General features: G+C 44.6%; 3 protein-coding genes across 4 annotated transcripts in view; 1 reads left to right on the forward strand and 2 right to left on the reverse strand.

Annotated features, from left to right (window-relative positions):
• The first annotated feature begins 591 nt into the window (after positions 1–591).
• Positions 592–11,663, forward strand: ASPRV1 (aspartic peptidase retroviral like 1). Its single transcript, XM_040458311.1, has 3 exons — positions 592–711; positions 5,336–5,522; positions 9,794–11,663. Exons 1-3 carry the CDS (start codon positions 592–594, stop codon positions 11,065–11,067), a joined length of 1,581 nt encoding a protein of 526 aa, XP_040314245.1. The 3' UTR covers positions 11,068–11,663.
• Positions 11,664–26,155: 14,492 nt separating this feature from the next.
• Positions 26,156–54,301, reverse strand: MXD1 (MAX dimerization protein 1). Of its 2 annotated transcripts, none has more exons than XM_040458636.1 (6): positions 54,002–54,301; positions 53,158–53,257; positions 48,287–48,316; positions 32,803–32,917; positions 31,038–31,197; positions 26,156–30,801 (listed from the first exon to the last, which is right to left on the reverse strand). In XM_040458636.1, the coding sequence occupies exons 1-6, from the start codon at positions 54,072–54,074 to the stop codon at positions 30,617–30,619; spliced, it is 663 nt and encodes a 220-aa protein (XP_040314570.1). In that variant the 5' UTR covers positions 54,075–54,301; the 3' UTR covers positions 26,156–30,616. The 2 variants fall into 2 exon arrangements, with proteins under 2 accessions (XP_040314570.1, XP_040314569.1); XM_040458635.1 differs by having other exon boundaries at positions 27,400–30,804; positions 54,002–54,293.
• A 10,475-nt stretch (positions 54,302–64,776) lies between these two features.
• SNRNP27 (small nuclear ribonucleoprotein U4/U6.U5 subunit 27) overlaps positions 64,777–70,866 on the reverse strand; it is a 7,258-nt gene continuing 1,168 nt past the window's right edge. The window contains exons 2-3 of the mRNA XM_040458637.1: positions 67,000–67,064; positions 64,777–65,747 (exon numbers count right to left, since the gene is read on the reverse strand). Of these exons, the coding sequence (XP_040314571.1) occupies positions 65,693–65,747; positions 67,000–67,064 (120 nt within the window). The 3' untranslated portion in view covers positions 64,777–65,692. The remainder of the gene's footprint in view (positions 65,748–66,999; positions 67,065–70,866) is intronic.

The following is a 70,866-nucleotide window of genomic DNA, read 5'->3' on the forward strand; positions in this document are numbered from 1 at the left end:
GATCGGCAGGGTAGGTGTGGCCAGCCACTTGGCAAGGGTTTCAGGGCATCAAAAGTACTGGCAAAGCCTCCTCAGCCTGTGGCCCGTCTGGTGTTCGCCAGCCAGCACATTCTTGCCACCACTCCACAGTGTCTACTGAAAGCTAATGATAATGAATTGGCTTGCATTTTGTAAGTTTCTTCGTTACTTTGTTTTCTAATAACTCATTCTTATTGTACTTTTAAAACATAAAGTACATGCAGACTGGGAACTTAGAAAATCAGTCCTTCCCCTTAGAACACTTGAGAAGCACTGTTCTAACCCATCCTTCTAATCACATTGCTCCTCTGCTAGAAACCCTGAGTGATCCCTGCTGGCTGTAGCAGAGGTTTCAGATGGTAGGTGGGGACTGGTTTGTGGAACTTAATTACATGTGTCATTACCAGCATTAAAAAAAAAGAAAAAGAAGTCAAGTGAAATAAAAGATATCAGATTATATTACATGTAGTAAATACATTTTTGTTTCATTTAGTTGTATATTTCATATATTATAATGCATGTTTGTACTAGCGTATGATGGAAAATGTCTTTCTATGATCACGGTAAATAAAAATGTTTGAGTGCCACTGGTCTGCAGATAAAGATGACATTGCCAGGCCTGGTGTTCCAAGTGTAACGGGGAGAGTGATTGCTGAGGAAGAGCAGGTAGTGCTTCCTGGGAAACGAGCAAAGGTGAGCTGGGTTTGGAGGACGTCCAGGTTATGGATGAGCAGAGGGAACAATATTAGCAAAGTGAGAAAGACCATGACTTTCATGCCTAGATTGTGTGTCCAACTCCAAGAGGGCCTGGGTCATGCCACTGGGGACTTGCAGATAGCATAAGAGTTGTAGTACCTGTGATAGGAGCTTAGGGGACAGAGCCCATAAGTCTGCCAGGGAAATCAGGGAGACTTCCCAGAGGTGGCAGTGCCTTAGATGAGGAGAGTTGGGGTTTGCCAGAACAACAGGCATGTGGAAAAAGCCTGGTCAAGTGAGGATCTTATAAAGAGGCACAAGAAAGCCCATCATGTTTGGGGAACCATGAGCCACTTGGTATAGGTGGAGCATGAATTAGGGAGGAGGACTTCATGTGCTGTGTTGTAAGTTGAGATTTTATTTTGGGATGAGGAGCCATGGGGGAATTTTGAGCAGAAGGATGACATGAGTGTTCCTACATCTCAGGACTCTGGCAGCCTGAGGAGAGTAGATTAATGGAGAGGAGACCTGTAGGACCATTACTGCAATAGTTGGCCCTGAAGGAAGGCAGTGGGGGTGCAGGGGGGAGACTCAGGAGGAGCCAGCAGAACTTGGCCACCCGTCCATGATTGGATTGGGCACTGAGAGAAGGGAGCAGGCAAGGGTGACCCCCACTGTGGCTGACTCAGGAAACTTGCTGGGTGATGGTACCTTTTGCCCAGAAAAAGAACACGGGGGGCCGAGAGGGTCCGAGGGACAAGATAACATGTTCACTGTTGAAAGGGGCACCTGACTGGCTCAGTCAGTAGAGTGTGCGACTCTTGATCTCAGGGTCATGAGTTCAAGCCCCATGTTGGGTGTAGAGATTACTAAAAAAAAAGAAAAGAAAAGAAAAGAAAATGGCACCTATAGGTGGGCATGACAATGGACAGCTGGAATAGAGCAGAGAGATTAGGCCAGGGATACAGCCTGGGGAGAGTGCAGAGTGAGGAGAAAGCACTATCAAGGGGGCCTCAGGGAGAAAGGAGCTCATGAGAGACTGGGGGAGTGGTCTTTGAGGCACAAGATCCAGAAATTTGGGTCCCAGGAGCCAATGGGGCAGAAAAGACTTAGGGGGAAAACCAGTCATGCAAATGCTTCAGAAAACCAAATTCCCTGAAGGAGCCATGGGATGTGGCCATTTGGGAGGCCAGTGATGCACCATCAAGGGTGCAGAGGTGGGTGGTGGGGCAGGAGCCAGAGGCTTTGGGAGAGAGTGGGGTAACACAGTGAGGCAGGGAGGAAGCAGGGCTGCACCTTTGTGCAAATCAGAAAGGGGTCCCCTGCCTCCAGGCAGATTAACCCCCTCATCCCAGCATGCAGGCCTGGCCAGAGGATGCGGGCTGGGCTTCAGCCCTGTGTGCCCCACCATCAACATGCCAATGCCCTGAGTGTAGGCCAGCCTTTCCAGAAATAGGAAAGAAGGAAAGAAGGAGTCATTGACCAAGGAGAGTGCTTGGTCATAGACCAAGACCACGTGAGGGGTTTATTTTTTTAGGATGTGAGACACGGGTGCACGTTGACTTGGATGAGAGAGGGGAACCCATGACAAGACAGAGAGACCTGCAATAGGCTGGGTGGGCAGGTGGGCAGACAGGCAGGAAGGGGCATGCCTCTGGTGTGCTAGGGGCAAGGCTGGTGTTGTTGCCATGGGGAAAGGGAAGGGACTGAGGAGGAGCAGGGCTGTGTGCTGAGCCCACAGCCTGGGGCCCAGTGTGCAGGCCACTCCTGCTGGCAAGAGTCAGCTGAGAATCTCTGCAGCTGAGCAGGGATCCTGAGACACTCACAGCTGAGACTGCCAGTCCCGGGGGACCAGTGGTTCCGGTGCCCTGGACCGGTGACATCTAGAATGCAGGCTCTGGGCCGAGAACTGGGCAGACCAGGCTGGAGAGGGTCTTAGCACAGAGCTTTAGTTTACTTAATTTACCTTTTACTGTGGAAAATTTCCAAACACGCCCAAAAGTTGTGGGAAACTCAAACGAACCCTCTTATCATTAGACTTCAGTGTTATAATGGTTGTCAGTATTATTGTATGACCCCCCCCGTAAGTACTTTTTTAAAAACTTTAAAAAAATTGTTTAATAGATTTTTTAGAGAAGTTTTAGGTTCACAGCAAAATTGAGCAGAAGTTACAGAGAGATTTCCCATATATCCCTGGTTGAAAACTTTATTTGGAAATAATTTTAAGCTTACAGAAATTGCAAAGACAAGTTTCTTTATTTTTAAATAATGTTTTTCTTATTAGAGAATATATTCTCAGAATGTATATAGAGGAAAATTAAGATCATTCATGACCCTACCACCCCAAAGTAAGTACTATCACTCTTCTGGTGTATTTCCTTCTGGTCTTTTTTTTCTGTGATTTTATGTACATATATTTTTAAAAGATAACTGTTTTTTTTTTACACTTATTTATTTTTGAGAGAGAGAGTGTGTGTGAATTGGTGAGGGGCAGAGGGAGAGGGAGACACAGAATCTGAAACAGACTCCCTGCTCCGAGCTGTCAGCACAGAGCCCAATGTGGGGCTCGAACTCACAAGCCACGAAATCATGACCTCAGCTGAAGTCAGATGCCTAACTGACTGAGCCACCCAGGTGCCCCTTATGTACATATTTCTAATTGGACTTCTTTTACCCAGAAAATAACCCCATTCCTCAAAACCTTCCTGATTGGTGTGTCCATATGAACTGGCTCAGTCCCAGGACCCTCACCCCCGAAGCCCTCCACAGAGACTGCAGAGAGCAACAACTGATCCAAGTTTGTGGTTTGTGGGTGCCCTCATTCCTTGGTTTCAGTGCTAATTCAGGTTTCCTCTTAACATTCCTCTCATTTTTGTTTTTCTTGGGTAATATTGGTTGATTTCTGTGGGATGAGTTGTCCAGTGCTCCTTGAACCACCATCTTGCCTGCCTCCCACACTCATCTCTGGATTTGGGACATCTGTGTCTGAGCCTCTCTCCCCAACTCACTTGAGCACTCTCTGAGGGTAGGGCTCCGCTGATTCATCTCAACATAAGGCACGGCTGGCCTCAAGAAATATGTATGGAACTGAATCAGCCCATTTATTTGGCATTGCCCAGTCCCATCTATGCTGCAGACTCTTGCCTTTTATTAATTTACACCCACCAGCATGGTGTCTAGAATACAATAGGTGGCCAATAAATGTATGTTACTGCCGCTACCAATAACCTGGGGATTTCTATACATGTTAGGGCTCTGCCGTTTTTCCCTCCTTCCCTTTCCTGCCTCCCCCTACTTCTTCCAGATGGTGAAGAAAAGATACCATTTCAACATGCCAGAGGGAAGGTGCCCCCTGTTTGTCCCCCTGTCTTCTGTAAGTTGGGAGCAGATCTAAGTTGGCAGTGGACTCACAAGAAGCAGTTCCTTGCTCTGAGGCTTTGCATTGTTCACAATACCAATTATCATTAGCAGTAATTAAAACTATTTCAGGATCAGTTCAAAGCTGTCTTTGAGGTATTTTAAGTTGGACCAAAGTCCTCTATGTATCTAGCTCTAAACCAAGTTTCCTGGTGTCATTAGAAGCCCAATTGTATTTGGAGAATACCCAATCTGTATATTTTGATTGCCCGAACATTTCATAAATTTCAGGGGCGATTGTCACAAGTGGGCCAATGCCCCCAGAGCTGTTTAGACTGTCTTACAAGTCCTACTCTCTCGCTCAATTAAGTGAAGGGGACCATGGAGATGGGAGAAGAGGTAGGGGTCTGCAGAGGGTCTTTCCTTAGAGCCAGGCCCTCTGGCCAGGTGGAACGCCTAGGCCCAGAGTGAGGGTGGCAGAAATCAGAACAGGAAGAGATGAGGGCTTGGTTTAGGGTGGGGACATCAGGACTTGGGAAGAAGGTGGGAACCCAACTGGGAGGGCCAGGCTGTGAGGAGGGGAGCAGGGAGGCCTTGAGAACATCTTAAGTGATACTCATATTTGATTGAAAGATAAAAACAGGGAAAGAACCGCTTTTGGCACGTTGGACTTCTAGGGAGTTAGCCAGCAATTTGTTCTAACTCTTGGTTGGCCTGGCCCCAACCCTGGGCCTGGAGGACTGGCAGTAGCATTGGGGCCTGAGATGGCTGTTCCCTAAACACCTCCACAACTCTTCGGGACCCTCCACGATTGGCACCAGACATCTTGCTGCCTGTTGACAGAGTGGGTTCAACTGGTGGGCTAAGCTGGGTGACTTCCTCTTAGAGGGCTTCTGAACTGGATGGCAAAGGAGGGTGGAGGGCAATTCAGATCAATCTGGAACAGTGGAGAACTGGGGAAGGGGCCTACAGGCAGAAGTACCGTTTAGTCAGGGCAGTGGGACCAAGAAGGGGGACCAGTCAAGGAAAAACTATCTTTCCTAAGTACTTTTGGCCATGACTGGTGTGAGTGCTGGGTAGTTTCTGCTCCAAACAGTGGTGTTTGTAGTCTGAGGGTTTGTGGTTTGGAAATAGGAACCTGCTGGTGTCTTGGGTTTCCCCATATGCCCTGCTTTGGTCAGAGCCCACCAGACCCTCTTGGTCTCTGATCTGAATCCCTAATTAGATTTTTGTGCAGAATTCACATCTTTGCCCTTCTTTTCAGCTTGAAGACCTGTTGCCATGCCCCACTGAAGCAAAGTGCCAGCAGCAGCTGTGGCCCCTGCTCCTAGGAGCTGTGCCACCCACCCTACACATGCACACACCCACACCAACCCCAGGGCCCAGGCCTCAGCCTAGGCTGGGGGGGTTGTGCAGGAGTGGGGCAGGCAGTCGGGGCCCAGCTCATGGTGGTGAGTACCCAGCGAGAGGAAGAAGGGAGGACATCATGTCCTTGGCCTCACACAGTCAGGGGGAGGCAGAGGGCAGGATGACCCACTTTCAGAGTGGCATGGCTGTGACTGGGACTGCTTCACATGGTCAGTCTGCATATACATGTCAGTCTTAAACTCTTCAAAAGGGGCTGTTAAACATCTGTATCCTGTTTTCATTAGCTTGTAAGCCATGGTGATGGGGACCTGTCTAGTTCTCTGAGCTAACAAGTGTGCCCAGAGGCTAATAAACAGCAGATGCCTCTAATAAATATGATTTTAATACTCAGTGTAAATGTGTGTGCAAATACATCTGTGAAATGAAAGGTGGGAGCTGAATTCTATATGCAAGTTGCACAATTTCTTAGCTGTTTTGAAATAAGAACTGTAGTGTGACTGTGTATGGATGGTATAGGTTTTGGACTACAGAATGTGTGTACAGGGTGCAGGGAGTGTTTTTTTGTGGATAGCCTATATATGTGTGGTGTGAGGTAAGGGGTATGTGTGTGTATGTATATGTTTGTGTCGTGTGTGTGTGTGTGTGTGAGTGTGTGTGTATGTAAAAGAAGTCTCCGTCAGATCAGTTGGAGAAAAAACCAGCTACATAGTTTACAAGATCTGGTGCAGAATGAAAGCATAGGGCCCCTTGTTCAAAATTACTGGGAATTTCAAGACAGCTGCAGCAGCACGTCAAACCGAGCTTGGCCTTTCTGAGCGCGGAGCCCCATGTGACTTTGTAGGTTGAACACCCACGATCCTTGGCTAGAGAGTGTGCACCTCCTTTCTCCCCTCAGCCTTCCTTTACTACCTTGGTAAGCCCTTGAATCCCTTTGCTCTTTCCCCATCTAGTTCCTGGGGTGATTTGGGGAGTGTATGGTGCTAGCCAGAGGCAGCCCAGAGAGGAGCTATAGCAGGTGGCCTGCGCATCTCCTGATCCTCCTTACATTTCAGTCTGGACCTCATCACGGGTACCATCAGGTGTCTCTCTGCTTCTCGCTAAAAATAGTCTCCTGGGGATGTGCACGCCCCCTCCAAGACCCCCCACTGCCCACCAACGGCTTCAGTTCCTGGGAGCCCTGATGGGCCCTCTACTGATCTTGTGCCACATAGCACAACTACCTGTGGGGAAGAGATGGCAAAGGGGATCAGCTTCTGCTGGGGCAGCACTGGGGCAGCAGAGCTCACAGCCCCGAATTCTCAGTGAGGGGGTGTGGAGGGTGGGGACTCCTTAAGTCCTTCCTGTTTATTGCCCTGATTTACCTCCTCTCCAGTTAAGTATGGTGTGCCTGCTTCAGAGCACACTCAGGAGATGCTAATGGATAATAAAGAGGGTGTTCCCGCCCCAATACCTATACTTGTCAATAATTAGCGATGATTTCCTAGGTTCTGGGAGGAGGCAATGGCACCTGGCCTGCCCCAGCTGGTTTAACTCATCATTGTAGCATTAGTATAGCAATTCCAAGGTCCTTGAGTGGGGTATTCCACTCATACCTGGGGATATTCCAGGTATGGTTTCTCCCAAGGGTTAAGGGAATTTGAGAAGTTACTTCACCATGTTCCTGATCCTAGCCAGAGACCGGTCCCTAAACTCAAGCCCTTCCAGCTCCCCTAGTAACCATGAGACTCCTGTGGTCTTCTGTCCTGGGGATTCCAGATGGGACTGTGTGAACAGAATGCCTGGAGGGCCTCCCTGAGGAAGGCCAATGGCCTTAAGCCAAAGGACCCAGGAGTGTAAAGGTTGTTTGGGCAAGTGTACAGGGCAAGGTAGGCAAGAAAGGGGATTCCCGCCCAAGAGATTGAGCAGGAGTAGAGATTTCGATAAAGTTGTTAATCACTGGCCATGGGGTTTGACCTGCCCCAGAGAGAGGGAGTGACAAAGGCCCCCATGCAGGGGTGTGATGACCAGCTGGCTTTCCAGGAAAAAAAAAAAAAAAAAAAAAAGCCCTTGTTAAGAATCTTCCAATGTCTGTGGTGTAAATACTCCCACTAAGTCCAATTTCAAGCTGCCACTGGTTTAACAACTGACTTACAGAATTCTTGAATATTTAACAGCCAGCTCTCACTTCCCATTAGCTCACTGTCCCCACCAGAGGCCGTCAACAACACAAGCCCCCAGGACCCATCCGCATGCCTCTCTGAGCCCAGACTCCCACTTCCCTGGCTGTATTGCAAAATGTTATGCACGCACTGGACAGTGCATGAGCCCAGGCTTGAGACAGGCCATTTAGCCCTTCATGCTCCTTGTGCTTCAGTCCTGGGGGAAGGCTGGCTGGTCAGCCTTGCGGCTTACCATGATGCTGCTGAGGTGATGGATGTGAAATGACTTTGCCAAAGTGAACAGCAAACCTAGTCAAGTGAAGTGCCACAGCCCAAGGCCCAGGGACTACCTATTTCTAATCTGGAGCAGTGGGGAAGTCTGACTCCATGCCAACCACAATGGTTTGACAAGCCCTAGTTTGGGGCATCTAGCAGTTTGCCATCTGACAAGCCACCCTGCCTCTCCCCTCCCGCAGTCACATGCAGCTGCCTCACACACACTCCCACTTCCAGGAGACCAGGTGTGCAGGGTGATGAACACCAGGTAGCCAGGAAGCCACTAGGTCAGTTCCCTGAACCACAGAACAACACAACACCCATCCCAGGGGTTGGGAATCTATCCACAAAAGTCCACTTGTAGAAGGGGCTTCCTGGTATTGTGGCCAGGCCATTTCTCTGGGTGCAGGTTTTTCATTGTGCAATCTTCTCAGAGACCCACCTGTACTTGACTCCTTCCCAGTGACTCCATCTCTCCCTCCTCTGGGCTTCTGGAATGGTACAAGGGCCCCACCTTACTTAGCCAGGCAGCTGTGATGAGAGGTGTTGACCCAGCTGCCTCTCTGCTAGCTCACTGTGTCAGGTGGAAGGGGCTGAGAGAGCAGCAGGGCCATATCTTTCTGTATGGCCAGGGACCCTGGGACTGTCCAGAGGCAGGACTGGGGCCAGGGTCCTCTGGGAGTCAGCCAGACACTGGGTGATGAATGGTACAGGGAGCCGATGAGAAACAGGCTCTGGGCCAGGAAAAACAGCCCAGAGCTACAGGTGTTCTGCTTTTCCTGCTCCTTTCCTGTCTTAATCCCTCCTGTTTGGTGACAGCACTCAGCCAGGCCTGGAGACCAGCAGGGAACACCTGCTGACCTGAGAGTAAATTTCTATGGGGGATGGAGATGGTCATATGTGTCTGGTTTCTGTGAACGTCACACTCCACGTCATTGCAGGAGACAGAGTTACGAATGACCCAGCACACCGCACGGCAACACATGCTTGGCCGGGAGTGGGCACACATGTGAGAGGCAGAGTAGAAGACTCCATGGAGGGCTCATTTGACCCCTTGACCATTTGAATGGGGTCATGAAAGTGGGTCCTCCCCCCCACTTCCATAGCCCCAGTCTCTCTGCACAGACTGGCCCCAACCCTAGGACTCACAGATCTGCCTTCTGGGAATCCCTGGGGTGGCCCAAGGCAGCCTGCCCTCCTCAGCAAGAGATCACACAGCCAACTTCCTCCATCCAAAGCCTTCCAGAACCTCACCACTGGCTTTGCCAACATGGTGGACATTTCCCCTTCTCAGAACATAAGGGAGTGAGATTCTCTGGCTGCTCTTTCCATGAATGAGCAGGTGAGGGGGGAGAAGGAGGGCTGTAGCACTTGGGGAAGGGGCTCTCTTAGAAAGTTCCTGGAAGGTGAGAGGGAACAGGAGGGGAGGAGACAATACTAGTGGCATAGAGGATGGGGTCTGCCCAGAACTGGAGCCCATCTGGATCCCGGTGTACCCTCCCAGAAGTTCAGGGTTGGCACCAACCCACTTTAGGGCCTTAACAAGGTTGCTCTGGCTGAGGTCTGGTCCCCCACAAAGTGCTGACTCTGGATCGGATGTGATGAATGAGGGAAAATGACTGTAGCAGTTGAGTTCATGGCAAATGCTTGTGTGTGTGTCCCCTCATTTAAAAAACAATCTCTGTGCATTGTTGATTCTGGGACTGTCCTCTCTCTGCCTCTCTGGAGAATTTTATGGGATTCCAAGCTTGGTTTAGAATGTAGGAAAAACACCTACCCACCCCGTGCTGTGCACAAAGTAGGAGCCTAGTGAATGCATGTGCCTTTTCTTTAGCCATTCAAAGTGGTCACTTGGGGTTGAGGGAAAAGGGGCTTCCTCAGCCTAGAAGCTGATGGGCCTTTGGTCGCTGCCTCCCCTCCTTCTTCCCTCTCCAGCTGAGGACAGATACCTGGATGTCATAACATACTCCGTGTCCTCATCTGTATATTCTGGGACACAGGCTGGGGAGGGTACCTGAGTAGGTCCCCTCTGACTGAGGATGGACTTTCTTGCACCGTGGGCTGCCCTGTACCAGTCCCAGGATGGATGCAGAAGGGTGAGGCACTGATCCTGCTCGTTGGGCAGGATGCTGGCAGGAGGGCGGGGATGAGCAAGGGCGGGGCTTCCAGAACAAAGGAGAATGGGGAGCCCTGGGGGCCCAGGCTAGGCATCAAAAAGCCTCTGCAGAGTGAGCAGGCTATTGCAGCTGCCTGCCTCTGTGTCCAGCAGTCAGTCAGCCAGCTTGCGCCGGTCCCTTCTGCCTGCCCCAGACGGGCACCAAACAACACTCTGCTTAGAGAGGCCTTGTTCTCCAGCGTGATTGCGCCGACACTGCTCTGTGGTTTTCTCTACTTGGTGTGGGTTGCTGCTGCAGTTCCAGAGGAGGGCAGAGGGATGGCTGAGAGTGGAGCCAGGAGCCGGGAGGGCCGTCAGGAGCATGCCTTCATCCCGGAGCCCTTTGATGGAGCCAACGTAGCCCCACACCTCTGGCTGCACCGCTTCGAGGCCATCAATGACCTCAACCATTGGGACCATGTCACCAAACTAAGGTTCCTGAAAGAGTCCCTCAGGGGAGATGCCCTGGAGGTCTACAGTGGACTCAGCCCCAAGGACCAGGAAGACTATGGGGCTGTGAAAGAGACCCTCCTGAAGGCCTTCGGGGGGCCCGAGGCCACCCACAGCCACCTGCCTAAGGAGATCGTCTTTGCCAACAGCATGGGTAAGGGCTACTACCTCAAGGGGAAAATTGGCAAAGTGCCCGTGAGGTTCCTGGTGGACTCGGGGGCCCAGGTCTCTGTGGTCCACCCCAACTTGTGGGAGGAGGTCACAGATGGTGACTTGGACACTCTGCGGCCCTTTGAGAATGTGGTAAAAGTGGCCAATGGGGCTGAAATGAAGATCCTGGGCATTTGGGATACAGTGGTGTCCCTGGGCAAGCTGAAGCTGAAGGCAGAGTTCCTAGTGGCCAATGCAAGTGCCGAAGAAGCCATCATTGGTACCGATGTGCTCCAGGACCACAATGCCGTCCTGGACTTCGAGCATCGCACGTGCACCCTGAAGGGGAAGAAGTTCCGGCTCCTGCCTGTTGGAGGGTCCCTGGAAGATGAGTTCGACCTGGAGCTCATAGAGGAGGAGCCCTCCTCAGGGGAGGGGGGACAGCAGCTCTCCTACTGAGAAGCCCCCTTTTCTTTACCCCCCAAACATTGGTTGGAAGACCCACCACAATGGAGGGGAAGGGCAGATATCCTCACTGGGGTCACTGGGTTTTGCCAGCCCTCTGGGTTTTGCCTCCTCCTCTTTCTGCAGGGGCCTTAAACTGCCGCTGGTGGGGGAGGCTTCTATCTGAAAAGGCACAGGTGAGGGAGAACAGGCTGGCCATCTCAGTGGGAGGGAGAGTCCTCGTGGTGGTCAAGCGGTTATTGCTGCCAAAGATTTAAGGCTGGAAGAAGGTTCCAAGAAGGCTAGAAGTGATTGTCTTGGAGAGAGAACTGGGGCACCCCGTCAGATCGATCCCCTGAGTTATGGCTCAGTCATCTTGAGGTGCATGCAGTTTATTTCAGCTGGGCTGGGTCCTGGCTGCAAGATCCTCACAGGCAAGACCCAGCGCTTGCGGATGAGGGTCACAGCTACTCTGGGATTCTTTCCTGTTGGGTCTTCCCACCTACCTGTATGATGTAGTTTCCTTCTGTCATTGCTTTGAAACCCATCGAGCCTTATGCCAATAATTCATTACTTCAAAAACCAATAAAAATTGACTCATGGAAAAACCACATAATGTGTTGACTGGGGATGAATGGAATGGATGTGAGAGGCTGGGTACAACAGGGAGAAAATGTCAAAGAGAAGGAAGATCTAGTCAGTGAGTGACTAGCCTGGAGATGTAAGAGAATATATACACAGTGACTGTATATATGTTTTGGATTTTCTAAGATAGCCTCAGTTTCAAAAATTTTTACTTATTTCTTCCATAATTCCTCTAATTATTTCAAACTCCAATATGTTTGCATCCAAATTGCCTCTTATCCCCAAGAGTGACCCTAAAGTTATTTGTGAGGTGCTGATTGGAGATAGGAAGATTATGGTTATTGTAAACAAGTGGGCAAGTACCTGCCTGGCAAATAGTTCTTACAGCCACCGGGGAAACAGAGGCGGCCTTGGAGGCAGAAAGGTGAGGGGACAAGTGTTGACCTGCACGGGGCAGCCCAAGGGAGTCTGGAGGACAGAGAAGCAGGTAGCAGTGGGGGCTCTGGCATCAGGAGGACGGCTCCTTCCTGGAGGGACTTGGGGCCCGAAACGAGAGAGATGGGATGAAGTGGGGAGGACATTCCTAGATCTGGGAACGGGCTGTTCATCTCTTTTAGGGCTCTACCTCATATCTGCTCCCAGGTTTCTGCCTCTCTCTTTGGAACTCAGTAGGGTTGGAAATTTGGAAACACCCAGGCGAAAAGATCTGCAGGGAGACCAAGGGTGCAAAGCGTCAAGAGCTGTTGAAGATGAAGGCCATCTTCCCTTCATGAGGGTGGGATGAGCGTCTCCTGGAAGTTTCCACCCAGACATCCGTCCCCAGGGGAGAGACAAATAGCTAAGCAGGAGCCAGAGGCAGGGATGAGTCTTTTTTTCTCAGAAGCCCCTGGGGACTTGACCCTGGCCCTCCTGAAGCTGCTCTGAGCCAGGGGTGCTTGCTTCCTTCTCAGAGTCCAGCTGTGATTCTCCTGGAAACTGAGGCCCAGGTGCAGCCCTAATCCTCATGATTACTGCAGCCCATCCCTGCGCAGCCAAGCGTATTAAAAGGAATTGGCTCCAGGCTCAGGGCACGTGAGGCGGTGGGCGGTGCTGGATCAGAAGGAAGTCTTTTTCCGGTGAAGTGAGGCCTGGAGAGGGGGTGCCCTGTGAGAGGCCTGGCTGTGGAGGTGGGAGAACTCCAGAAGGAGGTAGGAGGACTGGGGAAGGGGATGGTCTCCTTGTGCCTCCCAGGTCCCTTTCTCAAGTTTGGTTTTCAGCTCCTAACAAATGTGGCTTCTCTCCTAGGCCAAGCCCTCCCCTCTAGGGGACAACCCAGGGGGCACCTCCCTGTGACCTATTTTCCTTCAGGTCCTTCAGATCCAAGGCACATGCGGGGCTGAAGGAGGGAGGGTGAGCCGTGGGAGGGTAGGGAGGTGGACAGGGGATGGGGAGTTGGGTGCCAGGTTGGAACTCCCGGCCAACACCCAGGTTGTCCCTGCTCTGCCCTTCCCCAGGTACAGCAGCTGCTGAGCCCCGTCCTATGTGAACAGGAACAGGGTCACCTGTATCTCAGCTGCAGAGATGCTTGCTCCCCTGTTCTGAGTGAGGGGAGCCGGTCTGAGCCACCAGCTCTCTCCCACGGAGAAAAATGAGCCCCAAGGTGGGTCCAGCCAGAGGGGAAATCGGTGACTTCTGAAGCACAGGCTCCCATGGAGGAAGGAACTAAGCGGTGGCTCTTAACCTGGGACGGGGATTGGGGGCCAGAGACCTGAGACAAATGCTGTGTGTGTGGTTACAAATGCAAATACGTGAAGGTGGAGCCTGAGCTGCAAGACGGTGACATGAGCCTCTGGGAGAAGAGCATCAAGGGGGGAGCCCTGGAGAGCAGCTAGGAAAAGTAGGTTGTGGGCACATCGCAGAGGGCTTTGTGCCTGTGAGGAGTTTGTGCGTAACCTGCACACAAACATTTAAACCGTGGAGGATCAGAAAGACCCTTCCAGCTTCTGAGTGTGTGATGGGAGTACAGCAGCAGCGGCGAGTGTAGCTCTGGAAGCTAGGGTACTATTCAGACTTAGGGTCTGAATTTGAGATGACGGGAAGGAGACAGGGAAGGTTGTAAAGGTTTAATACTGGCTGCACATTAGGATCACCTGGGAGGATCAATTAAAGCTGGTTCTTCAGGGTCCTACCGGGCAGCCAGGCTGCAGAATTTGTGGTCGACATCCCACCTGTCTATGCCCCCTTGTGACCCAAAGGGTGACACCCGGGCCAGCAGAAAAGCAGCATCAGTGGCCCCCGGACCATGTTAGAAATGCAGAATCTCTACCCATCCCCCCAGACCTGCACCTGAGCCTCCACTGAACAAGTTTGCCAGGTGATTCTCATGCACAGGAATGTTTGAAAAGCTCTGGCCAAGAACAATCTAGTTAAGGGGCAACTCATGGCTCCTGCAAGGTACCCACTTCTCAAATAATGACCACCACACCCTAAATGGCTACTAATTCCCCACACTATGCTACATAATTCCTCATGCCTTATCCAGCAAACATTTATTCTACTTTTAAACTTTGGTTTTGAAATAATTTCAGACTTTCAGAAAAGCTGCAAAAGCAGTACAAAAAATTTCCATCCATTTCACCTAGTTTCCCCAAATAGTAACATTTTACCAGTTAATCTTATCTTCTCATTCTCTCCTTGTCTGTATCGATGTGTATAAACTGTTTGAAGATTGCAAATATGATATGCATTTACTTCTAAAGATTTTAGTGTCTGTTTCCTAAAAAACCAGGGATTCTCTTACATAACCACAATACAGTGATCAAAATCAGGAAACTAACGTTGGTATACCACTGTTTTTACTTGATCTGCAGACCTTATTACATTTTTCCAATTATCCCAACAGTGACCTTTATAGCAAAAGAAGACCACTGTTTTCTGGTCCAGGACTCAGTCCAGCCACACACTGCATTTGTTGCCATGCCTCTTTGGCCTCCTTAACCTGAATGAATCCTCAGTCTGTCTTTCATGCCCTTAACATTTATGAAGAGGCCAGGTCAGTTATTTTGTAGAACATGAATCTACCTTTGGCGGACTGCTGCTTTCTTGGGCTTAGATTCGGGTCATGCATTTTTGGTGGGAATGCCCAGAAAAGTGATGATGTGTCCTTCCCAGTGCACATCGGGAGCCTCGAGGTGCCTGTTGGTTCGTTACTGGTGATGACTTAAATCCATTGGTCAAAGTGTCTGCCCAGGTTTATCCACTGTAGACTATTTTGTTGTGTATAATTAATGTTTTCTGGGTTGATCCTGTGAGACTATACAAATAGCTTGTTTCTTGTCTTGTCAGACTTAACCACTAGATCCATGGATGATCTTCATCTGCCGATGATGTTTCCAATTCTCCCTACATTTATATGCAGTCCTTCAACTCTGAGTTTTCCCTTACTGTCTATTATTCATGTCATCATAGACTCAGACTCTTATTTTATTCCATGAGTTATGGTTGGTTACTACCATTATTTTGGCACTCAAATTATTTTAGATTTGGCCTTGGGAACCTCTTCAAATTGGCTTCTGTCTTCTTGGGCCATATCCCCATCATAATCTGGGCCCTTACTTCTTTTCTGTAATGAGATATTCCAGATTCATCTTGTATCTTCGCTGTACCAGCCTTGGAATAGGCCATTTCTCCAAGGAGCCCTTGTTCCTTTTGGTGGAGTCTGATATTCAGAAACCAGGATCTGGGTGTTAGGTGTGTTCCTTGTTACTGGGATACCCTTCTATTACATTGCTACTGGGATGGTCAGATCTAAGGGGGAAAAAAAAACAAAAAACCAACAGTATATCTCTATGTGTTTCTATCTCTGTATTAAAAATGAGTTCATACTGATACCTCCAATTTCAACCTAGAACCATAGGGTTTATTCTAACCTTCTCCCTTTCCACATTTGGAACTTCTTTCTCCAATGAGAAATCTGACTCCAAGTGACCTACTTTCTTAGTGTTAGAATACCCAGAAAGTAGTTTCAGAATTGTGAAAAACAAACCTACATATGACTCTGAAAAACAAACCTATAAGCAACCACTTATTAATCACCTACTCAGGTGTGGGTGGTCCTTGGCAGCAAATAAGAAAAATAAATTATGAAATCAGACTGCAGTCATCTTAAGGAGACCTAAGGCTCCCAGGTGTGTGAGGCCCTATGTGTCAGCCTGAAGGTATTAGTTTGTCTTGAGGACACAAGGTGTTTGTTAGGGCAGCTGGAGTTAGAGACTGGAGGCCATACGTCTTGTGGCAGTGCTGAGGGAGTAGCTGGCCTCCATGCCCCAGAGGAGTCACCTGGCCTGCCCACCTGGTCCCCAGCCACTGAAGAGCTACTGAGGCAGCTGTCAGCTGATGCCACCACATGCTCTAGTTCCATCAGTCACTGTCCTATCCAGAGTCCACTGTTGCCAAGCAATCCAGGTAATGAATGTGGCTTCCCTGGCTGGGCTGTAAGGAGGGCAAACTCTGGTCAGGCCACGCTTACCACCTCTTCCAACTAGCTGCTGTGTTCTTCCATGTGAGTTCACACATTGGCTCTCAAGTTCTGCCTGCTCACATACTGTGGGCCAGCCTCCCCCAGCCTGGAGTGGGGCAGTTCTCCAAAGCACATGCCATCTGTGAGGCTTGTCCTCAGCCAGCCTTGCCTCCCCTCGCCCCGCTTCTCTGGGCTCCTATTAGAGCATCTTCCTACCCTAGGAGGTGTGCGAAGTGAGCCCTGAGCTCCGGGGATTTATAGTCTGAGGAAGGAGGCAGCTCTGTAAAGGAACCCCAGGCCTCAGAGTGGCTCCGTGCTGTGTCCCCTCCCCACTCCCATCTGTGCAGGGCTGGGAGCACAAGGTCACATGGTGGGGATCAGGAAGGGCTTCACAGAGGAGATCTATAAGCTGAAGACAAGTGGCTGTTCCCAAGAAGAAGTGGGGAGGAGGGTGAGGAAAGGGAGCAAGGATCAGTGGGGCTGGGCTGGCTAACCGAGTGATTGGGGATGGGGGGACAGAGAACCAGGCATGGAGGGTCTTGTATGACTTTTGAGGTGGCTCCAGAAGGCCAGGAATAATTGATGATGGATTCCTTCAGCTTTAAGATGCACTCAGTTAAGAAGTACATTATAAATATAATAATTATTTTTGGAAAAAAACATAAATGTGCCAATGGTATATCCCAATTCAAGAAGCAGTAAAGGGTGTGTGTGTGTGTGTGTGTGTGTGTGTGTGTGTGTGTGTGTGTGAGAGAGAGAGAGAGAGGGAGAGAGAGAGAGAGAGGTGGTGGTGGATGTAGGTCTAAAGTAGAGAAAATACTTGATTTCATCTCTAGTACCAACCAGATCCGTGCAGCTGTCTGGTGGGTGGTGCTGCAAAGCATCCTGGTCCTGCCTGTGTTCAGACACAGCCAGAAAGATGCTGTGATCGATTAGTGATGTCTGTTCTGGGACAGAACACGCTAGGAGCCAGCATGGAGAGTGAGCACCTGATTCCTCTACTGTGTGCAATCAGGGCGTTCATCCTTAGGTAGTGGGGAGCTGTGGAAGTGTTATAGGGAGGCAGTTAACATGACATCTCCATGAGTGATGCATCTGAGCCCCAATTCACAAACGCAGAGATGTGTGGGAAATGACAGTTTAAAATGTTTTTTCCAAAATTAAAGCTGACTACATCTAGACTATTGAGAAGTCTCAGTCATTTTGGGGGCCTTCTCAGAACCTTATGCAGCATTGAAGCCTTGTGGGGAGAGGGGAGGCTAGTCATGGACACCTGGTATGCTGTTATCATGGAGATGCCCATGTCCTGTTCACGTGATCCCTTTAGGCCACGTGGCTGTGCTGTTTTCTGTGCTAGGCTCAGGGGTACTAGCAGCCTGGGTCTCAGGTCTTGCATTCCTAGGGACACCAGGCAGCCCCTCCCTGTGATGTCCTGCCACTTCTTTAGGGTGAGGCCACTGAATGACATATGGGTGCCTGTTCACTCCAAGACTGACCACCATCCATCCCTTGTGGCACATCTGTCTTCCTCATCTCATATGCACCTGAGCCCATCCCACACCTCCCTGTCCAGGGAGCTCGGACAGATTCTCATCCATGGGTTTAGGCAGATACAAAAGTTGGGGAGGAAAAGTACCATATCTTACAGGTAACACTGGCTTTTAGCCCAGGAACATAAGCAAACCCTAAAAGGCCAGGCTACTTGCCTGAGATGGAAGAGTCAGGAGAAGAACCTGGAGCAAAAGCACACACTGTTGTTTTCATGTCCTGCTCTGATGTGCATTCCGGCATCCTGTGGAAGGGGCACAGGCATAAGACCGGATGGAAGGGGTTGTCTGTTGGGGAGACAGCAATGGCCCAGGTACAGGGTGAAGAGGCTAATAAGCAGGGTCAGTGGGGAAGGGGGACCAATTTCTGAGGTAATAGGGGTGGTTTTTCCCCTCAGGGAACATTTGACAATGTCTGAAGACCTCTTGGCTTGTCACAGACTTCAGAGAGGTGTGGGGGGCAGTGCCATTGGGCATCTTGTGGATAGAGGCCAGGGCTGCTGCTAAGCCTCCCACAATGCACAGAGTGGTCCCCCAATGTGGAATCCTCTAGGCCTGGATGTCAACAGCAGTGCCAAGGCTGAGAAACTGGCCTGAGGTAACTCACAGTTTGCTGATTTGGCAGTTTCTTTCTAAGTCTTACAACCCCCCCCCGGAATGTAGGTTTTATCTCCATTTGACAGATGGGAAAATTGACATTGGGGGAGGTTAGTTGGCTCAACATTGCTCAAATGGTAAATAGCTGAGCTGAGTTAGAGTTTAAGCCCCTCTTACTCCAGAATGTTCAATTCATTCTGCTGGGGCAGTCCACACAAAGACTTGGTAAAAACGAATTTGTTTTCATCTATTATAAATAGAGCAAGGAAAGACAAAGTGGGAGGAAATGAATGTGAAAAGCTGAAATGTTCAATAAATAGGTCTTGGTTAACTAAACAGTATGTAAGGTATTTGTGAAACTTCCGAACATGTTCACTGTGGTTGGAAAACTTTTTTTTTGTTGTTTTGCCAATTTGTAAAAATTTATAAAAATTACCAAACAAGTAGAAGAGACATCATTGGCTGAGAATAAACTGGGAGGAAGAACTCCCCTAAACGGCCCCCCCAAATTTCGGATTTTTTGGTTAATTTTTTTCATTGTTTAAATTCCTTTTAGTAATTTGCTTTTGGTGTTTTTACAAAAGGAGTGAGTGTTCATTATGGGAAAACCAGAAAATTAGGTCAATCCAGAAATCTACAAAGAAACTCCACTTGCCACCCCCCTCCCAAGGTCAGACATGACCTATTCTTCCAGACCTTTCTCTATTATGGACATTTACAGGGATGCGTTTTCCTTCATTCTTCTACTCTGTTATTTTTTCTTTCTTCCTTTTCAGCAAAAATAGGATGACACAGTATTTTCTCCATACTTTGTGTAACTAATCCCCTATCTTGGACATTCAGATTGTTTTCAACATTTTGCCATTACAAACCTCACAACACAGTGAGGAACTGGAATGTAAAGCAGCCACACAGAACACACAAACCTCACAGCCATAATGGTAAGTGGAAGAAGCCAGACACCAACATGTGCAGTGTGATTCCATTTAGATAATAATCCAAAACAAATAGGCCAAATGAAGCCACGGTGTGTAGAGATACACACTGAGGCAGACTTCTAAAGGCAAGAGAAAGTATATACTTTCAACAGAAGCAGGGTGGCTGTGATGATGTGTCGGGAAGGGCATCTGGGGACATCTGGAGGCCAGCAGTGTCTTGATTCTTGAGTGGATGGGGTTTATGTGGGCATTTACTTTACAATAATTCACTAATCAGAACATTTATGTTCTCTGCACCTTTATGTGCATGGCCTTTCACAATACATTTTAAAAAAATGTTTATTTATTTGAGAGAGAGTGGGGAGGGGCAGAGAGAGAGGAAGAGACAGAGAATCCCTAGCAGGCTCTGTGCTGTCAGCACAGAGCCCTATGTGGGGCTCGAACTCCCAAACCTTGAGAACATGACCTGAGCTGAAGTCACGAATCAATGCTTAGCTGACTGAGCCACCCAGGAGTGCCTCACAATACATTTTTAAAAATGAACAGTATTAAGACAGGCTGCTAGAATATTAACTAGAAATGGAAGGCAAAATACTTGAGATGGTACAAAATGATGCATGCCACCTCCATTCTACATCAAAATCCCATTTTAAAAAAGTTAATCTTAAGCTTTTTATTTAATTAATTAGTGTATTTATTTAGAGCAGGTGCAAGTGAGCAAGGGGCAGAGAGAGAGAGAGAGAGATAAGTGGGGCTCACCCAAAGTGGGGCTCATGGTCACCCAATGATGGGTTCGGACTCATGAACTGTGAGATCATGATCTGAACCAAGTCAGATGCTTAACTGACTGAGCCACCCAGGCACCCCCAAATCCCCATTTTTGAAAAATGATGTGGACTATCTTTTTCCACCGAATTGTCCTTTGGGCTGAATTGTTCCCCGCACTCCTACCAACTTGTTCTCAAACCAGATTGTTTTCTACCAAATTGCTTTTGTTTTTGACCAAGTCGTGTGGATTATTCTAAAGCACAGGTACTTTCCGTGGCACTCTGCCCTCCTTCATCCGACCCTGCCCGTGATAAAGTCCTTCATTTGTAGTGAACCCCTCACTCACCGTGTTTCACCATCTGCCCTCTGGGCCACATGGCCCCAGAGACTCTCATCCTGCCTCAGCTGTGAGCTTGAAGTCTGTCTCTTGCTCCTATTCACTTCCTTGTCCATCTGTGTGCAAATGTGGACAGCTGAACGTGCCGTGTGCCAGGCATGGGTGTAGGTACCGGGGCGCCACCGGTGTGGAGAGCTGTGTCTTTGCTCTTGTAGAATCCCATTTTAATATCAGACAGACAAAACAATGTCCTGTGGTACGAAAAGATGAGTCTGGATGACAGGGATAGTGGGTAGAAAGTGAGGAGGGGTGTGTAGTTTTATACAGAGGGGGTCAGGGGCCTCGTGGATACGGTGACCTCTGTGCAAAGACAGAAGTGAAGGAAGGAGAAAGCCACGGAGGTGTCAGGGGAAGGAATTCTGGGCAGAAGGAGTAGCAAGTGCAAAGGCCAGGGGTGTTTAGGGAATAGCCCATGGGGCAGGGCGGCAGGACCTGAGGTCAAGGAGGGTGGTCAAGGCCAGGTCAGGTGGGTACTTGCCACTGAGGAGGCTCTAGTGTTCCACTGAGAGAGTTCCACAGCTGCCTTTTGCACTGAGGAAGGCTGGGATCTGAGGTTTGTTTTAAAAGGATAATGGTGTTTGTTGGAGATCCTGGGGGCAGACAGGGGGAGACCAGCTTCCCAGTGACCTCCCCATGGCTTCACTCTGTGGTGGCCCCTTCACTTTTAGACACTGGCCACTGAGACCCCTTTCCTCTCTGACCTGCGGCAGTAGGTAGCACTCCCCTCTGGGACTGGCATGTCCACAGCCAAGGATGGGGTGGGGGACTGCACTTAATCTCTTCAAATGCACTTATCTGAGATGCCCCCTCACGCTAGTGCTCAAGAAGTTTTGGATCCTGCTTCTGTTAGGCAATCTGAGTGCCATCTTGCCACCTTGGGGTCATCCTCCGATGTGGAGAACGTGTCATCCATACCTGAGTCCAAATTATTGTGTTCATGTTGAATGGGACAGGGTTAGGGAACATGTTCCATTCATGCCACTAGATGCCTTCTTGTAGATAGACCTGCATCCACTAATTTAATCTCCGTGGGACCACAAGGAGTTTTTTAATACTGAAATTTACTGAATACTGATTTTCTCTTTGGAAATACACAACAGAGCAGATTCCAGGCTAGTGGGGTGAAAACAATTTTCTCATTTACTTGCAATTCAATGAACTTTCTTGAGTTGGGGAGGAAGGGTGGTGTTCCTTCTGCTTCTGACAGGTGACTCAGACCCAGGCCAACTCTGCCGCTGCCTCCAACCTCTGTGGAAACCCCCAGAGGAGCCCCAGTTCCTACAGACAAGTAAGGATTGCTTTCAGCCTTGATGCAGCTCCCTACTAGCCTTTGGCAAGTTTATTTCCATTGCTTAAAAAAAAGCAAAAACAAAAACCCATACTAACCTTCCCTCTCCGCACTCTGGACCCCAATAACCTTACCCTTTGCTTAGTCAACCTCCCTTCTCTCTGCTTGCTGAAGAGAGGAACAGAACATTTAAAAAAATTATGATCATACATAGGTAGCACTCTTACACAACTGTGTCTTCCCTATTCTCTGCAAAGGTGAACTTAAATGACTTCCAAAATTACATATATTAAAATAAAAGAAATTTTAAATAAAAATCAAGGTCAGGGAAAAGACTAGGGGGAATTTAGATATACAAATCTCAAGGTCTCACATAATTACTAAAGGCAAGGTGTGAATTTGGCTCTGAGCTTCCTGGCAGCCTAAGCAATAAGAGAAAGGTGATCCATTTAATGATTCACCTTTTCCCTGAGGAAACACACACCCATTCTTCAGGAAAAGCAATTAGATTCCTGCTCTGAGTTCTGAAAAGTGGTTTCACCCATCATTGAGGGATCTAAGTGTGGGAAAGAGAAAGCAGTGCCTCACCCAAGTCCTCTCTTGGCCATCTGTTTCCACTAATGCCTCTTCTAGGCTCCATGCTGTTCCGTGTCCTGTGCTGGTCTGTGCTTGCCCTGCAGCTGCTTTGACCAAAGCTTTTAATTGCCAAGTTGTGGAGAACTGTCACAGCCCTGGCAGTTGCAGAGTTCACAGTCGAAATGTGGAGTCTTTGTTGACTGGCTAGCACTCTAACTACTATTGTTCTAAATTTGCTTTTGGAAAGACACCTGCAGACCTAGTCTCTAAGGCGCCTCCCACTCTTCTGATTAGGTGCCTGCAAAATGTAGGCATTTTAGCAAGGGTGTCTCTGGTTTCACCAGTCCTATACTTCCTGGTCTCTCCTTGAGAGTCTCTGAGCCGCCTTGCAGAGCTAGAGGGGTTTTAGGATTTGTTTTGACTTTTTGAACAGCATCTAGGTGAGGTACAACCTGAAAAAAACGCCCCTTTCCCCACCTTTGGCCATATTCTATCCCTGAGTCACTCTCCTCTCTCTCCTGTCAGTTTAGCCACTTCCTGCCTGCTGTTTGTTGTCTAAATAGCACAGTCAGAACAACATATTTGAACACTTCCCTGCCATCTCATGTAATTTTCCCTTCCAGGCTGATTTCTTTTCTGAATGTTAGAATTTTGTCTTCTGAAAGCCTTAGTTATGTCTCTGACAGTGCGGGGTTTCTCTCCTTGCTGGTAAAATAATCCTGATTGCTCCCATGTGCTGAATGCTCCTGAAAGTCAGGCATGGGGCTAGGTTCTTTCCATACCCTGTCTCACATAATCCCCCCAACAGCCACAGGAAATAAATACTATTATTATCCTTACTTTACGGAACGGGAACATAGAGCCCAGGACAATTGCCCCAGGCATTGGCCCTTGGATCCATCTGACCGGAGTCCGTGTGCTTGACCCCCCATCCAGGGTATCTGAAGGACATTGTATTCCCCCAGACGATCTCTCATTCCACTGCTGATCAGAATTCACTCCAGTGCTCCATGATAACAGCATCCTATCCCTTCTGGGCGATGGGAATATCAGTAAGGCAAGGCAAGAATTTCTCAGACATTTTTAACTAAGCGACCTTTCCAGGAGATGGTTTGGGTCTCCCAGACCTTCTGGGGCAGGGCTGGGGACTGCTGCTGGGTGTCATCCAGCCTGGCCAGCAAGTTTGGTTGGGCTACTGTTTCTCCCTTTCCTCTGTCCTCTAGGCCCTCCCACGTGTCTTCTCTCCCAGGCCATTGGTTTCCTTAAAGGTAGACCTATTTCTGACACAGAGCTCCCTACCGTGATTGTCATCGCTCACCTCTGCCCCAGGTCAGGCCGAGAGCATCTGATAAAAGACTCCTCTCTCTTCCCTCAGCGCCTCAGTGAACCTCTCCAGCCCTTGAGTCCCCAGTCCACCAGCCCCGTCCTGGCCTTGGGGCTATACCCTTTGCTCTGTCCCGGCTCTTGCCCCAGTTGTCCCACTAAATCCTGAGCCTGTCTTCACCAGAGATGCTGCCTTTGTGCACATTGAGGGAGGGTCCCGGAAGCTGTGGCCTGGCACAGACTGCCCCCCTGTCTGCTGAAAGGGGGTCAGTGACTCTCCTCCAGCATGCAGCTTCCTGTTCCTCTGGGCGAGCGTTCACCCCTAGTCAGTGAGCAGCCCCATCTGCTTTGTGTGGTCCCCACAAGGACGTCCCCTGAATTCCACATGGGACAGTGTGGGCAGAGGGCCGACTTGCCACCTAGTCCGTGTCAAGCCCTGAACAGTGCTTTCCTACAGGGTTCCTGCCTCTGGAGCCCCCAGCCATGGGAAGCCCAATGCCCTTAATTAATGGGAAGGCCCAAGTGGGCGATGGGAACAAGAGGCTGCTACTCCAGAGTCTCTTTACAGAGAGGGTTGCCGTGTTCCTCCTCATCTAGGTCATAGTGACATCTAAGAGGTGGACCAAAGTGGCACTTGATTAAGGGGAACTCCAAGACCTACGTGGAAGTGTGTTAAGTAAATAACGTTGAATGAAGTGATGTCACAGGGTCTACAACCAAGAAGACTTGGTGTAGAAAGAATGTCTTCGAGTCCTATACAGAATGTCCTCCTCTAGGAGCATGCTGGGTTATTGTCACAAGACCCCCATGAGTTTCAAGGGTCAGGGGTTATTCCTCACAAGAGGCAGAGAGGGATGTTAAGATGGAGGTGAGGATGATGACTTAGCAGTGGCGATCCACACTTGCCCTGTGCGTTCCCAGTTTCTGCCTCATTAACTGGGGCCTAAGGCCCCTTCTCGGAAAACGGCCACATCCAAAGGCTTAAAAAAGAAAATGCGATGTATGGAAAACTGATTAGAGTTTGACACTGCTCTTGCAACAATTGAGGCAAAGGAAGGTGGGCTCTGGTGTTCGAGCCCCCCAGCTCTGTGGACTCGGGGCCAAATGCCTCCCCTCCCTCTGCCTGCATCCTCTTCTGAGAGACGGGGACAGTGGCCGCAGTCACCAGCAGAGCTGATGTCGGAGCTCCCCGAGGCACGGAGGCAGAGCTCTCAGGACCCGTGAGTTGACCATTTTGGTGATGTGGACCCATACGGCAGAAAGAAGGACACTTCACCAGGCCGCTGTGAGCGAGCAAAGTCAGGAAACCTTGGGAATAAGATTTGTCATCTTGTGGGGGCTGCTCTTTATGTGAGAGCTGCCTCCGTGATTATCTGCGGCCCAGAGCTTCCTCTCCCTCAGCCACAGTGAGCAGGGGCCTGGTGCTGTGGGCCAGCACAGCTTTTGTCCATTTGCTGACGGTTCACTGCCTGGTGGGTTCAGTTTGGAGTCCACAGAGGTGGATTCTAGAATCTCACATCCTAGACCGGCCCAGTGCTCGGCCCATGCTTTTTGGAGAAAGCGGAAGAGAAAGGCTACTTCTCCCAAGTAGAAACACCAGAAATATCCTTTTTTCATAAGCCCTGCAGAGTGTACACCATCATGGATAACTTCCAGGGCCCCACAGAAACCTTCTGGAATTTTTAGGTGGTTTGAAGAAGAGGAGGTCCCTAGTAAAGAAGGAGAAAGCCACCTTTTTCTTTCCACTCGACTCTGAACAAGTGCTTTCTTGAGGGAGCAAGAAGAATCAGGCTAGCTGGGCGGGACTTGAGGTCCAGAGCCAGTGACACTAGAAAGTGTTACCAGAGGTCAGGGTTTTGTGTTTTGTCCACAGATGTGTCCTCAGCTCTACGACAGAGCCCAGCTCAGAGAGGGTGCTCAACCCCTATATGTTGAATGAATGAATGAATGAATGAATGAATGTAAATTAATGCCCTAAAGCAGGTGCCTTCTCTCCTCTCAGTAAATCTCATGTGTCCTTCACAGTCTGTCCTCCCTGCACGTGTCCCATCGCTCGCCACGTGCTCTGGCCTCCAGGCCACACCCCAGCCCTGCGGGGCTGCCCCCTTTTCCTAACGCCTGCCTTTGCTCTAGGCTCCTGTCCTCGCTGACACCTACTTTCTCCAGGGCCCAACTTGAATGGCACCACCTCTGTGACTTCTCATGGCACTGTCCCTGCCCAACTTTATTCCACAACTATGTGGTATTAAATTGTGACTCCCATCTCCTTCTTTTCCAGCAGAGCGTGGGCTGGAGAGACCGGGTGCCATCTTGGTCGCCCACATCAGCAGAGGTGACTGCGTGGTAACCAGTGACCCAAGGGCGAGTGTGGAACAGGAAACAGGTAAGAGGGGCAGCTACACCAGCATCGGTTCCGATCAACACATGAGGTCAGCCCGAGCCACACAATCTGAAGTCTTCTCACAGAGCCTAAGTGCTCAAAACTTTTGGTCAGTGAATTTTCCATGAAATTAAAAAGTCTGATTAACACATTTCTGGAAGTAGAAAGAAACCCCAAAAGGGCACAAAATAACAGGAAGACCCAAATTTCTTTAATAATGAAATAATTTATTTGTGAACGGTGGAACGATACAGAAGTTTACATATACACAGCAAAGATTCTCTAAAACATGTAGTAGTTCTAAAAATGCATGTGCTAACTGTAGTAAAAAGCACCATTCTCTAGATCTTGACACAGGATTTACATTGGCGTCATATTTACATAAAGAAATAAACATCTGGAAACAGAATTCCATACTCTCTCATCTGCTGCTCCCCTCTGTAGGCTGTGTTTACCATTAGGAAGATGGCCCCCAACACTGATGGTTAACAGCAATATTCCCAGAGCACCAATTCTAGGGACGGGGGGTAAAGGCAAGTTTGGTTCTCAGGTAAAAGCTAAACTGAAGAATGCCCCATTAAGTCACCACCCCCCATAGAGTAAGAAATCAAACTTAAAAATGTGGATAAATCTTGGAATTGGGTGCCTTACTAATTCTCATTTTATGATTTTGAGAGAAGACCAAGATACTCAATTTCTTCAGCCATTTAATAGCTGACTCGGGCAGTGCCAGGCAGTGTCGTCTTCAGAAGAATGTAGTATAAGAAAATCATCCATGTAATAAATATTAATGAAGAAATCATGATAAGTCACATATAGTACACACACCCCTCCCCACCCCCAGATATCTTTGCAAACAAACTATCCCATAGTCACAGAGATCTGAATGAGAAAAGCCACCCCCCCTCTAAAAGGGTCTTTGGGTCATCTTCTCCCAGAAAGGATTTTAAAACTCAGTAGCCAGCTACCTAAGCATACTGCATCCAAGAGTTAGACATACACACACAAAAAACAGATTGACCTGCAGGAAATCACCTTGCAGCCATTGACTTCCTGGGGTTCAACACTCAGGGCAGGTAAAGGAGGAAGCTTGAGGAGCAAGTGGAGGAGGAAGAGAAGACAGATTCAGGAATATGTCATAAAGCATAATGAAAGTGGTATTCTTGCCAATATGGCATGGTATAAAAGCCTAAATAATGTGTATATGCTGTCTAAAAATAGTTTTTTTCTTTAAAGGATGGGGCAGAGGCAAGAAGAAAAAAAGCCCAGAATACCCATAGTGAGCCCCAAGACTCCACTTGACCATTACTTGAGCATCACCATCCTAGGTTGACAATTTTTCCCCCTGCACCCCAGCATTTGCTCTTGGCCACTTAAGGGACGGATCAGAGAGGCCCATAGGAAACCCAGGTAAGGACTCTATTTCTTTTGTTCTTTTTCCTTTTTTTCTTAGAGGCAAAAAGAAAATGCTTCCTTTAAAAACTAAAACCACTCAAGTGGCCAACTGCAGTGCTCAATTTTGAATCGTCCTGGGCATTATTGGAGTCTTGGGTTTATTGGGAGGAGAATTTAGGTCCTGCTCAAAAAAGTGATTCAGAGAGCATCACAAACTAACATTAGGTCTGTGACTACAGAAAGGAGTCAGCAGTCACTATCAGCACCTTGGAGAATTCAAGATCTTTGCTTAGCAGAAGAATCCCAAACAAAATACCCTGGGTGCTTCACCTGCCATTCTAAGCCAACAGGCGGGGAAAGCTGTGTTCTGGGATGTTAACAGCACGCACCGGTATTTTCTCACTGCATGAAATTGGACTACGTACTCTTACCTTCCCATCTGCATTGCGATGGTATCAGTAAGAGTATAGATTTCTTTTCAGTTTTTAAAAATCAATTTTACATAAAAATATGCATGTGCCTATATTTACACACATCTATATTTACGTACAATTGTCAAAGTTTTAAAGGCTGGGGTTTATATCTTTGCCCATTCCCCTCCCCCCAACAACCCTAATAGAAAGGTTTTTCATTTTGCTTAAAAAAACCAAAACAACCAAAAAGACTTTATAGCTCTTAACAGTCACGCTGGTGGATCAGTGAATGAGAGGGTAGGTTGGCAAATGAGGGCTGCCGATCACCCTCGTAGGGAAGAGGATTAGCTGCCTTGGGCTGAGTTTGCTGGTCCTGAATTTACAGTTTTGGTTAGAGGCCTATCTGGCACGCCGATTCGGTCTACCTCGAGCTTTGAAAAGTAATGTCTAACCCTGGTGTCAGTTTATCACAAGTGCATTAAAAATAGATCAAATTCCACATTTCTATATGCAATCAAATTGAAAAGGACCAGACAAACAGTGCAAAGGTCAAATAATTACTGTTTTATATTGGGACAGTACATTTCAACCAAAAGACAAAAATGCAGTTTAACTTAAACACAGAAAATAATGGCATCTCTCAGATGCCTTATTCTGAAATCAAACAAATACACAAATTCTGTTCCCCTCCCTCCCCCGATGCAAGCCCACAAGCTTTGCCCAAAGTCTTGAGTTTTCGATGCCTTAAGGCATCTGGCATCTTGGACTTGTGAGGCGCTTGAATGTAGCAATTAAAATGCTTGAGAGGTCTCGTGAATGGCATTCGAAAGGGACCTCAAAGTGCAGATACATCTTTTCAAACATGTTACAGGCTGAGCTGGCTCTTTCAACACTATCACTCTGCTTAAATTCAGGAAGCAGGCTTTAAAAATGCAAAAGGCATACAAGTTGTATTTCAGTGCAAATCTTCAGCTGGTCATTGGAAAAGATTCCAATTAAAAAAAAAATCCTTTGTGTCACCTGCCCCTCCCCCCACCCAAAGCTGAAATGAAGGAAAAAAAACAGAAAACAAAACCAGAAGAATGACAGATGAGTTTGGAAGCATTTAGGAATCGACTACTTCCGATTAAAATTTTTTTAATAATCATTAAAATGAAAAAACAAAAGTAATCTTTGTTTGGCCCGCTCTTCACGTGCAGAATGAGCTTCCTTGTGGAGCACGTTTGAACTCTGAGTTGTGTGGAAGGCGGAGGCGCTGGAGGCATGGTGAGGCTGGGAGGGGGCCAGAGACCGCAGGCGGCGGGGAGCGCTGGGCGGCTGCCCGCCCCCCCCCACCCCTCCGCCGGCTGGTGCAGCCTTGGAGCCCTTAGGTTGCAGTGCGTCTGTGGATTTTAGGAATGTTCTCGTCACTTTGTGACACACAATCTGTTTCAGCGTCACAGGGTTTACAAATGGTTCAAATTCAATGAAAAAGACTCGTCAGAGGTGGAAAACCTTGACGTCAAAAATATGAATGCAAAAATATTAAGGGGAACGAACCAATTTTGTAGATACCTACATACAAAGTTTCTAGAACATCTATAAAAGCACAAAGTCTTAAGAATTTGTTTTCCATTACATTAGTTTATATAAAATGAATAAATAGTATTTATAGATTTAATGTGTCTTATGTACATATACATGTGCTCTGTTTTAGCTTAAATAAAAATGCTACAAAGTGGGAGACCACTTAAGGGGGAAATCATAACCAAAAAGAAAGATCAGCCTTTTAAACTAGCAACCCAAAAGCCTCCATTAAGAAGATTCTGGGCGTATCCAAAAATAAGGAGAGGAATTCTAATAACACTGTACCCTCCCCTCCTGTTCACCTGCAACAGAGTAGAAATGTGGACTTTTCCTTTCACTGATGATGGACACTAGCTCAGCTAGTGCCAAAGCTCAGTTATTGCTGAAAGTTAGATAGGAAAATAGATTAGAATTGGACCAAGTGTCACTTATTTGGGGGTGAAAAAAAGGCATAATCGCTTTGTGTTAAGTGGGAAATGGAGATCTCATTTATCTCTGAGGTAGGAAAAAAAAATGTTCCAGAGACAAGTAGCATAACAAACTTGGAGGGGAAAACGGGTCTTGGGACAGCAGTGGACGGCGCGGCCCAGAGCACATCGCAGAGATTGTACCGTCTGGTGGGTGGGAACGAGCGCCACTGGAGCTCTGATAAAGCTGTGCAGCCCCAGAGACCTGCCATCAAGATGTCCATTCTAAAGTGAGAAGTACTGCTCCCATCCACACGCGGGTCGGGGAAGCAGCGCAGGGTGTGTGTGAGGGGGTGTTTTCTGGAGGTATTCCTGACTCCTCACGGGGGGTGAGGTCCACAGTTAAGTGCTCTTAAACGCCGCTTTCAAAGCTTGCTTTGGAGTTCTGAGATCAGGATCTCGACTTTAAAAGTTTGTTTCCTTCAGGTTCCTAAGCACAAGACACATTCGGACATTTCTGCTAGGTGAGTAACATAGCCAGAAAACTCTAAGAAAGGTTTGCTAGACTACACGGGGATGGTAAGGAAGAGGGGGAAACTGCTGAGATGTGAAAGTTGCTTATTCGGTCTAAGAATTCTTGGGTGCTTCAAATTGATTGGAATGTACAGTCTCTCGGATGAATTTTTAGGGACAGAGAGAGAAGCTAGTGGATGCAATCAGAAACCCACAATCCTAAGCACTTCCGCGAGAACGTTTACAAAGCTGAGTTTGGTAGAGGTGGTACACGGAAGCTTACGTGCAGGGGGGCTGTGGGCGGGTCCAATACACTACCTAAGCCCGTCCGCCGAGAGAACCATCGGGAGGCAGCCGAGGAGCCCACGCTCTCTTAGAGGCCCAGACACGTCTTGTGATTGTCCTGGAGCTTTATCCTCTTCATGCTGGAGCTGGAGTAGCCCTCGTCACTGCCGAGGCTCTGCATGCTTCCCCGCTCGTCGGAATCGCTCACGCTGCTGCTGCTCCAGTCCAGGTCCCCCGTGAGATAGTCTGTGCTTTCAACGTCCACGTCGATTTCTTCTGTGGGGAGGACAAGAGACACTGGTGAAGCCATGCTTCTGAAAGCTCAGGCCGGAAATCCGAGCCAGCCCCGCCAGGCCCTTCTCTGGACCTGGTGCCTAAGTGCAAAAAGGAAAGAGGGACTTGTTACTGGATGTCACGTTACTCAACGAGTCTAAGTCACCCGTGGGCTCCGAGTTCCTCCCCTGCGCTGCCTGGGCCGGATCGGGGGACACGCAGGGTGGGGGGCTCACCCCTGTCGGAGTCTGAGCGCTCAGAGGAGACAGTGGAGCCGATGCTGTCCATCCGTATCCTCTCGATGCCCAGCTTCTCCAGCTGCCGCTTCAGGTGTCGCTGTTCTCGCTGAAGCTGGTCTATTTGGTGAATGGCTTTTCTGTCACAATCTTCAAGTTTCTGCAAGCCAAAGGGGTAGCTGTTGGAGCTCATGGGCAGATTTCAAAATTGGCAATGACTCTGCATCTTCCCCTCTCGCACTGAGCTGTGTGTCAGCCTTTCCCCAAAGCCATTTGGGGTCACTTATCTAGCTTCTCACAGGGCAGGAAACTGGCCAGTGACTCCTGCCTTCATCTAACCTCTTCCGTATTGACTCAGCCGCGGGTACCTGCACTGTCGGGGCCCTGGGGATGGGCACGGCCGGCAGCCCCCCCCTTGGCTGGGGGGGTGCCCTGACCGCCTCTCTGAGCTGGGGTGCTGCGTGCAGCGGCAGCCGTGAGGCGCTGCCATTTACAAGTACGGGTATTCAGCTACACATTCCGCTTAGAGAAACACTTTGAGTCGTGCCAAATCCCAATTAACTTCTGTTTGTTTCCTGCTACCAAACGGTCCCTTTTGAAGTCCTGATTCCAAACGGTCCAACATAAGAGCTTAAACACGTTTCTGTAGACCACTTGTTTTTACAAGTCTGTTTAACTGTAGTTATTTTGCTCTGAATAGAAGTTCTTCCCCCCCACCCCCCAGAATTGTCATGTGTACAGGCCTCTAACCACAACTAAAGTGACATTTGTCCAATAGTGACTAAAGGATTACAAAAACATGCTAAACAGTGAGTTTGGCTGTGGCTCTCAGGAGTTTGAATACCCCTCCCCTCCGCTATTCAAGCTACTACCAAGCAAGGACTCTGTTTCAGACCCTCTGGCAGGTGAGCATAAAGACCTGGTCCCCTCCCTCTAACAACAGAGACCACCACCAAAGTGTCATACAAATCATGGTCAGATGTCAGCTGTGACCAGCGCTGAGAGAGTACGCTCTCCAACGATAGGTCCATCTGGGGCAGGAAGCCTGTAAGCAGGGCAGGAGAGGTTTCCCTGAGCTAGTGATACCTATGTTAAGGTCTGAAGGATGACAAGAAGTGAACTGGGTGAAGAAGGGAGGGGAAAGCCTAGCAAGCAGAGGGAACAGCACATACAAAGGCCCTGTGTAGGACAGCACAAGTTCAAAGGGCTGAAAAGGCCTATGGCACAAGATGCTGTACAGGCAGGTAAGGACCAGGTCGGACAGCCTGGGGCGGGCCTGCTGCAGAGTATGTCCTGAGCCACTGAAGAATCTGAAAAAGGGGGACATGTTGATTTGATCTTTCGAAGGATTCTTCTTGGGAAACATGGAGCTTAGCTCAGCAGTGGCCAGAGGGATACAGGGAAGCTTCTCTGGAGTTTACCACAGTAGATGATGGCAGGGTGAAATGGAAGTAAACGAGCCCATGAAATGTTTAGGTCTTAGAGGTGACTTAGACACCGTGGCTACACAGCAAGAGCTAGCAAGGGTGACCCCGGCTTAATCAAATGGACAACTGGATGGGCCATTTAATTTCTGCTACATAGGAGTGAGAAACAGTTGGGGTCTTGGACATGTTGGGTTTGGGATGCCTGGGATTCATCTAAGAGGCAAGGTGGAGGAGTTCAGGGGAAAGGACTGTCCTAGAGATACACATTTGCTATCCTGCATCAACAGGCAAACCTTTACTGAAGGTTAAGCTGAAAGGAATCCCAAGGATATACCTACCTTTATGTGCAATTTGGCTTTTGTCAATAAACTCAACGTAGTGTGTCGGTTCGATTCAGGTCCAAGCGGCACTAGCCCCTTCAACTTCTCCAGGCACAAGCGAAGATGGGCCCGCCTATGAAAACAAGGTCACGGTAGCACTAAGATTGAGCGTCCAACTTTGGTTCAGGTCATGATCGCGTGGCTTGTGAGTTCAAGCCCCGCATCAGGCTCTGTGCTAACAGCTCAGAGCCTGGAACCGGCTTCAGATTCTGTGTCCCCCTTTCCTGCTCTGCCTGCCTCCCTCTCCCCCTCCTCTCTCTCTCTCTCTCGCAAAATAAACAACAAAAAAATTTTTTTTAAAGAGTATGAGGTTGCCCAGACCCAGTAATGGCAAATGCCACCAAAAATCTCTGGCCAAACATGTTTGGAAATTGGATAACTCTGGTGAAAGCCACAAAGAAGCAAAAACTCGGGTTTTGTAAAATGTCTCTATAGTACAAGTGTTAGGGCAGGGACTCCTGTCTACTCTTATGAGGCACATTTACCAGGTTAGTTCCAGTTTTCTGGGTTATGATGTGACCTGACAGAACACGCCAAGGTGAGAATCCTTTCAACCCATATTTCCTCTTTTCCCACTCAGGATCACTAGAACTCTAGCACTGCTATATGGAGTATTTATACATGTGAATGACACATATGGTTATTCATCACAGCTTGCTTTATGCAAAGAACAAAACAACCCAACTCGCCATCAATAGGGAGCTGGTTAAATTATGGTAGGTCTAGACAGTGGGATATGATGCAGCTATGAAAAGCAGCAGAAGGTTTTCTATTTACTATGAGGAAAGAACTCTCAGATATATTGGGAAAAGAACGATATCAAACCATGCATCCAATATGCCATCTGTATATTGGTAAAATGGAAGAAAAATATATTTTTGTTCTCTTATGTGAACATAAAGTCTGGAGTGATCAGTAAGAAACTTAGTGGCAGGGACAGAGAAGTCAGGGAATAGGTAGGGACAAGGGAGTGGATTTTTCCTGAATATATTTTCTGGTTTTTCTTTTTCTTTTTTTTTTTTTTAATTTTTTTTTCCAACGTTTATTTATTTTGGGGACAGAGAGAGACAGAGCATGAACGGGGGAGGGGCTGAGAGAGAGGGAGACAAAGAATCGGAAACAGGCTCCAGGCTCTGAGCCATCAGCCCAGAGCCCGACGCGGGGCTCGAACTCCCGGACCGCGAGATGGTGACCTGGCTGAAGTAGGACGCTTAACCGACTGCGCCACCCAGGCGCCCCTCTGGTTTTTCAACTATGTAAACTGCTATTCAAAAAGTTACTTTTTTTTTTTTTTTTTTTTTAGATAAGGAAAATGCACATCACTGGCATTGCTACACTAACAGGCACACAGAACGGCTAGAGACAACCACACACAGGTCTTGGAGTGGGCGAAATGGTGCAGCGGGACAGAGGGGAGAAAGCAAGGCCACATGAAGCAGGAACCGCAGTAAGCCACCAGAGAGAACCTTTACTGCAAGCTGGCCAGGAGCACAAGAGTCCCTCCAGTTTTAGAAATTAACACTTCATTGAAACCCTTCTTTGCGCTTTTAGAACCTAGCAGATCCCAAGAATGGGAGAAACGGCCAAAATTCAGAGCTTTTGCTTCAGCCTACTGGGTCCTTAAAGCCTTCACAGGCCATTCCAACCCACAGTTGATTCCTCCGCTTTCTGAGCACTTGTTTATACTACTCATCAGGAAGTTCACTGTTCTGCCTGAATTGTTTGGTATTTGGTACTTAACCATTCATTAGAAACTCCTTAGAAAGTTGGACTTCCACTTAATCATTGCTGAGTTACCACAGGGCCTCCCCCTCCCACCTGCTTAATAAATGTTTGCTGAATGGCTCATGTCACCTATTCAACTAGGCTGTAAGCTCCTAGAGGACAGGGTCTGTCTCTACACCTGCACCACCAACAGTGCTTAGGCTCCTGGGGTTTTAAATACATGCCCACTGTCCATACACGACCACTTGGACCAGGGCTCTTGGGAGCCTGCGAGGCTACCCTCCAGTGGAACTGGGAGACAATCTTAAAGCTTAATTTGCCCTCCCCCTCCCCCGCCTTAACATTTTTGAACCTATTAGTGAAAGTTGGGAATGCAGACTAAAAGAAGAAAACTGCTTCAGAAAGCTCTAAGAGCTCAATACGCATGAAAATGACCAAGGAAGGCAATTCTCACCCTTCTCATCAAGACTTCAGGATGTTCCCCCCAGGTAGATCTAACAAGTGATGCATCAGACATCCTTTTCTGCCCCCAGCCTCATCTGCTTCCAAGCCTCCTTCCTTGTCTAGCTCTCGAAGGAGCTGTCCTAGACGCTCCAAGGGCCCGCTCAGCCTAAACAAACTGGAGTACAGCCTTCACTCCTGAGCTAGAAGATTTAATGGGACAAAAAAATGCCTGACTATTTTAGAAGACTTCCACTTGCCCTAAAAACCTGTCCATGTGGAATGGCCACAAGCAAAGACTCACACGAGAGGTTTGCTCCTCCCTCTACTGCATGAGGGGAAAAAAGCAGAACCTGTGTGCAAAATGTCCGTGTTCACCTTGAGTGATATCTTCCTCAAAAAGAGCCATGAAAACAGATCATATTAGAAACACCATGAGAAAGTAGAACTAGTCACTTACACAATTACCCAACTTATTTCTCCCAAAGTTTATAGACTAATTGTCAAGTTAGGAAAAAAGTTTAAAAATTAAAATTAGAGGGGCGCCTGGGTGGCGCAGTCGGTTAAGCGTCCGACCTCAGCCAGGTCACGATCTCGCGGTCCGGGAGTTCGAGCCCCGCGTCGGGCTCTGGGCTGATGGCTCAGAGCCTGGAGCCTGTTTCCGATTCTGTGTCTCCCTCTCTCTCTGCCCCTCCCCCGTTCATGCTCTGTCTCTCTCTGTCCCAAAAATAAATAAACGTTGAAAAAAAAAATTTTTTTTTAAATTAAAATTAGATTTAGACATTTTTCAGCTTGCTTGTTATCTGCAAAGACTTCACGATTCAGAACAGGGTCCTATTAGTCATTTTATGATGTGGGTTTATCTACAAATATGAGTATGTAAATTTTTTAGGAAGTTTGTCTACTGATAAAAATAAAATAATAAAGTCATCTTTCCATGCATCGTCATTTCTAGTTACACAAGGAGTCTGGCCCAGGAAGTGTAATTTTCACTACCTAAATGTGGGTTTTCCAAAGAACGCTTCCAGTTGTGAAACTAGAAATAAGCCATCTGATAATTCAAGCTAAGGGTAATACATGTTCATTCAGTGTTCTCTGGCCTGGTTCTATGAAAATAAGACCAGAGCCTTTTCTGGATTTTTGTCCCAATCCAGAGCCAACTTCTGTCTTTGGCAGTGCTTGCCTTGGCCTCCTCCGGCGCCGCCTCTCTGGTCCAGCCTGATGGCTGCCCTGCCCACCTGCCACCTGCCTGCAGACATCCACAGGCTGGAACCTAGGCCAATGCAGGGAAGGGGTGAGGTCTACGGGGGCGGTCTGAATTCTATCACATAGTCGTGAAAATCAATTCCTGAACCAGATAAGCAAGCAAATAGCCCCTCTGCGGCTCCTTGACCCTGAGACACACGCGCGCACCCTGGGATCTGGAATCCCTCAGCCAAGTCTAACAGTACCCATGAAGCACGAGATCCAAAGCAAGTAACACAAACACCCGTCTCAGCTCTCGTCCCAATCCTGACTGTTCCCCTGCCCGGGACTCTGGTCCTCCAGGAGGGGCTTAATGTCCTGCTCTGGACCTGGTCTAACTCCCCTTTGGGGAACCAGTAGAGGTTCTGCCACATGGACTTAACAGGAAGCCACTCGATACTCCTGTCTGATCCCTACTTAGACCTTCTCTCATCCCATCTTCTTCAGCCAGTCCTCCTCCTGTTGCCAAGAGCTGCCTACCAGCCTCCCACCCCAGCACAAGAGGGCTGTGCCAGGTCCTGGCTCCCTCCTGCTCCCAGCTGCCTCTTCTGTTTACGTTGATCCAACTGCTTTGTACCTAGGTCACGAACTTTGACAAACTTCACGTGCTGACTCTTCAGAAATATCGCTTTAATTACTCTGAATGGACTAATATACCTTTGGTCTATGGTAGCATAAAGAGGCCAATCTTTGATCTGAGCTATAATCACTAAAGCTCAGAATCAAGTGTGCCCTATAACTAGGAATAACTAAGTTAGATCAAATTATAGCTTTTCTTCAGTAAGGTTTTGAAAAGGATCTCAATTTCCCTTTTTGTTTTTAGTTATTTTAGTATTCTGAATAGGTCAGTCACTACACAACCGAGTGTTAGTGTCATATGTAAGAGTAAGGGTTTAGGATCCCGGCTTTTTCACTCACTCCCTGTGTGACCTTCAGCAGATAACAACTTTCCTCAGCAGCAGATAGAGGATGGCCACACCTGAGAGGGCCAGTGTATTAATGGAGACAAGGTATGGAAGCCCCTGGCCAGGGTCTGACAGGAGTGCTCTCTAGCTGGTAGCAGTTATTCTTTCAATCCTAGCTTCCTCTGTAGACTGATAATTACCAGGAACAAACAGATACTTATAGCACTATAATTCCTTTTAAAATCTATAGTTAACTCAAAGTGTCTCACTAGGTAGATAGAGGCTATCTGGTAAAATCCAATTCTTCCTTAAAGAAAAGCTATCTTTTGTCATTAAAGAAATTTAATGGAAAATGTTAACCTATTTTCTATGGAAATACAGAGCTTGCTTATGCTAAAGGTACTATTTTTTACATTTAAAAAATCAGCAAGGACAGAGAAGGAAACCATCAACAAATCTTAAAGGCAACCTACAGAAAATGGAAGATATTTACAAATACCATATCTGATAAAGGCTTAGTATCCAAAATATATAAAGAACTGATACAACATGCCAAAAATAGATAATCCAATTAAAAGTGGGCAGAAGACATGGACATTTCTCCAAAGAAGACATACAGATGGCTGACAGACATATGAAAAGATGCTCAACATCACTCATCATCAGGCAAATGCAAATCAAAACCACAAGGAGAGGTCACCTCACACCTGTCAGAATAGCTAAAATAAACAGAAACAAGTGTTGACAAGGCTGTGGAGAAAAAGAAACCCTATTACACTGTTGGTGGAATGCAATCTGGTGCAGCCACTGTGGAAAACAGTATGGAGCTTCCTCAAAAAGTTAAAAATAGAACTGCCCTATGGTCCAGTAGTCGCACTACTGGATATTTACCCCCAAAATAAACACAAATTCAAAGGGATGGACACATCCCTATGTTTACAGCAGCATTATTTACAATAGCCAAATGATAGAAGCAGCCCAAGTGGCCATCAACAGATGAATGGATAAAGAAAATGTGGTGTGTGTATATATATACACACACATACACAGTATTATTCAGCCATAGAAAAGAATGAAATCTTGTCATTTTCGATGACACAGATGGGGCTAGAGAGTATTATGCTAAGTGAAATAAGTCAGAGAAAGACAAATACCATATGATCTCATTCACATGTGGAATTTGAAACAAAACAAACACGTGAAGAAGAAAAAAAACAAAAAGAAGAAGAAGAGACAAACCAAGAACCAGGCTCTGAACTCTAGAAACAAAGCTGTGGTTACCAGAGGAGAGGTGGATTGGGGGATGGGTGAAACAGGTGAAGGGGGTTAAAGAGGGCACTTATGATGAGCACTGAGTAAAGAATTGTTGAATCACTATATTACACACCTGAAACTAATATAACACTGTATGTTAACTATGCTGGAATAAAAATAAAAATAAGCAAGGATCTCATAAAGCTAATTCATGTGAAAGGAAAGACTCTTTCATGGCCACACATCATGTAGAGGCCTGGATAGAAGGGACCCAAAGGTTGGGAGGGAAGTGTCTGAAGTGTACCCACTCCTCTCCCAGCTACAGCAGCACCGCAACAGCCAAAGGAAAATACAGGGGCAAATACTGACCTTGGAAATGCAAGCACATCTCTGAATGTGCTATCTACATTCAAAGAACCTAAAATATCTCCCATACAATAGCAAGAAGAAAGGAAAGCATATTTAGGAATAAACTTAAAACAGCTTCAGGGGGCGCCTGGGTGGCGCAGTTGGTTAAGCGTCCGACTTCAGCCAGGTCACGATCTTGTGGTCCATGAGTTCGAGCCCCGCGTCGGGCTCTGGGCTGATGGCTCAGAGCCTGGAGCCTGTTTCCGATTCTGTGTCTCCCTCTCTCTCTGCCCTTCGCCCGTTCATGCTCTGTCTCTCTCTGTCCCAAAAATAAATAAACGTTGAAAAAAAAAAATTAAAAAAAAAAAAAAAAACAGCTTCAGAAGGAGGTCTAGGAAGGAAACCATGAAACTTTGCTGAGAGATCTAAGAAAATCTAAATGGAAAAAAGCACATTTCCAGATATGAAACCTAAAAGTAAAAATGTCAATGTTACCCAGTTTGTCCACAAATTTAACATAATTCCAAGAAAAAAAAGTCCCAACAGTGTTCTTAATGCTGGGAAATTAAACTTTATCTAGAAGAATAAATGTGTGAGGGATTACCAACTTTTTGAAAAAAAAGAATGAGGAGGAATGTGCTGTACCAGATCTTAAACTGTATTATAAAGCTTCAAGAATTAAAAAAAAAAAACAGTATACACTAAAACAGGAATAGATATACAAATCAAGTGCACAGAGTAAAAAATTCCCAGAAATAAACCTAAGAATAGGTATGAATTGAACCTATAACAGAGAGAACACTGCAGGTCCTTGGGAAAAGAATGGATTATTCAGAAAATAGGAGAGTGGGGAGATTAACATCAAAATCCATTCCAAATACATTAAAGATTTAAATACAAAATATATTTGGTCGGGGCGCCTGGGTGGCTCAGTCGGTTAAACGTCCGACTTCAGCTCAGGTCATGATCTCACAGTCCGTGAGTTCGAGCCCCGCATCGGGTTCTGTGCTGTCAGTTCAGAGCCTGGAGCCTGCTTCAGATTCTGTGTCTCCCTCTCCCTCTGCCGCACCCCCCACTCACGCTCTGCCTCTATCAAAAAATGAATAAACGTTAAAAAAATTTTTTTAAATAAATAAAATATATTTGGATACCACAATTTCTGTTGTCAGTTTTCCTTAACTCTGTTCGGCCATGACTTATGGGAAACTAAGTATCCAAGTGAAAGGAAGTCATTAACGAAGAGGCACTACCTCCTACTGGAGCTTTGGCACAGACAGAGGGCATCTGGGCTAGGTGGCGTGCCCTTAGCTCTGAATGCAGCTCTTTTTATTTCTGCCTCCAGACTTCAGCTTCCTCAATTCTATCCGGGTCTCTGTCCCTCTCAGGCCAGCAGATTTGTAAACTGGGGAATAAATGAGAAAAGACTAAGACTATAGGTGGACTGTGCTATCTGCAGACAGTGCTCCTAAATTTGCTGTTATCCCAAAAGTCCTTCCTGACTTGAATGTGATCACGATTGGGAACAGTATCAAATCAGGCACATGTCTGTGTTGTGAGGGAGGCACGGTTATCAGAGATTACTTTTTTTTTTAACTGAAGGTATAACTGAACACTCTCCTTTCACAGTAAAGCGCAGAAAACAAAGATGACTTAGGTCAGAGCAGAGTGTACGGTTAGGCAGCCAGTGAAAAGGGTAGATAAGTAAATAAGTTCATAGGTGGAAATCTAGAGACACGCACCTGGCTCTCTCATTCATTTACTCCACCAGCGTTTCCAAAGGATTACTATGCACTGCTACTTGGTGCTGGGATATGATGTCGAGTTAGACCAAGTCCTGGCCTTTGAAGCTTCTTAAAATTTAGTTGGGGATCAAACATGTAAACATATTATTGCAGAATTATTGATCTGAGCTACCTTCAGACCATGACAAATAGCAGCTCCCACTGAAAGTTCTAGAACAGGGTCCTCTTGGCCCTCTACCAAACCTATTCTTTGCCTTCACCCGTATCTTGTTTGACTTAACTTCTTCACAAAGGTTGTCAAGCTTTCATAGACTATCATCACCTGTCTTCCCCTTTCCAAATTGATCACCTTCATTTCTTCACTCATTCATACACTGCAGTCCTCCTATGTATCTGACTATTCTTTCATTATCAAATAATGGAAAAGACCAAGACTTTATCTCCTGTTAACCCACTGGAGCCTAGAAATAACAATGCATCTGCAGGTGCTGATCCAAGAGTAGAAACTGGTATCTTAGGCAATTCATGCCCCTTCTCTTTGAGAAAAACCCCACTTAAACACAATACACTGGACCTCACTGAGGACTACTTTTCATCAAAATTGGACTGGATTTTTTTTTTTTTTAAGGTTTATTTGAGAGAGAGAGCATGCAGGCATGCAAGCAGGAGAGGGGCAGAGAGCAAGGGAGACAGAATCTTAAGCAGGCTCTGCACCATCAGCATGGAGCCCGACGTGGGGCTCGAACTCATGAACTGTGAGATCATGACCTGCGCTGAAATCAAGAGTTGGATGCTTAACTGTGACTGAGCCACCCAAGCGCCCCTGGGCTTCAGATTCTTAACCGAAGAAGAAGAAAAAATACACCAAACGATAAACAATAGCCTATTTAACGCTGAAATTTCACCATCTTATTTTCTATCTTTGTGTAGGTACAGATCCAGCCAATTAAATAGCTTCATAAATCCTACAGGATAATTGGGGGTTGAATAAAAATTTCAGAGATGGTACATATAAGCTATATAGTGAGAAAAACAGGTTTAGTATAGAGTAAGAAGAAACAAATAATCTTAAGGGGTCAAAAATTAGACCCTAAAAGTGATTCTATGTCACAAGAGATACTAACTTTCTCCAGGTTTGGGGTTGAGAAAGAACCTCGCCAGGTTAAACAAAAAGTCCACGTGAAGACCACAGGTCATGCTTTAAGGTAAAAAAGTATTCGCCTTCTTTCCCTAAACTGATCCCTTTATAAATAATTGCCCAAAGCATCATTATTACCAACTTAACTGGAACCTTAGAAGGTTTTGAAGTTTTCTCATAATTGTGAAAGTAATCCTTGTTAAAAACACAAAGGTAGTTATATGTGCTATAGCTATATGGGAGCATGGCGGTTACACTTTAAAGCTATAAAATCATTTCTCTACTAAAAGTATGAAATACATAAGTATATTCATTAATATTTCCTTTCTGGAGCCCAATTTTAAAAACATCCAAGTACATATTATAGTCAGTACTTGCTATAGCTCTCTCACCCTTTGACTATTAATGACTATGACAAAAAGGTTAGCGAATACTCCCAGTACTCCAGTAGGCACTGAATAATCAGCATACGTCTCTTCTCCCAAGTTCTTCCAAGGGCAGATGCCATCTATTCAAGAGGTATAGTCCAAGAAAGAAAGATTCTAGTGGTACAAATCTGGGGGCTCCTCCACACCATCAACACAGACCAGATTTGTACACTGATAACTACATCCCTTCTTTGTAATAACTGGGCCATGCCCTTAGCCCCATGTGGCAACAAAGCAATGTGGATTTGTTACAACACCCTAGAGTGCAATCTGAACGTGGTCAAGAAAGTTCAGAAGCAGTAAGAATGGTGCAATGCCTACCACAACTTTGGAGCCGATGCAAAAGCTACGCCCCTACCCTCTTCTGATATAAGGAGCTTGGCCATTTGCAAAGCCAAAACCCAAAAGAAATAACTATAGGGATCTGCAATCAATTACAATATCCTGCCAGAAGAGACCTGATTGCAATGGTTTCTCATGCCAGACCAGATGCCACTGAAATACTGTTAGACCAAATGAAAATAATAGCTTAGATCAGGCTGCTGAGTCCTCCCCACAGAGCACACACAAAAATCTTTTGTCATGGGCTCAGAAGACTCTAGCAGAGGTAATCTCTCTAGACCAGCTGCCTAATTCCAGCAAGGCCTGCATACGTACCATTCCAGAAAAATGAGTGTCTATTATTAAAGAAGATACCAGAGCCTTCTTTGGGTGGGGGAAGGGGGGAGTCCATTCTAGCACCTGACTCCTGACCCACTGGCTGCAGCTTATATACATTCCCTCAGTTTCCATTTGCTGAAATGCTACTGAAAGGCATTCAGACTAGAGGAATTCCCAACTAAGAGAAGGAAATACAATTATCATCAACAAAGCCATATAATAACAACAAAAGATTCAAAGATTTCCTATATTCCAACAAGAATTAATTAGCAATTACATTGGGAATCCAGTAGTGATCTAAAAATATGTAGGGGCTTCAGGGTGGCTCAGTCTGTTAAGCATCTGACTCTGGATTTTGGCTCAGATGATGACCTCGTGGTTTGTGAGATCGAGCCCCATATTGGGTTCTTTGCTGAGAGTGTGGAGCCTGCTTGGGATTCTCTCCCCTCTCCCTCTCTGCCCCTCCCCCACTCACACACAGGCTCGCTCTCTCAAAATAAATAAATAAAAGTTAAAAAACATAAATGCAGTAATACCTTTTACAAGAAATATGCAGGGGGCGCCTGGGTGGCTCAGTCGGTTAAGTGTCCGACTTGGGCTCAGGTCACGATCTCACAGTTTGTGGGTTCGAGCCCCATGTTGAGCTCTGTGCAGATAAGCTCAGAGCCTGAGCCTGCTTCAGATTCTGTGTCTCCCTCACTCTCTCTGCCCCTCCCCTGCTCATGCTCTCTTCCTCAAAAATAAACATTAAAAAAATTAAAGAAAAAAAAAGAAATATGCAAGATCTATGGGGAAACACCATAAAACATTAGAGACAGAAAACGGATCTAAATGAAGACACACATCACATCCTGGATGGAAAGAGCTAATATGTGGATGTGAACTTTTAAAGTTAATTTATATTGAAATTATTAAATTTTTTATTTATTTTGAAAATCCCCAAAGAATTTGAGGGATGGGGAGATGGATGGACTATAAAATTCATCAGGGAAAAAAAAAAAAAAAACAAAACAAACTAGTGAAAATAGCTAAGATCATGGTAAAATTAAAAAAGGAGGAGGGAAGAGTAGGGATTTGCTTTACCAGATCTTGAAGTGCATGGCAAAACCTCAGTGACTAAAACAATGGACACTGGCACAGGAAGAGCAGATGGCCAGTGGAACAGAAGTAGTCGTCTAGAAACAGACTCAGCAGTAAACAAGAATTTAATATACAACAGAGGCAGCAACTTCAAACAGTGAGAGAAAACAGTGAGAAAATATTCTGTTAAGGGAAATGATAAATTAGAAAATTATGTGATATGCAAAGGGGCAATCTCTTTCATATAGATCCTTTATATTATATAATCTCTTCATAAGAAGGAAAAAGAAACGTCAGAGTAGAAAATTGGGCAAATGTTATTTAACAGGTGATACACACACACACACGAAAATTATTTGACTATGCTAATAATGTAAGAAATGCAAACTAAAACAAGTTGTCTGTTTTTGTTTTTTATTTACCAAATTCATAAGGGTCTTAGAGTATCACCTTGTGAAAGTATACAGAAGATACAGCCTATAACTTGCCTGGTGGACAATCCAGCTGTCAACACTAAAAATTAGAACAATGTATATTATTGTTAATTTCACAACTATAAACTTACCCTAAGGAAATAATTATGATATTGGACAGAGATTTATCTACAAGGTGGTTTAAGGAAGTGCTTTTCATATTAGCAAAATACTGGGAAGAACATAAACAGGGGATTGGTTATACGAGTTATGGCACATCCGTCTGAGGTAAATACTGGCCTTTGCTAAAAGTAATGTTAGAAAAGGAGACTTAAGGACACTGGAAAATATTCATAATGTAGCTTGAAAAGAAGATACAAAATATTTACTATATGATCCCATGTTGATGAAAAAAAGTATACACAAAAGTCTAGATGGATATGGAACTTAGCAGGAGTGTCAGCAGCCGTCAACTGTCCCAAGATCTATTACAGGTGATTTTTATATCTTCCAAAACAACTGTTGAGATACACTTCAAAGTTCACTGGTTTCCTCTGGCTGATAGAATTATGGATGATATAAACTGTTTTTAGAAAGACTTCCTATATTTCTCAAAATTTTCTAGAAGATTAGTTTTACAAAGAAAAACACCACACACTCACTTAAGGGTGTTTCCTTAGGAGGCTAGAGCCACAAAATTCGTTACAGTTAAGAGAAACACAGGCTAAGGGACAGGCATTCATATCTATAGTGATATTACTGAACCCTCCGCCCCAGGGGTTTCGTCTTCATCCGGTTCTGTGTTCCCAGCACCTAGTACACAGCTTCTTCTAACATCTTCTAATCTAGTGAATGGAAAATACCCCCACCTCCACCATTCTAGAAGGCTTTTATCTTCTCACCAATGCAAAGGTTATCAATATCGTGGTGCTGAGTCTAATATTCTCATAGTAGAGTCCAAAGGAACACCAAATATAATTATTCAGAATCTCTGAAGTGTCACAGAAAAGGTTTCTGTTTAAAAATCTAACCCAAGTATAATCAACTCTGCAATATCAAAGAGAAAAATAATTCCCATCATTAGAAGTTCTTTTCCTAAGGTTTTGAGAGACAGGTCAATTTTTTTATGTGATGTTTTAAGGTAAAGAATGGCTAAAGTGTATACGCATGAAGCTAGGTAGGATTCTTTTACAGGAATCAACCACTAAAACCAGGGAGACTACAAGAGCAACTATTCAACGGACTTCAAAACCGGAAGATTCTTAAGCATCTACACTAATAAGGGAGAAGAGCCTGATAACTTTGTTCTTCACTTGGACTGCAGCAACCAATGCTTGGTTAAAGAAATTTGAGTCTTTACTTCCTTCTTTTCTGTTCATGTGCTCTAGACTAGAGAAGGAATTGTCAAGACTTTAAAAGACCAAATTCCAGAACAGAAAGGACAATATGGAAACCAGATATCTAACCCTTCAACAAGCAAAAGTTGACTGGTCATACAGAAGCAGTCTGAATTAAAAGCAGCTTGCCCAGTGGTGACTTCCACTCCAGTTTTCTAGATTCTTTGCCTCCAGAGCCTCTTGTGCATACCTCCATCTTAGCACATAGTATACTCACTGAAACGGTCTCTGTGTCTTTCTCGTTAGACAAACTACATTTCTCTAGGATGGGGACCATGCTGATTTAATACCCCAGCGTGAACTCATTTAGTACCTAGTATGGAGCACAAGTTCTTGAGACACTGTAGGCAAAAAAGAAATATCCCTGAACTGCTAATATAAAAGGTCCAAATGACCTTTATTTATGACTGACATTGTGTGACATTCTTGCAGAGGTAAAAGGCATAGAGTTGTAGTAAGTGTAAGAGCCCTGATCTGAAGGGTTAAAATCTTAGTAATAATAAAAATAAGTGCCTAATGGAAATATAAAAAAATAAATGCCTAAGAGGTCAGGAATGGGGGAGGAGAACTGGAAGACTTTTCAGCACAAAGAGTCCCAGTGTCCCCAGTTCACCCAAAGGCATAAAGTTGAGAGAAAATCTAAAGAGGAGAAAGAGAAGCCACATTTGACTACTTTTCCACCTTAAAAGATACTTTTGAGTCCCCAATTCAGGATATGTAAATCCCTAAAGCATAAAGGAAGCTCTGACTTACAACAGTCAGTCATAATCACAGAGAAATTAAAAGGGAAGAAGAGGGCTGGGGAGAGGCAAATGTGCGGTGAGGCACATGCAACCCCTCAACCCCGCGCATGTGCACACACAAAATTCCTCAGTGGAAGAATGCTAAATGTTCACTCTGGTCCAAGATTCTCTTTCCTAGTAAGTCTGGTCTGTCCTTTCACTGACGAAACAGGTCATTCAGATCCTGACTTTCAGAGTCAGACCCCCTCTTCATAGAAGGTTTGCATGAAATAACCATATGTATTTACAGAGCCATTATTACACATCATCATCTTGTTCATGCAGAGCATTGAGAAAGCCACTCAGTCTGAACGGGTAGCCTGTATTTCAAATTGATGGGCGCTCAGAGACCAGAATGAGGCTTGCTCAATGGTTCTCAGCCCTGGCAGCATATGAAAATCACCTGGGGAGCTTTTAAAAATACTAGAGCAGAGTCTCAACACAAACCAATTAAATCAGAATTGCTAGGGGTGAGGTCTGGGCATTGGTTTCTCTCTTTCTTTTAAAAGCTCTACAAAGAATTACCATTAATTCCTCCACCCCCAGCATGGTAAAAGCAAGTGGTTACTTTTTTTTTATAAAGTCTTTATTAGAGATAAAAGATTTGCTTTAAAATACTCCATGGAGAGGGGTGGTTTTGATTATATAAGATTTACAAAATGTTGGTAATTGTTCAAGTTGAGTGATGGACACATAGGACTTGATTACATTATTCATTCTCATGTGTCTGAAAATTTCTCTATTTTATAAAATCAGCAGAAATAAAATTTTTCTCCCCAAATAGATAAATGCATATATAATGTATTTAACATAATATTTTTAAGTTATTTTTTAATTAAAAAAAATTTTAAATATTATTGACAGAGACAGAGCGTGCCAGGGGAGGGGCAGAGAAAGAGGGAGACACAGAATCCAAAGCAGGCTCCAGGCTCTGAGCTGTTAGCACAGAGCCTGATGTGGGGCTTGAACCCATGGACTGTGTGATCATGACCTGAGCTGACGTCGGACATTTAAATGACTGAGCCACCCAGGCGTCCCTAAGTTATTTATTTATTTATTTGAGAGAAAGAGAGAATGAGAATGAATCTGAAGCAGGCTCTGCATGGACAGCAAAGAGCATGCTGTGGGGCTTGAACTCACGAATTGCGAGATCATGATCTGAAACAAAGGCAGACGCTTAACCAACTGAGCCACCCAGGCGCCCCAAAAATATTTTTAGAAAAACATTAAAATAAAAACTTTGCAAACGACTCTAATGTACGACCAGAGTCAAGAACCAGTAGGCTACATCATTGAAGGTGGGGCAAAGCTGATTTAGAAAATAAAGATTTAAACAAATAGCAAAGAGGCAATCCAGGTGAGAGAGATCAACTCAGGCTCAGCCAGATGGATCCCAGTGAGGGTGGCAGGCCTCCTCTAGTGAATCACCATTTTGTGCTATGCATAGATTTGCCTGAATTTTGGAATCTTTATTCACAACTGTAAATACACACACACATATGTATGTGTATTTATATATATCTGGGTGTGTACATGATTAAAGACAGAACTACCAATTATATTCAGTAGCATGTAATTTTTTTAAAAACACTATTTGTGAAACACTGCTCATGACCTAAAATGCTTTGGCCTGTGAAACAGTCACCAGGAAAGGCACTCCTCAGGAGAAGCAGGTTGCAGGAGTGAGGGGTGGGGTGTGGTCTATTGGAACTTGCAAGCCCTTCATCTGCCTAAGTGATTTATGGGCAGTGCTGCTTAGACGGCCTCAGTAAACTCTCGTATCAGGTGCTATTTGTGGGAAAAGACAAGAAAAGCAACCAAGTCTCAACGAACAGAGTATACATCAAAATGGCCCCTATCCCACCCGCAAAATCCCCAACTCACCTATTCTTCTCCATTTCATTGTGAGTTGATCTGAAAGAGGGAACAAGAAGAAAAGAGTAAGATTCTTCCTGTCTTAAAGGACTACTTCAACACCAGAACAATTCTTTAATTTCTTTCTCTCCAAAGTTGGTAGTAGAGAAAACTGACAAAGGGAGAAAAACTCGGTGGGCTCTGCTAAAGAAATTAGTCCCTCTGAGGGGTTAAATGTAAATATCTAAAATAGAGTTCAAGGAGAAGGGACAAACTTAAGAGGTGTGCAATCCCTGGTGGAAATAACAGGGGTCTCTACGTACAAAGAGGAAAGCAGTTGCCCAATGGGATACGAATTCGGGTTATAGAACACCGAAGCTTTCAGGCTGCAGTTACAACATTGGAGGTGGAGCCCCCTCCTAGTCCTGCAGTTTTTCCTAGGTGGGGTATATACGCCAAAACTTCATGCTAAGTTGTTTGACAAGAGGACACAATTTTAAATGGATAAAAACAGTACCTCTTCCCTCAACCTTTCTACTCCCTGACGTAATTATTTGATCACGTACAACCCAACAAACGCTACTGATGACTAGCTACCAAATGATTTCAGGAAGGGGCTTCTAAAACTCAGCTCAACATAAAGATGGCATAGACTGGTTAAAGCAACAGTTAGGGTGAAATCTGAAGTCCAGTTTTGTCACTGACCAGTACTGTAGAAGAAATAACATTCTTTACTATCTTGTCCTTGGTTAACCCTTCTGTAAAATGGGAGTAAAAATTACTGTCAATTATCTACTGAACATGCATGGATCAATGAGGTAGCAACTGTAAAAGTGATTAGAGAGCTTTGGACGAAAGCTGTGGTGAATGTGAAATACCATTATTAATGTGTTTATAGCTGACCTGGAATATAAGGTCTGGTCTAAGAATGTATGGACAGGTTTACACAGAAATCCCGAGAAGCCAGTCAACATGGCCTCTTCAGTGTTATCCTTACACAACTCCTCCCTAACTAATCATAAGCTTGAGGAACCTCCCAGCACTATAAAGGAGCTGAATCTTGACCTTTCTTAATGGAAACTCTCTGGAATCTAACCAGTTCAGGAGATAACATGAATTCTATGTGGCCACAATCAGAACCCTACTGGGCCTACAGAGAACTTCTCACAGTAATCACGGAGAAACAGGACCTCCACGAATACTCAGCCACTCATTTGTATCAGGTGGGCAACCACCACCAAGTTCATTCACACCAGAGAAGGGGAGCAGGGTGTACATGTGGGTTTGCAGCCTTGGGAAGAGAAATTTTCAATCCAGCACTAAAACTTCTCTTCCACAAGGATCTGGGACACCAATTTTTATTCACGAAGAAAACCAAGAAAATAACGACATTTTAAGTTTTAGAATATTTGTTTTCTAGATAAAGGACCTCACAATTAGTTGCCTTAAAAGATTTACACTGATTCACCTGGTTTTCCCTCTGCCTTCTTCAGTTACATTTTTCTGAAGGTTTACTTCCTGCAACGGCCAGCAGGATATCATAGTTAACAAGAGTCAGGCCTGCACCGCAAACCTTTGGCTTTAAAGCACGTGGCATTTTAGTTTTAACAGGGAATAGCAAGTTCAAAGTCTGACAGATTTTTTAAAGTATATAACAGCAGCTGGTCAGGATTTCCCTGTTTAACTATAGACAAGGACCATCCCAGGACAGTGGTAGAGAAGGGTGAATATTTGAAAATAGAATCTCTGATTACAGAAAATAGCACACAGGGCACTCTTACCAAAAATTTCTGGATTCTTTGAAGATACAAATAAGAAAAATTCTGAATCCCCCAAGAGAAACTTTTTAACAAATTCCATAGGAAGTACAACTCCTTCCAAACTTTGAACAGTTTTTGAAACTACAGATCTTATTCGATTACTTAAGAGTATTGAACGCATCATGGTTTTTACAAGGGGACTTCTATTTAATGGCTACAGCAACACTGAAGTGCATTTGGGTGACTGGAACGGAGTGTCTTTAATAAAAGTAAGCCTTTCAAAAATCCTCAGTCCAGAGATTGCTTGCCAACTGTTAATGGGTAAACATTTTTAATTAAAGCATTATAAGAACACATAGATACCTTGTGTCAAGATTATTTTTCATGTGATTATTGAAGGTGTTTGGTAACTCTGAAATCACTGGTAAAGGTCAAATGTCACCATTAAAAATATATTCTAACAAAAAGATAACTAAGCCAGACTACAGAGTGTATGAGAATAGGAAAAAGTCCTTGGGTTCAAAGACTCCACATCAGCTCAGCTATATGGCCATGGTTGCGTAAAAGAACTAGGTGGCAGGTGTGAACTTCCTCTTTCACATGAATGCCAAAGCCTGCTTGACCAATTTAACAAAATATACCTTTAAAAACTCTGGATTTCAATTCTAAATAATTAGTAACTCATTTCAAAAATCAGTAGGAAAGAAAAAAAAAAAAAAAAAGAAAAAGATGCCACCTCCCTATATTCCAGTAGTTCTCTGGATGATTCTGAAACAATCAATATTCAAAATTTCAAAATTTCATTTGGTTTTGTTTATTTTATTAAAGTTTTTTTTTTAATCTTTATTTTTGAGAGAGAGAGAGAGTAAGTGGGGGAGGAACAGAGAGAGGGAGACACAGAATCCAAAGCAGGCTTCAGGCTCTGAGCTGTCGGCACAGAGCCCAATGCGAGGCTTGAACTCACAAACTGTGAGATCATGACCTGAGCTGAAGTCGGACGCTTAACCAACTGAGCCACCCAGGCGCCCCATTTGGTTTTGTTTTTTAAACAAGCAACTAGAGAAACTGGATTAAGATATGCATTTTCAGTTCCCAAGAAGCTGGATATGTGGCTAAATCTTTCTTTTTTTTTAATTGTCCTAGAAAAAAGTAGCCCCCTGACTCTACAAGCAACGAGCATAGCATTTCGACCTGAATTAACAAGAATACACTGTTATCCAGTGGTTATGTAAACCAGAAGTAATCTCTCCATAGCCCTCACCTCAGTTCAAAATCCTGACCATACATGGCCTTGGATAGAAGTCGAATTCAAATCAAGGGGTCAAACTGCATTCTCTGGGGAGATGTCTCACTGCTCAGGAAGGGTCATTCTAAACAGGGCATGAAGGAAGTGATCACATTTAAAACAACCTGCTCTTGCTTCACATCTGCTTGGTGCCATCTCCAGGTTTAATCATGGTTTCTCAGAGATCCCTGCACCACTGAGGGTATTACACTAATTCATGATTAGTCAAGAATATGGGAAACATGTGATAACCATGGAAAGCAAACCAAGCTCATTAAAAGAAAAGTTTTTCCAAAACAGAAGTTACAGCTATTTCTTCAATAATAACGCTGGATATTAAAGAGAACGAATCTGTTTCTTGGCTTGCAATTCTTAACTATCATTATTTGTCTTTCTTAATCACCTTTTGGGACCGGCCTCCTTCTCTTTCAACAACATCATATTCCTCTCCCCACCACTGAACCTCCTCCAACTTTCCTGTGAAACTTAGGGAAAAAGAAAGTGCTAAGGATTAAACCTTGACTATTAGTGTGGACAATTCCTCCCAAATTACCGGTGGATAAGCATAAAAGCAACAAATGGACTACATTTTTGAAGAAAAACAAACCAAAAGCCTTCAAAGTTCTTCCAAAAGTTTAAAAATAATGTAACAAAATGCAAGACAGCTGAATTGTTTTATACCGCTGCACAATACAAATCAGTATTAACATTCTTCTTAAAAGCCCTTGGGACCCACACGCAGATCTACTGGGCACCACCTTCAGGTAATGTGAAAGATGGGAGGGAAAGGAAAAACCACAGGGGTAGTTAATTACCAGGTTCATCCTTCACGTGCCTTCCTATTCAAGAGCTCAGCACATGTGTGCTGCTCGCATCCTGTGTTTTTACCAACAATGGGGTGAATCAAGGACAGAAGCAACAGCAAGAACAAGTTTTAGGCTTAAGTGGTCTGTATTAGGCCACAGAGGCTAATCAAATACAGTTACTTGCAGGGAGTTATTCATGACAACGGGAGAGGAATAAGGATTCTAAATCAGTGATGAAGATGTGAATGACTTAATTTACTGGAATGAAAAGTGTAATTAAACAGATCTAGAAGATTTCCTAGCTAACATATTTTAAGGGGAAAGAGAGGAAAAAAGGGGGCAGTATCATTAATAAGAAAAACTATATTCAGGGCTTTAATGTGACTTCACTGGACATTAACCACATACTCCCCAGAGAGATTCACAGATTTTTAAGAACTATAAGGCTAACCTAAAAGGACTGTGGCATATTAATATTTTAATATTATTCGTTCTTCCATCACCAAAAAGGCAGGCTTCAACGTCAACCATTCCTCTTTGCCATTATAAATAGATGTTGACAGATTATCAGACAAATAACTGCATTTAATTTACATGTTGAATATGAAATCCTACCACCTATGATAAATCAGATACTTTAACATGTTTATAAAATCTTCACTATGAAAAGTAAAAGAAATGGATAATATCCAGCATTTTCAATTAGAAAACTTGCCCTGAATCTGCAACTTCTGAAGGCAAAATATGGTTACCGTTAACTAATCCCACTGGAAGTTTCCAAAAATTTTTGTTCCAAAAGGGAAGAAAAGCAAAATTAATTTTAAAAGTTCCTAAAGAAATGTAAAACATTTCCATTGCTCTTTTCAGTCCGCGCAACCCAAACAGAAGGGCTGCTTCCTCCAATGGCTTAAGACCATGTGTGCCTTACTGAATCATGATTGCTACTTAATGTATTTACAGAGTTATAATCACAACAGGCAACTTCCATTCTGCAGTTTGTGTCATCTGCAGTATAATCTAAAAGAGAAAAAGAAATATTTACCAAATTACCTGCTACTGCTGTTATTCTTCTTGGATTTGTTCCTCCGTTTTAAGGCATCTCTGTCCTTGTTATTGTATGGTAACATGGAGGCATAACCATGTTCAGCTTCTAGAAAACCGAAGGATCCAGTTAATGAATGAGCCTAGAACATTCAATACTCTCTCCCCTCCACAGCATTTCCTTTTTAAATTTTATTTTTCAATACAAGAATATCGTGGAAAGAAATAAACGAAGCAAAGTGGAATTCTTAGAACAATGATTGTTTTTAAAAATTGTGTGAATACCCTCAGTTCGGAGCAGGTGTAAGGAGCATTCCAGCTGCTCATTGTTGAGAAAGACACGGCAAGTCGCTAAGCTCGTGGTGCCTGGGTTTCCCACTGGCAAAGTCCAGCAGGTTGGTGTGCTTTAAGTGGGACCAGCCTCAGGCGAAGGTGCAGGGCAAACACCCGGAGCCCAGAGGGCGGGGAAGGGGGCGCGTAAGGCAGGCGCTGCTCCTCCGGCTGGGGGACGGGACGCCAGGCCCACTCGGGGGCCGGTCGGGACGAGCCCCGGTGAGGTAAACCAACGGCCTGGCCGAGGGGACCCCGGGCACCCCATTCGCTTCGGGGTGGGGACGGAGCTCGGGACCCCGGGGGGCAGCGGCCCCTTTTCCACCTCCATTCATCGCCTTTGGGGCAGCAGTGGCCTCCCTTCGGACCGCGCGTGGGGAGAGCTGGAGGGGTTGGGAGCGCTCGCGGTCGCGCTCTCCGCGCTTCCAACCACCCCCAGAGCGGCTGGGAGCCCCTACCCGCGGCGGGGCCCCTCAAAGCCCCCGGCCCCGGCTCGGGACGGACCCCTCCCATCCCCGTGCACCTCTCTCCCGCCGCTCCAGGTAGTCGGCCGCCTCTAGCAGCATCTGGATGTTCATCCGAACCGCCGCCGCCATTCTGCACCGGGGGCCGGAGCCGCGGGACCAACCCCCACTGCCCACGGGCTCGCCGCCGCCGCCGGACACCCGCACCCTGCTGTGGACCCCGCAGAGCAGGGTTGAGAAAGCCTCTTTGGCGACCGCGCTCGCCGGAAGGGGGAGGGGGGCCGGTGAGCTGGGCACCGCCAACACCGTGACAGAACCCGAAGAAGAGCAGCAGCCGCCACCGCCGCGGAGTGTTTATCTCCGACTCACCATCCCCCCGCCCCCAGCCCCTTCTCTTGACAGGCCCGCTTCGGCTGCGTTCCTCATTGGGCACCCTAGAGAATGCCCCGCCCCTGGCCTTGTCCGATTGGGGAAAAACATTACGGCCCCGCCCCCTAGAGTCCGCTCCTCTCTCTGGTTGGCTGCGCTTGACAAGGCCCGGGCTCCACCCCCTCTTTCCAATTGGTGACAGGATTCGCAACTCCGCCTCGTGCTCCTTCCCTGTTTTCCATTGGTTCTATACCGACAACCCCCTTTTGCTTTGTTAGTATTGGCTCAGAGCTACAGAAAGCAAGCCACTTTGCTTGTTTCCCATTGGTGGAGCCGGCTGAACACCACCCCCCCACCCAGCTACGGTGACGTCACCTTTCTCCAGTCCCGGCGAGCCCTAAGTGGCCCGTGATCCGCGGCGCCGCTACTCCTCCCCAGATCTGGCACTGGGGCTGGGGAGGGCTGACCTGGGCGCCGGCGCTGATTCACCGGCCGCCGCGGAGCTATGGTCTATCTGGCCCAGCCCGGCCCCGCCTCGGACCTGTTGCCGGGACCTGTCCCCGGGGAAAAGTTCCGAGGGCTTGCCGTGTATCCCTAGAGTTGAAGGCTGGTACCGCGCGTCGCAGGACGCTCTGTCCCAATCGGGTTCCGGGCTGTAGCCCGTCGTGTGGCGGCCACGGTCCCAGAGGTTCCAGGCTTCCCCGGACCTAGGCAGTGGTGGGCCTCGCGGCGAATCCCCCTTAAGGGAGAGCGACGCCTGCAAGCTGGTGGGCCCTGAGATCCCTCGGGCGCCACGTGGCTATTGGGATTGAGGAGGGAAAAGCGTGGCTTTCGTTGAATGCTCGCCGCGCAGCGTTTTTTCTCTCCCTATAAAGTGGAATCGCGGGCGGCTGTATACAGTCCTGTGCGTCTCTTCAATGGCACTCCCTACCCCTACCCCCAAGTGCAGGCATAATTACTCCCTTACACGAGGGGGCTTTAAAGCTCAAAAACTTACTGTACCTGCGGAGTGGCATAGAATCCCGAGGTTCTTTGACCTAAATCTCGTTCAGGGTCTTTTCTTACCTTCTAATTCTGGATGAAAAGATTAACAAAACAAAACAAAACAAAAAACTTCCTCTGTTCAAGACTATAAATTATGGTACCAATATAAAAATACAGAACTGGGGCTCCTGGCTGGCTCAGTCAGTAAAGCATGTGCCTCTTGACCTCAGGGTGGTGAGTTCAAGCCCACATTGGGCATGGAGCCTCCTCCCCCCCCCCCCCCCGTGACTAAGAAATTTAAGTATTATTTCCTAAGCCTATCAAGATTTTTGAGATGAAAACTATCTTGAGACCCAAGTTACATTAATATATGGACATCACCATTTTAAAAAGAAATGTATTGGTAAGCTTGAACATATTTCATAAAGCTTTTTTAAAAAGTTTGTTGCTAATACATGAAAATAATAGCTTACTATGTGTCACCTACATTATAGCTAATCCTCCAAATAACCCCATTAGGTTAATTATCTACATTTTGCAAACAAGGAAACTGAGGCCCAGAGAAGCTAAATGGCTTTCCTTGTCATCCATTCAGCCAAAGATGGAGACTGAACCTAGGTCTGTTTCGCCTAGAGGCCATGCTACCAATGTTTCGGTTGGTAGTTGTTCTAAAAACAAGAGTTAAGAAATAGGTTTCCAGAGCGAGTTACAGAACACTGACACTCAAACGCTGGGGCGGGGCGGGGCGAAAAACATGCACATGTAGGCATGATGGGAATTTTTTTAAACGTGTTTTTTTTAATGTTTGACAAATCCATTAAAATTAAATGAACTCGATAGAATTAACAAGTAGAATAAATGTAGTAAATCATGCCTGACACATAGGAAACATTTTCCGGTTTTAATGGTTAATTGAATCTAAAAGGTTATTCTTGATGAAAGCTAATGAACACAGTGAAGATAAAGGTTTTCAAGAAAGCACAAAGAACTAGAAATGAGAATGGAGATATAACATTTTTTACAAGTATTTTTGTTGTTATGTGAAATTCAAGTTTAACTGGCCATTTTATATATTTTTTAAATGTTTACTTAAACGAGCATGAGTGGGGAAGGGACAGAGAGAGAGAGAGAGAGAGAGAGGATTCCAAGCAGGCTGCATGCTGACAGCACAGAGCCCTATGTGGGGTTCGATTTCAGGATCAGAAGATCATGGCCTGTGCCAAAATCAAGAGTTAGACGCTTAACCAACTGAGTCACCCAGGCGGCCCTTAATGAGTATTTTTTAACTGCAAATTATTTGTAAAACAAATTTGAAAATCATAATGAAATGAATACAATTTTACTAACGTACCAAAACTGACAATAGGAAAACACTTTGATTTCATTATCTTAAATTTGGATTGTGTATACTTTTATATTTTCTATGTGATTTTATCATGAATATTCAGCATATTTCTTTATCCTCTCTCTTATCCTCAACTCCTTTAGCCCAGTCTTATTTCAATACTATGATCCTTCCCCTTGAATCAACTTGATTGAAAACCACACATAAAAAGGAAAAAAGGTTGAAATATGAGTCAGAAATAGTAAATTAATAACTTAAATACCAACACGTTTGTTGTGTTTTTTTTAAGATTTTATTCTTAAGTAATTTCTACCCCCAACGTGGGGCTTGAATTTATAACCCTGCGATCCAGACATGCATGGTCTACCGACTGAGCCCAACAGGTGCCCATCACCAGGTTTATCTTAAACTGTGAACAAAAATACTAAGTTATATAACAATCACAGAATTAGATGAAAGAAAGGACCCTTTCTGTTCCCTGGCTGTGGTGGAAGGAATTATCCATTAGCCAGTAACACCTACTAGGAATTAGTGTCATAAATTTCAAAGGGATTTAGTGCCATCTACTGGACGTCAAGTAGTAAGTTATAAAACAAAGACTTTTTCTAGAAATTATCTTACACAGATGTATACAATGCAGTTAAGATCATCTAAAAGTACAAGTTTTCTTTTTTAATGTTTGTTTATTTTTGAGAGAGACAGAGAGACAGAGCATGAGCAGGGGAGGGGCAGAGAGAATGGGAAACACAGAATCCAAAGCAGGCTCCACTCTCTGAGCTGTCAGCACAGAGCCTGACGTGGGGATCAAACTCACGAACCGAGAGATCATGACCCTAGCCGAAGGTGGATGCTGAACCAACTGAGCCACCCAGGCGCTCCAAAAGTACAAATTTTGAAGAAAGAAGTGAAAATCCTAAGACAAAGTATACGTGGTGACCCCCAGTACACACAGCCTCAAAGGTATTACAAAAGCATTGACCAAGAGACACAAACCCAAAAATAAAAAAACCAAAAAAAAAAAAAAAAAAAAAAAAAATTCCAGAATGTTTGAACCTACATTTTGTGACCAGAATTTTAAATAAAAAATTATGCATAGGGGTACCTGGGTGGCTCAGTTGGTTGAGTGTCTGACTTTGGCTCAGGTCACAATCTGGAGGTTCGTGAGTTCAAGCCCCACATCGGGTTCACTGCTGTCAGTGCAGAGCCCACAGAGCCAGCTTCAGATCCTCTGTCCCTCTCTCTCTCTCTCTCTGTCCCTCTTTTGCCTGCACTCTCTCAAAAATAAATAAAAAATATTTTTAAAAAGTTATGCATAAACATGGGCTGTCCAACAATAGTTCACATTTTCAAGCAGCCGTCAAGCTAAACTAATAGAATTGGGAAGGAAAAAGAAAATGTTGAAAATGGGGAAGCATGAACACGGAAGATATACTTGTTAGATAACCTTTACTGCATCTTCTAGGAGGCTAAGACCCAGCCTCCTTCTTTTGAGGGGCTTATGTTCCAGGTAAGCATAGGAGAGTATGTAAATGCCAGTGCCAGTGGCAGGTCCATTAAAAATGCTACGGGGATTGTGACACTGAGCTGGCTCTTCAGTGAGTAGCTCAGGGTGGCAGGGAAGACAACTGTTGTATTATAATCCCAAAATGTCTAAAAAGTTCCCAAACTGTGGGAATTAAAAAAAACTCTATTTATAACTGAGTTTGACACCTAACCACTATGACATTAAAACGAATTTTGTTTTAGGGGCGCCTGGGTGGCTCAGTCGGTTAAGTGTCCGACTTAGGCTCAGGTCATGATCTCGCTGTCTGTGGCCCAATGTCGGGCCCTGTGCCGACAGCTCAGAACCTGGAGCCTGCTTTTGATTCTGTCTCCCTCTCTCTCTGTCCCTCCACGGCTTGCGCTCTGTCTTGCTCTCTCTTAAAAATAAAATAGAATAAAATAAAATAAAATAAAATAAAATAAAATAAAATAAAATAAAACAAACATTAAATAGCGAATTTTGTTTTATACGTTTCTGAGGAATTGATTTTATTCTTTGACGTGTAAAAATCAGGACCAAAATTTGCAACTTTCATAATAGTAATTCCCTTTTTGTGGCTACTTTGGATGCTCCCATGTGATATTATTAGATGATCTAGTATCATGATGTTAAGCTTTAAAAACCTATAAAATTCTGGGGCGCCTCGGGCTCTGTGATGACAGCTCAGGGCCCGGAGCCTGCTTCAGATTGTGTGTCTCCCTCTCTGTCTGCCCCTCCCCTGTTTGTACTCTTTCAAAAATTGAATAAATATAAAAGAAAAAAAGCTAACATTCTGCTTTCCAAAAATTGGTTACTCCACATATATTTGTGATTTTAAAAACAGAGCAATAGCTAAACAGTGCTGGTACATTACACAAAACACTATTGTAGCAGTTTAAAACAGTAGAGATATATATTGGCATGGGAATACCTCCAAGACGGTGTTGAGTAAATAAGCTGCAAAACGTTCCTACAGTATATTATTTATGTAAAAAAAAAAGTCCAAACTATGCATTTTCCTTACCTGCAACTTTGTTACATACATAGCTGCATAGACAAAGGTCTGGATTCACTGCAAAGGATTCATAGTGAAGATGGGGCAAAAGGACCAGGACTTATGGGTACTGTTAAAAGGGATTCAGCGTTGTCATCATGTTTTAAACTTTTTCTAGGAAAAATGTGTCCATTTATTACTTGGGTTAACATAAAAATCAAAGGAAGTGGTTAAGAGAAAAAAAGATTACTGAACTATCTTCATGGATTGAGCAAATATTTATCGGGTGCTTTACCTGGTGCCAGGCACTGTGTGGTGCTGGGACTACAGCAGCAAACAAGATAAAAGTCCCAATCCTCAGAGCTGGATGTTTAGTGTAAGAACCAGACTGTAATAAATGAATACAGTGTGTCGGGCAGTGAATGATAAGTACTCTAAGGAAAAGGAAACCTCGCACAGCATGTGAAGAAACTGGAACCTTCACACACGCTGGTGGGAATGGAAAATCAGTGCAGCTGCTTTGGAAAACGGCTTATGCCTCAAAAAGCCAAACCATACCTGACCCAGAAATTCCATTGTTAGTTCTATATCCCAGAGAACTGAAAACATGTTCACACAAAAACATACTAATGTTCATAGCATCATTATTTATTTTACTATAAAAATTTTTTTTGAATGTTTTTCTATTTTTGAGAGACAGAGACAGAATGCAAGTGGGTTAGGGGCAGAGAGAGGGAGACACAGAATCTGAAGCAGACTCCAGGCTCCGAGCCGGAGCCTGACGCGGGGCTCGAACTCACGAGCTGTGAGATCATGACCTGAGCCGAAGCTGGATGCTCAACTGACTGAGCCACCCAGGCACCCCAACAGCATTATTATTTATAAAAACCAGAAAGTGAAATACAAATGCTCATCAACTGATGAGTTATAAAAATATGGTATATTCCCAGAATATTTGACCATAAACAGGTATGAAGTAGTGACACAATATGAGCAAAGCTAGAAAATATTGTTAAGTAAAAGAAACAAGATATAAAAGGCCATGCACTGTATGATTCCATTCATACGAAATGTCCAGAAAAGGCACATTTTTAGAGACAAAAAGTACATTAGCGATTTCTGGGGTGGGGGATGAAGGTGTCCAAGTTAACATTTATAGTGTAGCCACTTACAGAGAGAGGATGTGTTCCACTCAGTTCCAGTTTCAAAATTCCTGAGGAAGGAATCAATAGACCTGTTTAAGGCCAGGTGCTGAAGAGTGACTGTTAATTGAGTATTGGGTCTCTTTTTGGGGTGATGAAATATTTTGGAATGAGACAGTGGTGATACAGAACTCTGAATATACTAAAAACCACTGAAATGGGAATACTGTAAAAGGATGAATTCTATGGTATGTGTATATCTCAATTTTTTTTAATGTAATTTTTAAATGTAATTAAAAAAATTTTTTTAACGTTTTTATTTTTGAGACAGAGAGAGACAGAGCATGAACGGGGGAGGGGCAGAGAGAGAGGGAGACACAGAATCGGAAGCAGGCTCCAGGCTCTGAGCCATCAGCCCAGAGCCGGATGTGGGGCTCGAACTCACGGACCGTGAGCCGAAGTCGGACACTTAACTGAGCCACCCAGGTGCCCCAAAATGTAATTTTTAAAAAGTAAAACAGAGTAAAAAAAAAAGGCAGAGAGGGAAGGGGGTTGCTGTTCTGGATAGGGTGGTCAGGAATGACCTTATTTGGGGCAGAGACCTAAAGAAGCTACAAACACAAATTAGGGTGGAGGTGGGGGAGCAAAAAGGAACATTCCAGGAGGAAGAGCAAGTGGGAAGACTCTTGAGGTAGACTCACACTTGTTCTCAAGGAACAGCAAGGTCAGCAGGATGGCCAAGGGCATAGCAAGGGCATGAGGCTGTGGGAAGCCAGGGTCCAGACTGTATAGGCTTGTACACTACAGTAAGGACTGGCTTTAAATGACAGAAAACCACTGGAGCCAGGAGCAATGTGACCTGATGCACATTTTAAAAGGTTCGCTTCTGCTGCTAGGTGGAGAATACAAATAAACTAAGGCGGTAAAAGAAGGAAGGCTGTTAGAAGGCTATTGCAGTAGTCCGAGCAAGAGAGATGGCTTACGTTAGTATGGGTAGTAAATGGTTGGATTCAATGCCTACCAAATCACTGTGATGGGATACTTACATTTCTTAAAATTTTATATGTCAATTATACCTCAATAAATTGGGGGGGAAAAAGTGGTTGGATTCAAAATATATACTGAGGTTGGAGCCAAAAAGTTTGTTAATGATCCAAATGTAGGGCACGGGAAAAAGAGAAGTCAAAGATGACCCTAAGGATTTTGGTCTGAGCCAAGGAGTGAATGGATGGGCCATTTACTGAGTTGGGGAAGCATAGAGAAGGCTGTGCAGGGAAATGAGAATTCAGTTACCCTTAACTTTGAGGTGCCTAATAATCTAGGTGCACATACAAGCCTGTAATTCAGTAAAATGGCCAGGCTGGAAGCATAAATTTGAGAGCCATAACAGAAGACATCTGAAGGCACACTGAAGACTCACTAAAGAAGAGAATGGAGAGTCCAGGAATTGAGTCCCAGAGAATTTCAATATTTAGATACTTGGAAACAGAAGATACGGCACAATTTATGTCTCGGAGAGGTAGCAACTTGTTACAGGAAGACAAAGATGCTCCTTATTTGTTTTCTTACAGAATCAGATGATCTGATGGATAAAAGTTCCTTTAAACCAGGACTTCCCTTAGGATCATAGGTGTCTTATCTCTGGATGTTCAAAGATGTCCTCCTCTTCCATTTCTTGGTGTTAGCTATGGACAGCAAACCTACTCACCTACCAGGTATTCTCACATTCTTTCTTTTTTCAATTAAAAAAAAAAAAGGTTTGTTTATTTTTGAGAGAGAGTGTACATGCGAGTAGGGTAGGGGCAGAGAGAGAGGGAAACTGAGGATCTGAAGCAGGCTCTGTGCTGACAGCAGACAACCCAGTGAGGGGCTTGAACTCACAAACTGTAAGATCATGACCTGAGCCAAGTCCAATGCTTAACTGACTGAGCCACCCAGGCAACCCTCACATACTTCACAAAGTATGCTGCTTTGAGGATCTCAAGTCAAATCCCTATGAACACCTCACTAAGATGACAATCCAAAAACTTGTAATTTGGTTTTGGGTATATTATTTTATCTCAGAAGTTTTAGCTTCCTTATTAAAACCACAGTTGGATTTGCCTTCCTTACGTGTACACAAATGTGATCAGAAATAGTCTTTATCATGGATAATTTAGAGATAGACAGCTTTTTTGGTAAGTAGGGGTAGGGTAGTAATTATTTAGCTCAGTTGGCAAAAATTCCAAGCAAAATAATCTAACCACCTGGGACAGTGACACTTGTGCAATGGGCACTAAAAGTTGTGCAACTAATGTAACACATTCAAATATTTAAGCCCTGAAGGCATTATGTAGCATAAGTGCCAATATTTTGGGCTTTATAGTCTGAATATCTGGTCTGAAAACCTCAGCCTTCTCATCTGGGAAATGGAGATCATGGTACCTGCTCTATCTTATAAGGATTATATAAACCAAGGTGCTTTGTACACTATATTATGTAATGTAGTCATACTATTCTTTTTTTTTAATTTTTAAATGCTTATTTTTTAAATTTTTTTTTCAACGTTTATTTATTTTTGGGACAGAGAGAGACAGAGCATGAACGGGGGAGGGGCAGAGAGAGAGGGAGACACAGAATCGGAAACAGGCTCCAGGCTCTGAGCCATCAGCCCAGAGCGCGACGCGGGGCTCGAATTCACGGACCGCGACATCGTGACCTGGCTGAAGTCGGACGCTTAACCGACTGCGCCACCCAGGCGCCCCAGCATCCAAAGATATCTTTATAGACATCCACCTGCTAAAGGCCCATCATGCTTCTGGGGAGACTATGCTCTAGGTCTGGACCCAGGACCTTCTGGCTCCCAACCTTCTGAATACAGAAGCTGACCTTTTTTTTTTTTTTTTAGTTTATTTATTAATTTTTTTTAACGTTTATTTATTTTTTTGGGACAGAGAGAGACAGAGCATGAACGGGGGAGGGGCAGAGAAAGAGGGAGGCACAGAATCGGAAACAGGGTCCAGGCTCTGAGCCATCAGCCCAGAGCCCAACGCGGGGCTCGAACTCACGGACCGCGAGATCGTGACCTGGCTGAAGTCGGACGCTTAACCGACTGCGCCACCCAGGCGCCCCTAAATGCTTATTTTTTGAGAGAGAGCACAAATAGGAGAGGGAGACACAGAATCTGAAGCAGGCTCCAGGCTCTGAGCTGTCAGCATAGAACCTGATGTGGGGCTTGAACCCACAAACCATTTGATCATGACCTAAGCCAGTCAGATGCTTAACCAACTGAGCCACCCAGGAGCCCCTGTACTACTATTTTCTTTACAGGAAATGAACTTGTCAGGAAAGTTTTTGAAGAACTACAGTAAGCGGTCAAATTTCAGATGCAATAAGGATTTAAAAAACCAGCTAAAAAGTCTTGTAAAATAATTTACATATGATAGTGATTATAGAATTAAAAAAAAAAGGTTTATTTAGAATTTTTAAAAATAGTAAAAGGAGGCACCTGGGTGGCTCAGCTGGTTAAGTATCTGACTTAATTTCAGCTTAAGTCACGATCTCACGGTTTTGTGGGTTCAAGCCCCATCAGGCTCTGTGCTGACAGTGCGGAGCCTGCTGGGGATTCTCTCTCCCTCTCTGCCCTCTTCTGCTTGTGCTCTTTCTCTCTCTCAAAATAAATAAACTTAAAAAAAAAAGTAAAAGATTAAAAAAAAATGAATGCTCATCAGTGGGGACTATTATAGTCCATCCTATAATGAACTAGAACTCCTGCCCTTAATAAAGAGGTGGTATTATATGTACTGATAAGAAACTATCTTAAGATGTACTAGTAAGTAAAAAAAAGGTGAGATGCAAAAGGGTGTAGAGTCTGCTTACATTTGAATAAGATATATACACGTTTGTATATATATGGAATATCTCTGAAAGGATACACAATTAGCTCATCACTATATACCGTTTCTTCTATCTGAATTGTGTTCCATGTGTTTGTATTATTTACTCAAAATAAAATAAAATCTAACCACAGAGCCTCAAATATCAGCAAGATATGAAACAGAATGAGTAGTGGCTATTATCTTCAATATAAAAAGGGCTTCCTTCAAATGAGAAAAAGAAAGTCTTGACACAAGACAAGTGGATCCGAGATTCGGAATTAGCATTCCACAAAAATATATATATGGCTAACGCATTTTTTAAATGTTCATCCTCCTTAGAAACTGAGCAAATTAAACCAAGTATTATTTTACCCACCAGGTTGGAAATTAAAAAAAGAAAGTTATTACACCCAATATTGGTGTACATATATGAAATGGGAATGCTCATATTTTACTGGTGAGAGTTGGTTGTTACCTTTCTATCTATCTATCTATCTATCTATCTATCTATCTATCTATATCTCAAAAGTCCTAAAACATGCACATACACCCCTGTTCTCACCCAGCAATGCCACTTCTAAGAAATGAACCTAAGGAAATAATGCAACAAGCACAAAAAGATATATGTAACAGGGATACTACTCAGTTTTAATTAAAACAGCAAGTCATGGGAGGGAAGCCAATGTTTACTAATAAAAGATTAGTTAATAAATTATTATACAACCAAGTAGATACTAAAAGTTTCTAAAGAACATCTAAGAATATTAAAAAATGTTCACAGTACATGGGAGAAAAAAGATTAGCAAGAGAACAGCATATAAATTCCACTACCATGGGTGGTGTCAATAAATATACACCATAGAGGCTGGAAAGACATATACCAAAATATTGATTTTTCTGGGGGTAGATTATAGGCGATTTTTGCCTTTCTGTTTAGTTTTTGATTTCTTCTAAGTTTTTATATAATAAGCATGTACTGCTTTTGAAAAGGGGAAAAAATAAATGAGGGAAATAATAACTGGGGGAAAGGTAAAAAATGGGGTAAATAGTTGGGGCAAGAACCACAGAAGATACAAAAATCTAGTTATTTTTAAATTACTAATGAAATATAAATCTATGTAGGAAAAAAGAAAATGTGTAGGGGGATAATTTTATTTAGTAATAAAAATATTTATCAAATACAAAAGGGTAGAAATATTGCTTTATTTGAGAAACTTACATCCAAATTACTTTTATATGTTTTCAAAAGTCCTAACGAGCATCCAAGAAGAAAACATACACAGCTTCCACAACAATAAAAACAAAAAACTGGGGTTGATGATTGCCCCAAATGACATTTCCTAAAAGGAAAAAATATTAACCTTTCTTTTTTTGAGTCAGGGTAAGTGAAATGCACACATCATAAATAACATTTTCTTACTTTTACAGGGAGTAAAGACTGTGATCATGTTTTTTTATGAATATTAAATACGAAATACAAAATCCACTCTTCTGAGCAAGATGAGGAAAAAAAAACCATTCTTTAACATTTTAGTTCTCATGCAATGAAATCCAAAGGTCTGTTGAATCCGCCTTTTCGATTCATATACTGCCTATGATGAGAAGAGAAAACTCATTGTTTATTTAAAAAAAATTCTGAACTCCTCTTATAAAAAAAATAGTAACATAAATCATCTTTAAAATAGCAAAGTCTAGAGTAAAAAGTATTCATGGTTATTTAATTCAACGTTTTTTGTTTTTTTTGTTTTTTTTTATTTATTTTTGGGACAGAGAGAGACAGAGCATGAACGGGGGAGGGGCAGAGAGAGAGGGAGACACAGAATCGGAAACAGGCTCCAGGCTCTGAGCCATCAGCCCAGAGCCTGGCGCGGGGCTCGAACTCACGGACCGCGAGATCGTGACCTGGCTGAAGTCGGACGCTTAACCGACTGCGCCACCCAGGCGCCCCCATGGTTATTTAATTCAAATTAAGGATATTATTTCACTTTCAAAATAATCTAAAGCCTTTCAGATTTCTTTAAAATCCAAATAGAAGTATGGAAACATACTTTCAAAATTATTTGGAAAGATTTTACAGACTGAAAAAAATCCATATGTATAGGTTGTTACCTATATTTATAGGTTGTTACCTATAAACACCTAGTTTTAAGAAATGAAGAAGTGCTTCAAAATAGGTATCCATCAAGTAAATTCAACTGCATATTGTACTAGTTCTCCTCATAAGACTCTATTTGAAGATAATTTTACAAGGAACAGTTAATGATGATTCTGGTCATCACTTTAACTCACAGCATCCTCAGATTACATTATTCATATTCTAAATTAATCAGAATATTAGTCTTTTATCCATGGTAAAGGTAGAAGAGAAAGGCAATGTTTGATAATGTCTTAACTTTTGAATTCATTAGGAATTCTGTGAGATTTCACATATGGACTTGTTTGTTCTGTGGCATTAATAAAATATGCCTATACTTAACAGAAAAATATATTTACAGTTGAAATCCTTAAACAATCAATCTAGGTAAATAACTCAGGATGGATCTATTTTAAACCTATAATTATAATGAAATTAAAGCTTAAAGAATTGAGATTATGCTGTTTTGAAGAACTATGTAGAGCTTTAAAACATTTAAGCTAACTATCCTTCCCCATAATAGTTAATTAGTTCACATATAAATTGGAAATTATTTTAACACACCAGAATAGAAGCAAAGAATATTAAAACAAAGGACTATATGGAAACTGGTACATTTCCTACAAACATGATTATCCCATAACTAAATTCTTTCTCAAGCACATAATTTGTATCATTAGTTCAAATGTAATAATGGGGGCTAAGCCTACCTGTACTTCCTCTTCTGAGACACATTTATGGCATAGGCATTTACAGAGCCATCCACCTTTTTCCCCTAGAGAAAAGCAATAAACAAATATAAAAAATGGAAAGGATATATTAAGTGCTTCAAAGAGCTAGATCCTATAGACATGCTTACATGGCAAAATCCATTTATGAATAAGGTAGTGAGAATTTTCAAATCCTGATGATATTCCATGAATTCTCAAGTGTTACAACTCTGTTCACGATTTTAGTTACATAATGCAACATATTCAAATATTCAAGCCAACAAACATTCATGATGTATAGATTATGTGCAAGGCATGCAGAGAAATAGGGTAACAGATCCTAACCTTTTTTTTTTAAATGTTTATTTTTGAGAGATAGTGAGCAAACAGGAGAGGGGCAGAGGAAGGGGGGAGGGAAGACAGAGGGGGAGGGAGAGAGAGAGAAAAAGAGAGGGAGAGAAAGAATATCCCAAGAAGGCTCCACACTGTCAACCAGAGCCCTACAAGGGGCTCAAACTCATGAACCATGAGATCATGACCTGAGCGGAAATCAAGAGTCAGAAGCTTAACTGACTGAGCCACCCAGGTGCCCCTGATCCTAACCTTTTTTGGTCAAAGAATTCTTTGAAACCAAATACCAGTTATAGATTGTCTCTAGGAAAATTCATATTCAATTTAACTTACGACTTTAGCTCATAGCATTCTCAAATCACAGCTGGAATAGTCACCATTCATTGAGATCCCATTTCTTGAATAGCCTTGGAATTTTGATTTTTAAGTTTTTTATGTATTATTTATTTTTGAGATAGAGAAAGTGCGAGCAGGGGAGGGTCAGAGAGGGGGAGGGAGAGAGAGAGAGAGACAGAGAGAGGGAGAGAGAGACAGAGAGACAGAGAGAGAGAGAGAGAGAGAGAGAGAGAGAGAGAGAGAGAGAATATCAAGCAGGCTCCATGCTGTCAGCACAGAGCCCAATGTGGGACTCGAACTCGTGAACAGTGAGATCATGATCTGAGCCCAAATCAAGAGTCAAATGCTCAACCAACTGAACCACCCAGGTGCCCCCAAATTTTGATTTTTGAAAAGAATCAGAGGGGCGCCTGGGTGGCTCAGTTGGTTAACCATGCGACTTTGGCTTAGGTCATGATCTCACCGTTCCCGAGTTCGAGCCCCATGTTGGACTCTGTGCTGACAACTCAGAGACTGGAGCCTGCTTCAGATTCTGTGTCTCCCTCTCTCTCTCTCTCTCTCTCTGCCTCTCCCCTGCTCATGCTCCCTGTCAAAAAATAAACATTAGGGGCGTCTGTGTGGCTCAGTTGGTTAACTGTCCAACTTTGATTCAGTTCATGATCTCACAGTTCGTGAGTTCAGGCCTTGCATCGGGCTCTGTGGGGACAGCTTGGAGCCTGGAGCCTGCTTTGGATTCTGTGTCTCCCTCTCTCTCTGCCCCTCCCCAACTCATGCTCATGCTCTGTCTCTCAACAATAAATAAACATTAAAAATTTTTTTAAACAAACATTAATAAATAAAAAATAAAAAGAATCAGAATACAGAGTAACAGAGGCTACTGTTAAGTGTCACTTTACATCTTGGCCTTTCTTAGGTGGCATCTACCCTCTTTTTCACTAATTCCTTTATGGGTCTTCTGATTTAGCCAAGTTAACTTACTATTTGCTGTTCTTCATGCCTGAATTGCCTTCTCAACCCCCATCCAAGAACCCCAACCATCTGGTTCTTATCCATCATTCAAGGCCCAGTTCAAATGATTCAGCTGCCAGAAAGCGCACTCTACCCTTCCGCAGAATGTTAACTGTGCTTCCCTCACAATACCCTCCATTTCTACCTTGCATTATCATGATGCACATATACGTGATGTTACTTCCCCTATGAGACTGAAAGCTCCTTGATGGAGGGATATGGATGTGGGTCACCTTTGCATTCTCACATCCTAGGCCACTGTACTTGCAGGTGCTCAGACAATGACTATTAAATATATGAACATCACTGGGTAATGCCATCTCACACACACACACACATGCACGCATAAACACATGCGACCTCCAACTCCCTCCCTCCCCCATTACTGCTCATGAGAGTATACCCTTTCTGTGTAGCACGCTTACCAGGTATCTGTGTTAGGTTAAACAGGATTTTTATCCACTAGCCTAAAGGCACACACAGGTAAGCTACATATTTGAGGTGGAGCTAAAAATGAATATATTTGGTCTTACTTTTAATTTTTTTAATGTTTATTTATTTTTGAAAGAGAGATAGAGAATGAGCAGGGGAGGGGTAGAGGGAGAGGGAGACAGAATCCCAAGCAGGCTCCATGCTGTCAGCACAGAGCCCAATGTAGGGCTTGAACCCATGAACCATGAGATCATGACCTGAGTTGAAACCAAGAATTGGATGCTTAACCAACTGAGCCACCCAGGCACCCCTTGGTCTTATTTTTCTATTCCTGTTTTCACTATATTGTGTGTGGAGGTGGGGGGGAGGCGGGGAGAGGGAGAAATTACTTGAGGTATATAATTTTGCCTTCCCAAGAATAGGTAATAGGCATGACTTGGAAAGACTGGCTTAGAAAAAAGTAAACGATGCTAACCTTTTTACTAAGTTCATTTCCTAAAGGCTCACTGACTTTTGAAAACTATTTGCAGAGTTGTATATTATTAGCCTGTTTTGATTTACATGCTGAAATAGAAAATTATCATTTAATAAACATAACCAAACTTTGAAGCTTTCCAGAATGTGAAAATAAAAGGGAAAATAAGAGAATACATTGGCATATGAAAAGGTATCACCATAGATCAATGATGAAATGTCACAAAAAACATTACTGAAAAACACAAAGGAGCAGACTTTATAGATGACAGCCATAAAGGCAACTGCATACAAACTAAATTAACATCCTTGTAGATGTCCTTACAAAAATAACTGATATCATTTGTCTTCATGGTATTCCTTAATTTTTATGGGATCTATGAATTCTCACCTATTTTATTTAAAAAAAAAATTTTTTTTATGCTTATTTTTGACAGAAAGAGAGAGACTGAGTGTAAGCGGAGGAGGGGCAGAGAGGGAGGGAGACACGGAATCCAGAGCAGGTTCCAGGTTCCAAGCTATCAGCACAGAGCCCAGCGCAGGGCTCGGACCCACAAACAGTGAGATCATGACCTGAGCCAAAGTCAGATGCTTAAATAACTGAGCCACCCAGGCAGCCCTCTCCCTGTTTATTCTTACTAGCTCCCTCTCTCTATCCCTTCTCTCCTGTCTACATCCTCTCTCCATTTCCCCTCTCCCTCCCTATTATCCCTCTTCATCTCCTTCTCCACAAACCTTCTTTCTTTTTCCTCCCCGACTTCCTTATTCTCTCCAGTGTTATGATCAAGGCTAGACAGCATTCACTCTCTAATCTTCCTCTCTTCTGAGATAGGAGATATGCATGCAGCTACCCAATGGCATCTTTCTCTACAGCTAAATTTAATTCTTAACAACACTTCCCCTTCCTAGGACCTTTCTTGGTTAAGCCTATCCCCCAGTCTCTCAGCCTGTCACTTGAGAGTCATCAATGACTACTCACTCTCATACCCACTCCACTCCCACCACCACCACCACCACCACCACCACCACCACCTCTGCTTCCTGACTGGGACTCAATATTCTGGTCTCTGTTCACACCTTCATCATCTTTCACTTGCATGACCCAGCAGTTCTCCCTGCCTCCAATCTAAACCGTCTGTCTCCCATTTGTCCTCCATGTTGTCCTAGCTCATCTTTCTTTCTTTCTTTTTTCTCCCAAAGTAGGCTTCACACGCAGCTCGGAGCCCAACACAAGGCTTAAACTCATGACCCTGAGATTAAGAGTTG

The sequence above is a fragment of the Herpailurus yagouaroundi genome, unplaced genomic scaffold (genome assembly GCF_014898765.1).
Source record: "Herpailurus yagouaroundi ecotype Mexico unplaced genomic scaffold, PumYag 221, whole genome shotgun sequence".
In the NCBI taxonomy this organism is placed as follows: domain Eukaryota; kingdom Metazoa; phylum Chordata; class Mammalia; order Carnivora; family Felidae; genus Herpailurus; species Herpailurus yagouaroundi.

Excerpts from the sequence above, each read along its gene's own strand:
- ASPRV1 (XM_040458311.1), top strand. The coding sequence starts at position 592 with ATGTTTGAGTGCCACTGGTCTGCAGATAAAGATGACATTGCCAGGCCT. Across the intron at positions 712-5,335 it reads TTCCTGGGAAACGAGCAAAG|CTTGAAGACCTGTTGCCATG; the intron begins GTGAGCTGGGTT and ends CCTTCTTTTCAG. Across the intron at positions 5,523-9,793 it reads TCGGGGCCCAGCTCATGGTG|GACAGATACCTGGATGTCAT; the intron begins GTGAGTACCCAG and ends TCTCCAGCTGAG.
- MXD1 (XM_040458635.1), bottom strand. The coding sequence starts at position 54,074 with ATGGCGGCGGCGGTTCGGATGAACATCCAGATGCTGCTAGAGGCGGCC. Across the intron at positions 48,317-53,157 it reads AAGAATAACAGCAGTAGCAG|ATCAACTCACAATGAAATGG; the intron begins GTAATTTGGTAA and ends TCCCTCTTTCAG. Across the intron at positions 32,918-48,286 it reads AATGAAATGGAGAAGAATAG|GCGGGCCCATCTTCGCTTGT; the intron begins GTGAGTTGGGGA and ends TTGTTTTCATAG.